This window comes from Cyprinodon tularosa, unplaced genomic scaffold, assembly GCF_016077235.1.
Source record: "Cyprinodon tularosa strain WSP-4 unplaced genomic scaffold, ASM1607723v1 ctg64, whole genome shotgun sequence".
NCBI classification, from domain to species: domain Eukaryota; kingdom Metazoa; phylum Chordata; class Actinopteri; order Cyprinodontiformes; family Cyprinodontidae; genus Cyprinodon; species Cyprinodon tularosa.
The window spans coordinates 1,538,286-1,610,374 of NW_024039385.1; positions in this window are offsets into that span (position 1 = coordinate 1,538,286).

Consider the following 72,089-nt stretch of genomic DNA (forward strand, 5'->3'; position numbering starts at 1 on the left):
TGTTCCTCACTGATCATGATGAGCCTGAGAGGAATCAAGGCCAGAGGAAAGCACCTTTACCAGTGTGTTTAAAAAAAATTATCTGCATTTCAGGCTGTCATTGTCATGGTTTTAGGGTGTTTGGCCCAAATGCAAACACAGTTGGAGAACAAGGAGTAGTTAAAGATGTTTATTTAGGATATACATAGATAAGAATAGCTCACTACGTGATCTGCAGGCGAGGTTCGGAACGTCAAGAGTGCTGATTCGCTTACCGGCAGGTACGGATAACCTATCCGCGGAGAGTGAGTGGAAGATGAGATTCTGCAACTCACTGCTTTCCGATAGGAGGAGATGGCTGAGCGACTCTTTTTAAGCCCCAGCCAAAGCAGCCCCAACAAGTCGCAGGTGCGAGGCCACACCCACCTGTCAACAACAGCTACATGTGGAAGAAGTTTAGCAGAGCACTGTGCACAGAATCCTGACAGTCATCAAAGAGTTGATTTGAGGTTATAAATTCTGATTCATATAAAATAAGTTGAAACCACAAACAGTTTTAGACTCATATTCTTTTCTGGTAAGATTTCCCTTATCCTTCACTTTGATCTTTTTTATGTGTTTAAGTCATGCAGTCTAGATATAATTCATCTATCCATTTTCCGTCACACTTATCCCACAAGGTTCTCTAGGGGTGCCTATCTCCAGCTGTCTATGGGCAGGTACACCCTGGACAAGTCACCAGTGTATTGCAGGGCAACACAGTGACAAACAGGACAAACCACCATTCACGCACACACTCACACTTAACAAGAATTTTGAGAAGTCAGTTAACCTAACTGTCATGTTGTTGGACTGTGGGAGGAAGCTGGAGTACCCACAGAGAACCAAAACATGATCAAGGAGAACATTCAAACTCCATGCAGAAAGACCCCACGCCGGGAATCGAACTTGCTGCAAAGCAGCAGTGCTACCCACCGAGTGGGCATAATCTATCTATGTCACGGCTTTTAAACCTCACTTAATTTAAGGTGGTCTTAATACAAAATAAAAGGATTTTTGTATTTTCTGGTTGTTTTTACATACAGAACAAAAATCCCCTTTAAAAAGTGGAACTATCACTGCGTCATTGAATCGCTAAAAGCTTAGAGGTTCAATTGTACATTAAAACAATAATGTTATTTTACAACAGTGCTGCACATTATATTTTCATTCAGTATTCATCATAAATTCAAGATGTAGAGAGGATTTAACTCTTTGCATTGTTGTGATATAAAAATGACCAACAGAAAACATATTTAAGTATCTTTCGTGTTCTACTCCCTGACAAAAATGGAGAAAAAAACTTGTATTGAGCCAAAAATCAGTTTCCACAGATGTGAAATTGTTCAAACCTTGATGTTAATTGGCCATAAAGCAATTTCATCTCACCTGGTCACTGAATCTTCTATCATGTTTTGGGGTCTATTATTCATCACTTAAGAAGAAATTAATCTAATGCAATCTTAACATTAAGCTTGTAAGTCTCAGCTGGAAATGTTTTGAAGTGTAATTTTGTCAAAAATCATGTAACTGAATTTCTGTCAAAATCTCTAAGCCCCAACAGTCTCATAATTTGTAGGAAAGTATCCCCTCCCTGTTGTTTTATTTAGTTGTAACACTCATATGGCATAATGGAAACCCAGAGTCATGAATAATAAAGGGTGTAACCTCTAACCAACATGTAATCCTTAAAGGCTGCCTTGTATTTTCCTTCATATAAACTTTATCATGTATTTAGCATGTAATTATAAATCTATTTCCCAACCCAACCAATCTTTAGGAAGAATGATGTAAGCAGTAACAGAGAAGCTGAAAAAAATTACAAGGGAGGGAGTTTAACTTATGATCACTTGTCTGGAAGTCTGGCTGGTTTTGTAACCCAATTAACTGTTAGCCACAGTGGCTACATTCCAGCAGCCTTAAGTGACCCAAATTTACTTTTTTTTTTGCCTATATGCGACCTGTATCTGATCTTTTCATGACAATCTGGAAAACACAACTGATTTTTTTAAATGCCACCCAGTTCCACTTGGATAATTGATCCTTTGTCTAAATGGCCAGGTCGCATTCATCCGATCTGAATGTCAGTAATACGCCACAAAGATTATGTTGTTAATGTGCTGGCTCTACTGGGCAGTGCATTAACAGTAGAATTGTTAATTAAGCTGTATGAAATCAGTTCACATGGGAAATCACATATGTGTATTTTTAAATGTGAACAACAATGCAAAACAATCGGATTTCACAAAAAATGCTGAAGTTGAGCTTTAAGGCCTGCTGTGTGACTTTAGCTAGTGTCACATACCAGGATTCACATCGATAACTTCATGCTAAACATCAAAGAAAACTCAGCATCTACCTATATGTCAAACCTGAGGCCTACGGGCCAAATATGGCCCCTAACAGCATTTGATCCGGCCACAAATAGGTATGTCACTCCATAAGAAGAGACATGCCTTCTTTAAAAGTTTATAAACTGCTAAATTAAATAAAGGTTAGGGAACGAGAGTAGTGTGATTTTTGTAAACAAAGTACTAAAATGAAAAGTTGTTATTTCCAGCTACAACTGGCCTATTTGAAAACCTGATCATTTTGGGCCTAAATGTTGAAATTAGTTTGACACTCCTGATCTACATTGAACATAGATGTTAATTGTGTAACTATATTTAAAAAGGGAAAAGTATAAGTTTGTGACTCTTTAAGTACCAATTTATATGTATGTATGTATGTATGTATGTATGTATGTATGTATGTATGTATGTATGTATGTATGTATGTATGTATGTATGTATGTATGTATGTATGTATGTATGTATGTATGTATGTATGTATGTATGTATGTATGTATGTATGTATGTATGTATGTATGTATGTATGTATGTATGTATTTTTCTAACAATACAAGACGAGAGATTGGTAGCGAGTAAACCCAAGATAGCTTTATAAATAAAAAGATACCAGAGATAAAATCTACAGGTTGACAGGGCAGTCCAACTAATACAGTTACAGTTTATAGTAAGTAATAGTGAGTTCCTGCTCGTAGACTAGTGATGAAATGCAATGACCCATGATATAGAAAACTAGCCTATGCAACCAGTGTGAACATGCATGCATATAGCTCATGTCACCATAATCTAAAATGGGCAAAAAAGTTGCAGCAACATGATGTTTCCTGACCTCAAGTGATAAGATAGATCTAATTCTAAAATAAAGCTTTACATTTGCTACAAGCTGTTGAATACGAGGACCAAAACTCATCATTTAGTAAGCTTAGATATTTGAAATGACACAGCCTTGATCTGATGAGTTGAAAAGTAAAAATTGTTTGCAACAATTTTGATCTTGCAAAACTTTATAATTGGAGAACCATATTACTTTAAATTTAGAAGCATTCATTGTTGATGTGTGAACACATTAAGGAAAATTGATACTTAGGTTCTATACTTTTATTATTTAATCATATACTGCTGATTCAATGCTGATTCACAACATATTGATGCAGACTACTTGTTTTTAAATAGCAATGCTTTGCATTCACTTTTTACCATTATCTGCTGCAGAGCAGTCTGTTTTCATCCAGCCACTGAACAGCTGGAATTCTGATGACCTTTGTCTGTACTCTTTCACCAGCTGTCATATGGATGCGATTTGACTTGGAGATTATTACTGTTTCATTTCTATTCTGCATTGTCGTTAGATTTACTGGCATAATCATTAATTGGTTAGATTCCAAATATAATAAACTCTGGTGCCTAAAAAGTAAATATTTAGCAATAAAAAATGTCTACAAAATCAAATCCACCTTGGAAAAACAACTAACTGGCTTGATAAACCTCGTGCTGTGGTAGGGGATGTTTAGAATTGAAGAACTGAAAGATGGAGAACAGTTTGAAATGATAATATAAAAAGATTGTAGGTGAGAAAAAAAACTCGGCACCACAGTCGATCCTTTGTTATGTAAAATGCAAACATTCTCCTGAAATTCACTCTAGGAGAGCGGTTGATTAGTGTATCTGTTGCCAGAGGATGTGTTGAATAAACTTTGCAAATCTTTTCAACCACACCCTGCTTTCCAGCCTACATACAGAAAACCTGCTTTGAAAAGTTAGTAACAACTTTCTCATTGTTGGTTTATGGAAAATGAGCCAACCTAGCCAGAAACACCAACTTCAGACTGATCAGCAATCCAATGCAGCTTTCTGTGGATGAGCAGCCGTCCAAAGAACACGTCACTTGTAGCCTTAAATCAGGAGCCTGCAGTCATCCAGCACTCCGGTTTATTAACAGATGACGGTTTTACAGCCCAGGATCCATTGTCATTGTGCTGGAACAGGGTAAAGATATGAGTGCCCTGTGACTGCACATGCACTCTCAGGAAAAGCCACTCATGTACTACAAACAGTCCTGTCTGAACAGAAGCAAAGGAACAGCCTTTCAGACAGAGAAGGGAAGAAGGACATCCAGCATGCTCCTTTTCGCACAATGATTTTAGTTAAACACAGGGGTATACAGCTAACAATGTACATTGATGACTTTAGGATTTTCCAAGCCTGGCTAATAATTAAAAAACCCTCATAATTTTGAGACGTTTTCTAAATTATACTGGAACACATTTGTTTATCTCTTATGAGCAAAGGGAGCTAATTAGGGTGCTATGAAATATATTTCCCCCTAATTTACTCTGTTTTTGCTTCTTTATCTTTCACAGGTGAATATGTCCAATCAGTCAACAACTTTTATATCAGTGGAAAAAATCTGGAAAAAAAAATACACAAAAACTGTTTCATAACAGTTTTTATGTATTAAAAGGAAAAAAAATCAAAAGAAAAAAAATCCCAACCAACCAGACCAAATATGAACATAAACATTGTGTGGGATGTTTCTCTTGAAATGTATTGAATGTTAATGCCATGAATAACTTCATATGTGAAATTAGCTTACTAATGTATGTATATTGTGATTGCAATATTACTGTTTGTATGAACAGACTCATAGAAAATGTCCACTGTTAATCACAGGAGGGCCTGAAGCTGTGGGTCTCTTATTACTCCAAGCACCCAGGGACCCTTATTCAGGTGCATGGTGTCATGACTTTTTTTTCCATACCAGGAGATCTTAGAACTGAATTTAGTGGATAGAAACGCAATTAACTAAACTTGTGAGGCATGTGTCCATGAGGAACTTGACTTTGGATTGTCACAATATGGTCACAATGGGCTTATTTATAGAATTATAAAAAATAAACTGACAGGCTACAGAGTAGAGAAGATACCATATTCAAAATAAGCAGATTAAAACAACAGAGCAGTAGTGCAGTAAACAGACTTCAAAGGATGATGAGTTATAATTATTGAATAATAATCATCTAAATGGTAACTAGTAAAAAGGTCCTGAATAAAGGTAGAATACTGATGGAACGCATGTTTAAACCAACACAGAAAATAGAAGAATTGAGAAGAATTGCACTGCTTAATTTGACTGCACTTGGAGTAGCTCTGCTAGCTTGATTCTGATTTTTCTTTTTTAAGAGAACTTTAGGTTCCTCCATTTTTGGATCAGAGTTTTTCACGTTTATCATGTCTGCTGTAGAATGCTATGAAACTGGAAGGATTTTCACAGTTATCTTTCCATTTTGGATACTTGTTTGATGCGTCACCACAGATACCATCACAACTTGATTTTTTACACCCGGATCACCTCATTAACATCTCTAAAGCTGATATACTGTACTTCTTCTGAGTTGAAAAGGAGGCGTTCTGGATGCAGAGCAGAAGCTAGAAGAAGAGAGAGTGAGAAGAAATTTAAACCATCTCTTCCATCAATCATCATGGATAATGTGAGATATTTAGAAAATGAGTTAGAAGAACTCCAAGCCCTAGCAAGGACTCCAGCATCTCTCTGCCACCCTTTCTGGCCATATGAGCAGAGATTTAAAGAAGACTAGAAAACTCAAAGGAGGTGGGCTGCCAGTGCTTGTGAACATCAGATGCTGTCATCCATGACAGGTTACTGTGCCAGATATTGAACTGTTGGTGGTTGGTTCTCCGCCACATTATTTGCCCAGGGAGTTCACCAATGTTCTGCTAGTAACCATTTCTTTTCCACCTTCTGCTGTTGCCAACACTGCATGTTATGTAATGGGTTCCACTGTTGCTAAGCTGCAGCCACAACAATCTGATGCTTTAGTGGCAATAACTGGTGATTTTAATCACATCTCACTCTCTGCAACGCTGCCAAGTTTCCAACAGAAATAGAAAACAAAACTTCAGACTTGTTTTACTCAAATGTCAATGACTCTTATATCTCTGAAGTAAGACTTCGTCTTGGGGAATCAGGTCATAGTCGTGTTTTTCTCTGCTCAAAATATACTATAAGCCACTTTATAAGAAGATGTGTAGACAACGCCATCCCTACCAAAACAGTGAAATGCTTCTCAAATAATAAACCATGAATAACAACTGATCTAAAGGAACTGTACAATGAGAAAAAAAAACAAGCCTTTAAGAAGGGAGACAGGGAATTAATGAGTATACAAAAGAGAAAGGAAGAAGGGATAAAGTAAGAGGCTGGAAAACAGGCTCCAACAGAAACATCTCAGAGATGTATGGTCATGGATGAAAAAGATCACAGCCTTTAAGCATAAGGATGATCAGACAGATGAAAGTCTGGAGAAAGCAAAAGAACTGAATTCTTCAACAGGTTTAGTTCAGAAACAAGCTCAGCATCCTTTTCTCCTGCCCTACTCTGCCACTGTCTCTTGTGCTTCAATAGTTTTGTAGTCAGCAAAAATCAGAAGATGGTGCTGCTACTTCTGGTTTTCACCAATCTGTCTCTAGAAGTCAAGTAAAGATGCAGCTGGACAGCTGGATAGACTGAATAGTAATACGTCACCAGGTCCTGATAGTGTCAGCCCCAGAGTCCTGAAGGCCTGTGCAGAGCAGCTCTGTGGGATTCTACAGCACCTCCTCAACCCCAGTCTCACCCAGGAGACAGTTCCAGTGATGTGGAAGACCTCCTGCCTTGTACCAGTACCTAAGAACACTCAGCCAACAGACACACTGACTATACACCTGTTGCCCCAACATTTAACATCATGAAGGTCCTAGAGAGATGTGTGTTGGTTCACCTAAGCAAGCAAACAAGAAGTTAAATGCAGTTTGCTTATTGCCGTGGAGATGGAGTTGAAGATACCATCATACACCTGCTTCAACACACCCACTGTCATTTAGATAAGGCAGACAGCACTGTGAAGATTATGTTCTTTGAGTTCTCCAGTGCATTTAACAAACCTAGCCTGACTTATTTTGTGAGAAATTTCAGAAGGCAGAGCTTGGGGCATCAACAATGCCTGGATCAAAAACTACCTGACAAACAGACCATAGTTTATTAGACTGAAGGGTCAGCTGTCTAATCAAGAAGTCAGCAGAAAAGGAGCTCCACAGGGGACTGTACTCTAACCATTCTCTTTTACTTTGAACACCTCTGACTTCTAATATCACGCAGAGTCCTGTTATCTTCAGAAATACTCAGATGGACAAGAAGCCGAGTACAGAGAGCTAGTGAACCGCTTTGTAGCATGGTGTGGAAACAATCATCTAAGCCTGAATGTAAACAAAATAATGGAGATGATTGTAGATTTCTGAAGAAATAATAAATAGTATTACCATGATGGGAGAAAAAGTGAAGGTGGATGAGTAGTATAAATACATTGGTGTTCACCTGGACTACAAATTGGACTGGAGACACAACTGTGAAGCTGGCTTCAAGAAGGGGCAGGGCATATTGCACTTCTGAAGGAAGCTTAGGTCCTTCAGCATTTCCAGCAAGATGCTACATATTATAAGTCTGATGTGGAGAGTGTGATCCCTTCTGCCATCATCTGCTGGGGTAAAAGTGTGAGAGCCAAAAAGCTAATAAAGAAGGCCAGTTTTGCTCTATGTACTCCTCTAGAAACTCTGGAGATTATATCACACAGACTAATTTTTCATTAAGGGAAGAACGATATGGACAACTGTTTTTGTCCTCTTTATAAACAATCAAAAAATGTCTTCAATAAGAGACTTCTCCAGATCCGGTGTAAGACGGACCGTTTCAGAAGATCCTTCCTGCAGAAGCTATTAACACCTACAACAACTGGTAAAAAAAAACAAAACAAAAAAAGACAAAGAACTATTCTGTACTAAAACATTTTTGCTCTAACATTTATGCTCTAACATAATCAAATGTGATGTAACCAGAACTTTATTTCAGATATGTAAGGAAATTCTTCTCATAAAGAACATACAGTGGAAGAAATAACTGTTTGACCCCTTGCTGATTTTGCAGGTTTGCCCACTTACAAAGAATGCAACAATCTACAATTTTAATCATATGTACATTCTAACAGTGAGAGACAGAATCCCAAAGAAAATTCTAGAAATTCACATCATATGAATTTATAAAAATTGATAAACATCTGATGAGGAAAAACAAGTATATGACCCCCTACCAAACAGCAAGTATTCTGGCTCCTACAAGCCAGTTAGCCTTTCTTTAAGACACAACCCAATCCCAACCAATTATCTACATCAACTACATCTGCCTCACTTCGTTACCTGTATAAAAGACACATGTCAACACCCAAACAACCAGCATCCAACATCGTTAATAGAACTTTTTGGCCTCAACTCAACCCGTCGTGTTTGGAGGGCAACCCAAAGAACACCATCCCCACCGTCAAGCATGGTGGTGGCAACATCATGCTTTGGGGGTGCTTTTCAGCGAAGGGGACGGGACAACTCTATTGTATTGAGGGGAGCATGGACGGGGCCATGTATTGTGGAATTCTGGACCAACATCTCCTTCCCTCAGTGAGAGAGCTGAAGATGGGTCGAGGATGGGTGTTTCAGCAAGACAACAACCCTAAGCACACAACAAACGCAACAAAAGAGTGGCTAAAGAAGAAGCAAATCAAGGTTCTGGAGTGGCCTAGCCAGTCTTCAGACCTGAATCCAATAGAAAATCTTTGGAGGGAGCTTAAAATTCGAGTTGCCAGGCGTCAACCTTGGAACCTGAATGATTTGGAGGCTGTCTGCACGGAGGAGTTGGCCAACATCCCTGCCGAAATTTGCACAAACCTTGTCACCATCTATAAAAACCGTTTGACATCTGTGCTGGCCAATAAAGGCTTTTCTACAAAATATTAACATACTGTTTGTCCAGGGGGTCAAATACTTGTTTTTCCTCATCAGATGGTTATCAATTTTAATAAATTCATATGATGTGATTTTCTGGAATTTTCTTTGGGATTCTGTCTTTCACTGTTAGAATCTGCATATGATTAAAATTATAGATCAACAAGGGGTAAAACACTTATTCCCCCCACTGTATAATAATACATAACATACAATAGGAATATGAGGAACCATCTGACTTGTAAATACTAAACCATAGAAAAGAAAAAAATATTCACACTGGAATATCACAATAAATGTAAAAATATCAGAAGCATTTAGTGGTTTTGACTTTAATGTTTCTGACCAACATGCAGTAGATCTCTTAGGAGGAAGCAGAACCAGATAAATTGTTATTTATTAAGAATAATGAGTAATTTGCAACAGAGACTCCTGCCCTGTGGGAAACATTGAGGAGGGGAAACTTGGAGCTCAGAAAAAGAGACTGCTGAGTTTTTGGAATCCAGAGAATGGAGAAGGGAAAAATAATGTAATGCTCACTGGTCCGCCAGTGGACTTTTCTGCTATAACAATAAATGTCAATAAGTGTCAATTTTTTATGTAAATCAATAAAAACACCAATAGCATGATGTTGTTTTTTTGTCTATTGCTGTTGCAATATATTCTATAAATTCCATTACCGACTAGGATGTAGATTGATTGCCTCTAAAGCCATAATGATAATCATCTGATAAGCTCTGCTACCATTACCAGAGATATGAAAAAAAAAAAAATAAATAAAAACAGTTTAACATCCTAAATATGTACCTATATAAACAGCATATTAAGCCATATAATATTGTAGTCCCTTGGTCTAACTTTATTAGAATAGGAAATAACTGTGCCACATAATATTTTACCAACCTTGACAGAGAGATTACATAACGGATTAATTATTTATTGACTGTGTTAAATATTTGCGTATTTGTATGTGAATAACTATTGATATGCAAATGCTCCTATTAAATCCTGACTTCACTGACACACAAACACAAGGCTTTTTTCTGTGAGAAATGGAAAAGGGAATCATGAAAATCGATATCTGACTGTGGTAATGCCACTTTGCTCAGAATTGTCAGTGGCAGCTTTGTGAGTGTTCCCCCTAATGAGTGCCTTTTGGGCTTTTGCCATTTCATGTAAACTTCAGACAGTAGTTAACACCACAACAAAATTCTCTGAATACATTTAGTTGGTTGGTAAACACAGAGAATTATGACGGTATTTATTCCCCACAAACTTTCCTTGCAAAGTTTAAATTCTAAAGGCTAGAGAACAATGCATAGTGGATAACTCTGTAAAAGATAGAGATACATGGTTGAAAATGTTACAGATTTTAATTTTCTCTATTCTTTGCAAAAAATTAGATGTGATGCTAGCGTGGAACTGCACAGTGGAGCAATAGGTAGCACAATAGGTAGTCTTACTCCATGTTTCTTCTGTGCATCTATAGGTCCTCTCTGGGTCCTCTCTCTGCTGTCAACTGTCCAAAATCACAGGATCAATTTGCCTCTCTAATTTGCCCTTAGGTATAAGTGTGTGCGTAAAAAGCTGGTTGCCTGTTGGTCTCCATGTTGCCCAGTGATGGACTGGCAACCTATCAAGGGCATACTCCTCATCTCACCGGAGATAATATAGACAACAGCCTCTGCACCAATCATAAGGGATCATATGATGGAATAAAACTGTCCTGCATTTGAATCCAACTCTCCTCAGTCAATAATTTGTAAAAACAATCTTTATTGTGTTACAGCTATGGTAAATGGATCACCAAAGAGTGAAAATAGCAAAGCTAAGTCAATACAAACTGAGAATGTTTCACAAATTAATTTTAAAACTTGCCAGAGATTTCCAATTTTTTTTGTTCTGAACTCTGAGTTGGTCATTTAAACACATCTTATCTCCATACTCTTAGCTTTACTCCTATCTCAAGTCTTTTGAAGGCAGAACCCTGTCCCTAAAAACCCAGCATAATGCTATCATCTTGTTTACATTTCAGATTGTTTTAGGGTGATTGACTTTCTGTTTTATCTGACCAGAGCATAAGTCTTCCACACTTTCTTGTGTCTGATCCATCCTACTGCAAAAATCAAAAACACGACATCTTATGATAGACTTTCAACAAAGGCCACAATATTATTTTCTCCTCCTCTATACAAGCTTTTTATGTGGCAGGTTCACCAACTAGGCTGTGTATGTCTGCAGCTCCTCCAGAGTGATTATTGTACTCTTCGCTGCTTCTCTAAAGTATTCTCACCTTGTTGTGTCAGGAGGTGCAGCTGCCCTTCAAATTTCAGATGCATCTCTGGTTTATTGTACCTCTATCAGATGGTTGATTTCCATCTTGTGCTAACGTTTGAATAGCCTATACCTGATTTCTTCTCCATAACTTTATACCTGATCTTGTTTTTTTTGTTCCTCATGGTTTTGCGCAAAATTTAATATTTTAGTTTCAAATTGCTCAACCTGGTAAAGTTATAATGTCTTAGTTTACTCTTTATGTTCCACGGCTTTAGAACATATAAATGAATAAAACAGAAGCCAGCTGCAAAAGTTTATACACAGTTAGAAGCTCACTGATTCTCCCATTTAGCAAGAATCACAGTCTGCTTTTTGCAGCAGCTCAGGGTCTTTTAGTTCTTGCTTTTAGGGTTCATCCATGCCTCCTGAAAATAGAGAGTTTTTGAGAGTTTTCAGAGATTTTAGATGATGTTTGGGGTCTTAGAGAGACTGCAGGGAACACAGCTAAGCTGTGAGCTAAAGTCTCTGGAGGTGGCCTATTGTGGATTTTCAGTTGACTTTAGGATCATTATCCAGCTGTAGAACCAATCCTCTTTTCATCCAAGGCATATTTATGGACAGTGTGTAGTTTACTTGGAGAATTTGCAGGTATTAATTTAAATCCATTCCCCACTACGAGAAAAAACTTTCCCATGTCATCAGCTACAACATAAGTTTGTAGTAAGATTTATACACCATGCTTAGCAGGTGGAAAGGGGCTTTTTCGTGAAATTCGTTACCCTTCTTTGTCAAACTGTTCTTTTATTCAGTGCATTCTTAAAGTTTTCCTATTCCGTTTTGCGGCAAGGGTGCAGGAAGGGGTTCCTTCTGATGACTTTGCCATGACTGTCATATTTGTACAGGTGTCACTGCATATTAGAATACCAATGTCTCTCTGGAGTCTGCAAATCCTTCTAGAGGCCTTTTACAGCCATTGAGGGACTTTGCTTTGAGCATTCCTGCTCTGCTCTTATAGGTTACCTCCTTACTTTACTGCCATAAGCCTCCTTATTACATTAGCAACTGAAAAAACCTAAACCAAAAAAAAACCCAGCAAAAAAACAGGTTTTCTGTCTTCATAAACCTTTTACTTGCCTTATGGTGTTCAGCAATATTAATTTTTCAGTTAGCTTAGTATCCATTAGGATGCTGTTTCAAGTATTTTCTTCTTAATGTTGTCAAACCACAAAAAGTAATCAAAGGAGCAGACATTTTTTCTGTAAAAGAGCCAACTTCTTTTTTTATATAAAAAACAATTTTCAGTTTTGTGAACCATGATTAAAAAAGTGTTAAATGTGGAGACAATAGTTTAAGTCAGTTTAGAAAACCAAGGTAGTTGTAAACTTTAACTTTATGAAGTGAGCTACCATTACCTATACTTTTTAGATGTTTGTTACCTAAAAAGACGAAAGTTCAGCTAAGTTTGTTGAGGAATGCAATGGAATTGACTTTTTATTTGAAGGCCCATGTTATTTGAATGTAAACTTTTAACAACACAAATGAATGCTAAAGAAATATTGCAAATTAAAATAACGATTAATGTTCTGTACAAAGTTTTTAATAAAATTCAATTTAATCGCGCACCTCAAACAAATCCTGACTACGTGTCGGACAGTCGCAAACCCAAGCAGACCTCAAGCGGAAGTGTGCAGACAAAAAGCAGCTGTGATTGCTCCTTGGTATGCTTTTCCGGCTGTCTGTGTGGTCGTCCTTCTCGATTCGTTGCTGGGGCGCGCCATTTAAAAAAACCGAGGAGGTTGTGCATAACCACGACGAAAGGTTGACCGAGGAGGTTCTAAAGTACAACCACTTGTACAATGCCTCAGACATTGTTTTGGAAAATAAACACTCCCGCCGGCGCCGCCGAAGAGGTTCTCGTGACCATCAACCGAAGTTCTCGCAAGTTCTCGAATAGACTCCCCCTTGCTCTTTGGCGGAAACTGCTGTGCGTCTCTAGAAATTCCACACCAACGTTGCCGAAGCATACCAGCAAAACTGGTTCGCGACCAGATGCAGGCGACATTTGATGTGTGCAGTTGCAGAAGTATAATCTGCCCTTTAGATATGGTTTCATCTTGTCTGTTTTTTAACCCCCCACCCAACCACGCCCCGTCTCTGTTGCCCCAGTCAGGCTCTAAACTGTGTTCCTGGGAAACAATATAACCCTGTAATGTGATCACAGGCAGCTCATTTCTAATTACAACAGGGGTTCTGCTTTGAGCCATGACATCATCTTTCTTCAAAGTGAGGACCGAAGCTGGGTCTCCCTAAAATAGCAAAACAATAATCCTCAGAAAGGATTAGATGACGCAGAGGAGCAATCTGGGCCTGATCAAGTGAATGTCATCAACAGCTCACCACCTCATGCCCTGCCTTGTAATTCTTTAAAAATTACTCTCAATCCATACCCCAACAGGATACCTGGCCTTGTGGAAAGTTGTCTGACAGGAAACAGTTGATCACAGACCTTTCTTTGATCCTTCTTCTTCTCTTTTCTTCTTCCCTTCAAATAAACAACAACGGTAGGGTAATGAGGCCCCTGGGTGTTCTGAGGACATGAGATGAGAAGGGGACCTGGCCACACAGAAGGCATAAAATAAGAAGACAGAAGGAGAAATGAGGGCCCAGTCCCCTCATTAGGGAACTATGAACGATCGTGGTAACTATTCATTTCCTCAGCTAACGACTCCTGCCCTACACAAACACACACAAAATACTCACAGACTCATAAAAACAGTCACACTTATGGCATGAGCGAGTGATCCCTTACAAACATGTCAAACCACAGAGGACACATTGAAGCACAGTAGGATGCTGGTAAAGATCATGATTCTTTTTTAATGGTTGGCAGCTATAGAGACACACATGCACACACAAAGAAAGGGAAGTGAAGGAAGCAAGCAGAGCTTGGGGGCGACAAAGTCCCTGGGTATGCTTTATAACTTCAATTAAAAAGAAATGAATGAAAGAATGTCAAACAATTCTACAATCTGTAAACCCCACCCCCAGAAAAAGTTTAGAGATAAGAAACAGTACAAACATGGTTTGAAATGATAACTCTGGACTTGCCATAGTTTTGAAGGGAAACAATGCTGAGAGCTTGTATTTAACTTAAGACGCATCAGGAACATCAGGGAGACTCAACAATCTAACAGTTTATCAATGTAATAAACAGACAATGGGACACTTATAATTCAACCAGATGCAGCAATTGACATTTGAACATTTTATTAAAGTATGACCCCTGCCACAGGTCGGGTGTCAGCAACCGGAGCCTCTTCTAGGAGTTTGAGGGGAAAACTTTCAGAGTTTGTGAAGAAGCCGGTGTGATGACAGTGATGAATCTTGGAGGATCTTGATTCTGTCCAGGTAACTTTGGAGGAATTATTCTTTATCAGTTACTCATTGGTGCAGGGCAACTACATGGTCAGGTCAGTGAGAGCACTGACAGACAGAAGGATCAAGGGGACAAACCAGAGTTTGGGGTCAGAGGTAAAATCCGGGTGATCTGAGATCCAGACAATCCAGGGGAGAATCGAGAGCAAGGTCTGGGCACAGGAAACAGGTCAAAGATCCAAAAACACACTATGACAGGTCCGACTAGGTTCACGAGAGAATCAGGAGCAAGAATCAGGTAGACAGGCAGGTAACAGGAATGCAGGATAAAACTCACCGGTGGCTCATAATAATCTGGCACTGACTGCCAGCCAAAGAACTAAATATAAACACTGGAGGACAGGTGAGTGCCATGATGCTGATTAAGTAGCCGTGAACACGTGGAGCACATTAGCTTGATTGCTGACACAGGGGTAAAACAGCAGGTAGACGGGACAGAATCATAACAGTTATCCAATAAAAATAGTCTTCCCTTATGATCATTATGACCCGTCAGGACTTCATAAATCCGTGGTGTAGGGTGTATGAGTGAAAGGCAAATTGACCTATCATGGTTTGATTTTGGGTTGGCGGGAAGCAAAAAAAGAACTGAGCTGTCCTGAAGCCTGAACATTGTCATTGTCATTGCTGATAGAGGAGTAAGAGCAGAGATTAAGGGGTGAAAGCCAGATTGTGGCTAGGTTGCTAAAAACGCCTTTTTCTCGTTGCCTGTTAGCTGAAAAGCAATAAATAATAAAAATCAGATAACCAACTCCAGAATTAGATTTGAAAGAAAAAATACAAAAAGTCTAGAGGTATTTTGGCACCTTGAAGCACATCAAGACACATGCCAGGAACAATACTGGACAGAATCGCCTGGGTGTTTTGATATCCATATAGAAGGGGCTTCTTATAGAACTCAAGTCAACGGATCAACTGTATGATGCTTCCATAGGCCATTTCACAAAGAAAGACCAGCGGATGGATATCATTTTCTTCTAATAAGGTAGGCCTACATTTTAATCCATTTAATATTGATATTATGGCCCAGGAAAACTTTTGGGTTACTGGTCTTTGTTGAAGATATTGAACGTATGAAGTCCAACACAAACTGTCTGTTGTTAAATGTGTGAGCCAATCCCTTCAAGGTTTGGATTTTTTCCAACGGTGTGTATTTTCGCTCTTACCATGTAAAGAAATTTGGAGGTGTTGTGGAAATGTTTAAATGTAAATTGAAATTTCAAATTGTTGTTGTATGTTACGTGTCATGGTTTCAGGGCGCTGTCCATGGTCATGACTGCCACGTCAGCTATTCCTGGAGGACAATAATTTTAGATGTTTTTTCTGGGTGGCCTCATTATGTTGAAGATTTTGGATTTGGAGTGTTTTGGTGGTAATATTAAAAAGGTGTGTTTTTTTGGTTTATTTTACAATGTTTAATATTTTGTTGTTGCTGATTAAGGCCCAGTCACGGACATAAAATTTCATTTTAGTTGGGCAAGAATTTATAACATCTAAAAGCTAGCTTTGTGATGTTTAGTTTGACAGTCAGTAGGATAGGGCCAGTGGTGAAGGTGTCAGGCCAGGATGTGAACCTGTTATGCCTATGGACATGGTGAATAACCACTGGCTATAGCTATCCCTACCCCATGTAGCTGACATGACTTCAACGCAATTCTTCTTTAAATCAGTCTCTCACAAACTTTCCTTCACTTCCTAATTCAGCTGTCAGATATTTAAAACAGAAGAAAAATATAATTCTCTGTTCCTCAGAGGGAAAATCTGTGTGTTTGAGATGTTTCTTGCATTGCAGTTTTGACTAAGTGTGGGACCCTTCATTTTCTAACTAATTTACTGGTAGTGTGCAGTACAAAATGCTGCCCCCCATATAAATACCTTTATGGTTAGAATTCGAAAATAATTTCTTTAAGGTCAGTGATTTTAAACATTTATAAAAACATTTCTGATAAAGAGCCAACTACCAGCCAGAATTATGACCCAGACCTACTGGTGGCCATGGAAATTGCACTGACTATCTGCAACTTAAGGAGAAATTTATCCAACCATTATTGGGGATCTGTGTATTGTTTTAATCCTGCAAAGATATCAGAATACCAAATTCCCAATTTTACGGGTGTAACAAAATTTTTGGTTTAAATCAAAAGGACACTCAGAGAGGAAGAAGCCATGGACCCAAAAGCAAATAAAGAAGCAAGATCATAGTTTGTATTTTTTCGGAGAGACAAAGACCTGATGTCCTGTAATGAAGAGGTCTTCATTACTGGGACTATTTTTTTTGTAAGTAACTTAGAGCACTTTAAGGCACCTTTGCACTCTTTTAAAGGGGTTTTAGAATGCAAAACCGAGTTTACCTTGTCAGAGATGAATAATGATAATTCAGTGGGTGAAATGCACGTACTGAGAAGTTCAAACCCCATTGGCAAATACTTTTTCTGCAGATCTCATATTTCTAAACTTCCACCATAAAACGGCGAATTCAAATAAAGCCCCGAGATGACGTAAACTTGGGGATGTTACGTTATTTGTTTCTGGCCAGTACTTTTATCACTCCCCGAAATTTATATACAGACCAGCCCACTGGTTCACTGGCCCAATAATATGAATAGAGGTTGTGAAGATGTAAGACACTAGTTTAACTGTTTAGCCTGCAGTTGGGTTTACTTCTACAAGAATTACAAAGCAGGCAGTTTCTCTATTGAAAATTAGCCAGGGCCACGGGCATAAATGCAGCATTTCAGGCTGCACCAAGAAAGAGGACATTTTTTACAGTCTTCCCAAGGAGCCGAAGACTCGACAGGCATGGATTATTTTTGTGCATCAGAAGATCCCTGCAAAGTTTGATGCTTGGATGTTCATTTGCTCTAGGCATTTTACCTCAGGTAGCTTTCAAAATATTAAACACTTCAAAGTAGGATTTGCTAAACTTCTTTTACTGAAAGGAGGGTCTGTTCACAACCGCAAACTGTAGGTGTTATTCTGTCGCTGAGTTATTGATAGCACTGCTGGCATATCTAGGGTGACCGGACATCAGCAGAGATGTCCGGTCATCCAGTCCTCAGCCGGAGGAGGGTGGCTTTGGGTCCGTCAACAGATCTGGTTTGGTCCCCCCGGTAGCCTCCTGCACGCGTCCGCCGTGGATCCCGTACCAGCCCCGAAACTGACGGCTCGGTTTGAGTGTCCGTTGTCTTTCGACTACGGGCTGCACTGTAGTGGACCAAAATCCCGGACGATTTTGAAATTCCCCCGGACATTCTTTTTGGGAAAAAAATGACTTCTGGTCAACCTACCATATCAACAATTTCGATGTTTCAGTGAGTGAGTGCTTGTTGCTATGATGCGTCTTTGCTCAGCAGCTTTGCTCATTGTAAACCAACCAATCAGAGCACAGCTCATCTAAATATTCATGAGCATACCATAAAAGGAAGAAAACTTGTTGTTTCATTCTAGTCATTTAACCAGGCTTGCATAAGGGCTCATAGAACAGCAAATATGCCATTTTTCAGCCCAACCAGTGTTACACACCCTATACAGAGACCTTGAGGTCCAGCACCAAATACCCTATATAATCATTCTATGACCCCTTTCAAAAAAGCAGCTTGATTAGCACTTGGACACTGTAGCACTGCACTTTAAGCTTAGATTTGCACACAAGAATTTTAAACTATTTATTGCATATTTATTGAATATTTTAAAAGTTGGTGTGTAGCCATTTGTTCCAAGTTCTGCACATCAGCTCATCATTAAGAATTGGGGTGGTTGTTTGTGAAAGAGAGAATTGTTGTTTAGAGCAAGCAAGGGTTACTGTTTGGGAACAAATGTTAGTGTAAAATCTGTTGAAAGTGAGTGCAGAAGAGCGTTGTGTTGCTGACTTACCTGTTGTTTCTGTTCTTTTCTCTCCAGGGTGTCTGGACAAATTCTACCCTGGGGTCCAGACACTATTCATATGTTCTGGGAGAGACTATGGAGAATATAGGGGCATTTGTGCAGATAGTTTTTGGGAATTCTATGGTGTTGGATGTAAGTTTTAAAAAAACTAGAGTGTAAGTGTGTATATACTTGATAAAAATTTGTGTTTTTAAATGCAAGTGAGAAATTGTTACTTTTTCATGTAAATGGTTCAGTCCTTCATCAGCTGAGTCTATTTAAGGCAGAGATTATGTGTTCAATAGGAGGCTTGATGCTGTGAAGCTGAATAAACCTGCTGATATTTCCACTTCACTTTGCCTTATAGTTTCATTTTCTCACTGGTAATCCTGCAGAATGGTCGATTGGTTACATGTTCTGTGGTCTGATAAAACTGATGACAATTGTTAATTTTGATAAAAAATTTATTTAGTTTATTTCTACAAAATATTAGTGAAATGTATGAAAACTATAGAATTTAAAGAAGCTAAAATCATCTCTAACTGTTTTGATATTGATCAAAAGCAACATTTTATTTTAATAGTGAGAAAAAGTTAGTTACCTTTTTTTACAGTGTATCTAAATTGCTAGTTCGAACTTTGAGAAAAAGTGTTTATTGCTTGTAAAAACAGCTTGAAATATAGGCACAATTTGAAGGCACCTCCATGATCTCTGCACAAACAGTCACCTTGCAGAGTCCAGAATCGTTTATCAAACTGAAATAAGAGCACTTGCATGAATTCAAACCACCCAGGGATGGATTATGTGGTCGGAAATAGACGCTACAAGGCCGGTTTTTAGTCTTGTTTGCCTACAGTCACGCATGGACACCTAAAACACTTTTGCAAACATGCAGACACGCATCACATACCACAGAGTGTTTGAACAGAGACTATTAGCCCTGGCAAACAGGACTGTGCATTCATCAAGAAGCAGTCCTGTTTCATTTCCCTGTCAGGTGGTGATGCTCTCCGGAGGTCAGTGTGAGCGACACGGTTTCACCTGCGCTTCTGCATGTTTAATCCCCTCCAGCTCCTCTTAGACTTCTCATCTTTGTTCTACTTCTAGTGTTGTTTGTATGCCCCCCTTCCTCTCCAAACGTCATCCATGCCCACCCCTTTCATACCTGAATTGATCTTCTCTTCCTCAATCCACCCTTCAGTCCCACACTTATTCACATTGATCCAGCTGCTCTGCAGTCTTCTTTACCATGGCTACCTCAGAAAGGCAAACAATCCACAGGTTCCACCCCCCCCTTCTCCCCACAGACAGTGGGTTTGCTCGAGGATTAGGTTGGTTTTTGTGCCGCCGAGGAAGGAAGGAACTAATCAGACTCTTATTTGTCGTTGCATTCGCTGTCTTATTGTGAGAAAGGAACCTGACCCGCCAGCGGCACACACACACTCAAATGCACACATGGTGAGAGGACCGAACAGAATGAAAGCTGAGAAATGACTGGAGAACACCCCCTACCATGTCCAAATACACACGCACACATATGTGCACACTCCAAAGCCAGACGCAACTCGACTCCCATGTGTGGGTGTGCGTCTGCAGCTTGGCCCTTTGCAGTTCTTGCGTGCGCACACGGGTGTTCGAGGCCACCCCGCTGCTCTGTTTCTGCTTTTATTCCCAGGGCAGTTCTGTTTTCTGATTGGCTGTCTGATATTTGAGATATGAATCTGTGTTTTTCCTCATCAGCAGCAACTCTGATTTGACAAATTCTGCTTTCCCTGCTGTCGGCAGGCTTGCAAGGTCATGCCGGCGATGGAAGGCAGCTGCACAGGCAAACCGCTCATATGACGGAGCGTGCATGTAAGCGTCCGTTCACTTGGCAGCAGGGATCTTTTCAGACATTTGCATAGTTCCAGTCGGTTTATCTTGTGTTGTGCTCCAAATATTTTCTACTTTATCTGAACGACAGCTTGATTTGTTAAAACTCACATTCCTTTTTAGTTTCCCGGATAACTGTGGGAGCTTTGTTTTGGACAAATTACCTGCAGCTCCAAACTTTTATTTGATATTTTCTGACCCCAAATATGACCCAGAGCATTGCAAAAGTATCCACAACACCAGAAATGAGATTAATTTGATTATGTTACAGACACAAATCTTACTGTTTATTTGGCTTTAGAACAGACTCAGCAAATTGCTTAAAATGCACTAAATCATTGGTGAAATACTGCAGTGGCAGAACCATAATATGGGGTTGCTCTTCTTTAACAGAAACAAGGAAACTGGTCAGATTTGATGGCAGGATGGGTGGCAAACTGGAGTAAAACCTGTTCTTAACAACTGGTGGGGATAAACCCAAAAGGATTTGCAGCTCTATCTAATTGTATTTAGAGGTTGTTCTAAAACATATAACATGGAATTAACATGCTTACCAAATTTTTTAGGTATTTGCATTTTGAATATGCTAAAGATCACACATCTTTTTCCTTCCACTTTACAATTACATTCTACCTTATGTCAGTCTAGTAATTAAAGTCTTAATGAAACGCTGCACATCTGTGACTGTTTCAATAACAACTTGTGAATACATTTGCAAGGCACTGATGTTAACAAAATTAAATATATGGAATCCTTAGAGTAAAAGTCAGTACTTGTACTTGTAAGCACTATGATCCACATTAGAAAAAGCATTTTTTTTGTGAATCACCCCTACCTTTAAATCATAAAAAGTGCGTTCACTGCATCTCCCGTCATTTGTTATTGTTGATGGGTGTTTTTTTCCACTTGTTTATAAATGTTTTTTGTTCAAACTGAGATGTGTAACATTTGGTTTAACTGCATCATTCTATTTAATTTAACTAGAAGAGAAAAAAAAAATATTTTTGCTTCAAGATCCAATCCCCGCATTATTGTTATTTATATATATAGACTAATGTCAATATAATTGGCATAAAAAAATAAAAAGGGTCAATCTCTAATCCATTTTCCACATGGAACATATGTTGTGAAATAGAAGGAGCTTAGTATTATCTAAGGTAGAAAAGCATAAAAAATGCAAAACATATTAACCAGATTTCCCTGGTGTGTTTGAATTTGCTGCTCAAACCCCCCGGTGGTGTAAATAAGTGCTATAGAGACTTAAAGGGATTAGCTGTTAGCTTTAAACCTGAAGAGACATTAAAAAAATTAGACAGTTAGAGATTTACCTAAGGCTAGATTTGTTCTGCTAAATGACAACCTTGGTTTTATGTGTAATCTGTCAGCTTTAATCAAAACCCTTACATCAAAAAATCGAAGATCTACAGTAGAGCTTTTCTATCTGGTTGTGCCTATTGCAAAGTGGCACAAATTTTAAAGGATAGTCATTTTGAAATACAGTGATAACATTAGTCTTACTTTTTGATTTGATTCACACATTTTCTCATAATAAAATCAGTCCACATACCTGGCCTAAAATTTACGATCACCCAAAAAATCTCCTAAATCCTTGACAAACTATTAAAACGCCATTGTGCAATGGATGGATGAAGAACAGCAGTTATTTCACCAGACTCGATGAAAGCCAAAAAGTTTGCAAATGATTCCAGCGTTGGCTCGCTTTCCTTGGGAATATATATTTTTTTCAAAACCAACTTTGTTAAGTTATTTGTCTTTCCACTCACTGTCTGCATATTTTTGTTGGACTAAGCCAAACATCTGACCAAGGTGGACTAAAGCTGCATCCATAAAATATCAGTTTTCTCTTGATCGGAGTGTAATGACCTCATAGGCAGAAAGCAGATATGTGGATTACACAGCAGGAGTCTGATCACACATTTACAGTAATGGGAAATTAAATTGACCATTCTTCCTGAGAGCATGCTAAAGCTATGTAGGCATATGGCGTAATGGGTAATAATCAGTAGCAATAAAGCTGCTGTGTTTTTTTGTACTTCCAGTCAAATAGTCAAATAAATAAAGTCAAATAAAACAAAAATAAAAAGTGCAATGGGTGCTTTTTCTGTTTTTTTTTGTTTTTTTTTTTGTTTTTTTGTTGCTGTTGTTTTACCAACAAAACAATAGACAAAAATGCCTGAAGTTGTTTTTAAGAAGAGAAAAAAATCTTAATTGTTAAGAATACATTAGGAGCTTGAAGAGGCCATTTTTTTTTAACCAGCTTGAGATAAAAGAAGGAATGCTTTTCAATGCTATCAATCAAATTGTCTGTGATTCTTCTCTTGTGGACATCTGGAGTCCAGGTGAGGAACAACTGGAGCCAACTTGAAAATGTTAAGATCAAGAATCACAGTTTGGCAGAACACATAAATATTAAGGAGGAACACAAAGGAAACAATTTGGGTTAATTATTAGTTTTAACATCTTTATACTTTTGAAGTAAGATGGTAGACAACAATAGAACTATTATTACACCAAGCATTCTGTATAAGAAGGTTACAGAAAATACATTTTTATCTGCTATTGATATGTTAATGCCTATAATACCTTTCCAAAGTATTAATACCAATCAAACCTTTTTATATTTTGTCATATTAAAGCTGAAAACTTTATTGTATTTTCTTGAAAACAAATTAAAAGGTGATACTGTTTAGATCAGGCAGCCGCTCTGACTCACTCATTGTTGATTTAAGAACCTTTAATAGCATATTTTAAATCCACTGTCAATAATTTGGGTTTTTAGGAAGACAGTGATTTGAAATCAAACTGGTTCCTGTTTTTATCACTTAAGGCAATTGGCAGAAGTTAAATCTTTCCTGTCAAGGCAACTCTTTGAAATGATAATCCTAGATTTTATTATATCCTGCTTAGATTCTTGCAATGGACTCTATGTTGGAGTGAATTAGTCACTGTTCTCTTGTCTTCAGACAGTTCAAAATGCTTCTGCACGTCTTCTAACCAGTATAACAAAATTTGGACACATCATACTGGTTCTGCGCTCACTCCACTGGTTGCTTGTGCACCAGCAGTTACTGGAGTTTCTGCAGGTAAGAAGAAGCTAAGAGGCCTTCTCCCCTGCTGTTTCTTAGTTGTGGAAAAACCTCCTCATCCTGCACATTACAGAGGCTCCTTTATTCACTACTTTTGGCTTTCAACCTTTGAAACATATTGTGACCTTATTTGTTATTAAGAGTTTAATCTTAACTGCTTAATATTTTATCCTTCTTATGCCTGAATTATATATTTTTGTCCCTCAAAGTGTTTGTAATTTATGCAGCATTTTGCAGCAGCCCTTTGTTTCAACTGTGGTTGTTTCAAAATGCTTTATGAATATCTGTTAATGGATAGAGTTCATATGAAATATGGAGTATTTTTTCATTTAAGTGTAACACAGTTTGTATTTCACCCCCTATACACTGATCTGCCTAAATAAAATCAAGTGAGTCCAGCAACCTGCGGTGTTAACTGATAGTTAATCAGGGAATCAGTATAGAGGCCTGCAGTAAATGTGCAGCAGCTGCTTAAATTCCTGGTTCAAGCAGGAAAATATGTTGATAGGATTACAATTAGTCATGCACACCACAAATCATGACCTTTATGGAAGAGTGACAATGAGAAAACAACTGTTGAATCATATTAATTAGTTTCAGGTTCTTTTTGCTACAAGCCTTTTAGCAAACATGTAGAAAAAATGTTCTCTGCTTAGATGAGATAAAAATGAATAGAAAAAGAATTTTGGCCAGCATGCAAAAACATTATATAATGCACAAGTAGCCAAAACACCATTATCAATGGGACTTCTTAAAGAGCAACCTTGAGAAAAAGGCAAAACTTGTGGAGCTTCACCTCTCAGCAACACATTAAAACTTCAGTGAGAACAAACAACTAACAGAGGGAGGGAAATGCTCTTCATATTTCTCAGATTTTTATTTGTACAAAATGTTCCAGTAAAAAGAAGTAACATTGTTAAGATTAACCCAGCAAATTTGTAAGAGTTTTATGAGTAGGTTTAACTTTGCAACACGCTGTAGCTGTTATTGTTGCATTAACACACAGTAAGTAAAAGGAGTCGCTCTGTGAATCATGTCAGCTGCCCTCAAAATCCTGCTAGGATTAAAAGCTGCTAAAAGGCTTTTGGGGTTCTGCTGCTGGGACTTCGAATTCAAAACATTTTTCACGAAAAGGGAACATGTCTGCACAAATCTTTACTTTATAGATTTTTTATTTTTTTTGCCTTTTAAGGACCCTTTCAGGTGTTCAAACTGTTCATACTAACCTCTGTTATAAGCATGACTGTATTTCACTTTCATACTCCACTGATCATGCTGTACCATAACATTTAATTTGGGGGACATTGGTCAAATACAAGCCTCCCATCCCGTGTTTCTTCCTAACAAACATCCTCAGACTGTCGAAAGTGTGTATGTCACTAGCTGGCTCATTGTCCTGCACGCTCTCACCCTCTGTCATACTGGGAATATCTTTTTTTTTGTCATGCATGGAGTGATTCTGGGCTGGCCCATGGTGCTCATAATGAGAGCAAAACTCCCTGGGCAGCTGCCACCCAACTGGACACAGAGAGGCATCAGGCAGCCCAACATGGACCAACACGCAGGCACGCACAGCACTGAACATACATCTGTTTGTTTATCCTGGCAGTCAAAGCACTCATAATGCTGTGATTTTCCTCAGAAATGATTAATTAGCTTCAGATCTATTCATGTGGAGCAATGTGACCAGACTGCATCAGTTAATTATCACTGTGAGCACATGCTGGATGGAGTTAGAGTCACTACGGCTGAATGAAGTAACTCCATAGAACAGCTTTATTAAATCTAATACACGCTGTCTGGTTAATTTGTTACTGGGTGTCTGCTCAACTTTTGCACCAGGAAAATAAGCCAGATTTATTTATTTAATGGAAAGTCAGTCCAACACTTACATGTAGTAGTGGCCAAAGGTTTTGGCAATGACACATGTTTGCACTTAATATATACAACTGTATAGCATAATTTGTATTATGTTTAAGTCTGGCATCAATTAAAGGTGTGAAAGAATCCTGCACACATTAATGCTAACAATCTAATCAGCACAATGCTTTATACAAGAAACAGTTGATTAGATTTGATCTCGGTAGCCCACTGAGAGTAACATAGGCCTCCAAGAGCCTCTTGGCTAAATCTCTGAATAATTTACTAATGATGTGAGTTGTGAACACAATTGGTTTCACTGGGTTTTATTTAGGATTTAAGACCAATAGAGGCTGAATACAAATTATTTTCACTCTTCAGCTTTTCATGTGTCAAAGAGTTTGAAAACCATGTATCATCATAATCAAGTTCCTTCTTTAGAATGCTGGCCCATCATAAGGCTCTTTGTTTTAAATCATTGTCATTTTATATCAACAGTAGTCTCCTCCAAGGAAAAGTGTACTGTTGCATTGCATTGCACCAAAATCACATCATATGCATGAAACTGGTACTGGTGGGTTGAAGAGGCCCATGTCTGCTGACTGGACCGGAACGGTCCCCCCGCCTGCCTTACCGAGCAGCACGGGCGGCCGTTGTCCAGGCTACCATCACCGGGTCGGGATCGGTCGCTCGGACGATTTTGAAATTCTCCCTTGAAATTTTTTTAGGTATGAAAAGTAGGACATGTCGTGGAAAAAGAGGACGTCTGGTCACCCTACCATATCAATAATTTAATGTTTCAGTGAGTATGTCCTTGTTGCTATGATGCGTCTTTTCTCAGCAGCTTTGCTTGTTGCAAACCAACCAATCAGCAATTTATTGCCAGTAATGAAGGCTTAAGGATATCCATGAATCCAGAAAGTGCATAGAATTGTGCCACATAAATGTGTGCATAGATTACTCAATATTATCAGCAAGAGAGTGTAAGAAGATCTATATGATTTGTGATATAGATCTACCTCAGGTTCTTGGGGGCCAGTATCCTGTAACTTTTAGGTTAGCTCTTAGTCCAACACACCTGAAATAAATGGCTGGATTACCCCTCAAGTATGCAGTCCATTTCTCCTAAATCCTTCATTTAATTACGTGATTCAAGTGTGCTGAACCAAGAACACCTTTAAAAAGTTGTGGGAAACCAGCCTTCAGGAATCAGTAAATAATTGACCTCTGATCTACACTGATAAAAAAAAAATAAAGGGAACTCTTAAATAACAAATTATTGATCTATTCGAATGAAATATTCTAATTGAATACTTTGTTCTACACAAAGCCAAATATGCTCGCAACAAAATCACATAAAACTAATCCATGAAAATTGAATGTATTAACCAATAGAGGCCTGGATGATCATTACAGGATGATCTAAATTTAATGTAATTACCTTAAAACAGGTCAAATGAGGCTCTGCAATGTGAGTGGAATCAAAATGCCTTTATGACCCTCCTAAAACACCTGCGCATGCTCCTGATGAGGTGATTAATGGTCTGCTGAGGGATTTCCTCGTACTTTCTAAAAATTACCCAATTTGGGTAGTTTTTTAGCGGGTGGTCAGTCAGACGTTTAAAATCATTGTGTTGTAAACTTTTACACAATGGTACAACAGCAGACAACAGTCATGCTGCTGTGTCCTGTTTGGTCACGCAGCCCAGCTGGTGTGTAGTTGTCAGTGGTGTCAAAAGTACACACATTTGTTACTTAAGTAGAAGTATAAATACTGCGGTTTAAAAACACTCTGGTAAAAGTTGAAGTATCAATTTGTCTTCTTTACTCAAGTAAATGTGAAAAAGTATGTGCTCCAAAAACTACTTAAAGTAGCCTTTAGAAAAAACAGCCAGATGCCACTATATGAATTGAAAGCTTAATTTTTGGACTATTTTGAAAAAATTCTGGTATTTTGAAGGTGACGGATGGAGAAGACGTACGTGGACAGTGATGTGCGGAAGAGTAGCGGTGGATGTGGAACAGCTCTCATTATTTAACATGACAGACAAGCATACCACACGACGTACGTGATCGGGGCGGAGCGCTGACGGAGTATGTGGAATCAGGGGGTCGGACAACATGGTAATTTCTAAATGTTTTAAATCAGGTTGGGTCCGGATTAGCCAGCAGGTGGGTCTGGGTCTGGATCCGGACCGCGGTCCGCTAATCCGTGACCTCTGCATTAAACTGAAGCCAAGAGTTACTAGTAATGTTTCTTTTAAAAATGTAAGGAATAGAAAGTACAGGTACTTGTGTGAAAATGTAACAAGTAGAAGTCAGAAGTAGGAGGAAAAATAAGTAATGGAGCAAAGCATAGATACCTAAAAAGTGTACTTAAGTACAGTAACAAAGTATTTGTACTTCGTTACTTCACGCCTCTGGTAGTTATGCACATTCTGAATGACCAGAGATGGACTCTGGCAGCAGTGGCAGGGGGAAATGGTCCAATACTGTGCACTCAAATCTGACAAACTGCTCTTTTTTTCTGCTATTTTTTTCGAGGCTTAGCTCAGAGTCTGTACATCACGCTCCACACATTGATGGTTCACTCTCAGCAGTATGGCTATTCCATCACTACTTAATAAACTATATGGCTGATCATCCACTGCCAAGCATAAAAACTCCCTTTGTCTAACTATCCGCTCACAAGAGGTGATGCTAAACCTTTAATTTCTGCAAACTTATATCCAAAGAAAAACTTTCATTTTTTACTGTTTATTTTCGGATAAAGAGCCAGGTGAAAATGTGCATAGATCATTGAATATTTCTTTCTCATTATTCTTGTTTCTATCTATTTAAATATTATGTAAATGTTTCCTTGTAGTATCATTAAATCATTTTCTATGTTTCCTTTGACTATGTCAACATTTATTTAGCATATTCATTCAATATAGGTCTGGGTTGCCATGAAATTTCAAGGTAAGTAAGTAGGTTCTCTCTGTATTCTTTTATTTATTTCAAAACCCTGTGAATTTAAATCTACTTTGACCCCTGAGCAGCGGTAACACAGGGGGAAATTCTTTGAAATGAAGCCAAAATTGCCAAATTAGAAAGAATGTTTTAGGTCTTTGCTTTTTTGGAGCATTTTATTCATCTGTGTGTAATGCATATTTCATTGTAGATCAGGAAGTATTTACTTTGGGATGGAAACCTTGCATGTCTAAAACCATTTCTTTATTGTACATTTTGTTAGCTTGTCTGTCTGCTATAATGACAATTATGATATGATTGAACTACATCTGCTATTTTTACAACTTTTGTGACACACTTTTGTATAAAGTAGGTCATTCATTCATAAAAAAGTTTATTTGAAATCTACAGATCTACAGTTTCTACAATCTACAAGTGTTTTCAGCCCAGCAGCAATGATGAACTGCATTGCAGCATTCTATATCCAGTATTTGTACTATCTAGGCAAGAGCTGTCAGTCTGGTAAAGAATCTGGTTGTTATTTGAAATTGTAAAGGTTACGTTTTTTTGCAACATAAAACTGACTAAGACTAGACTAAAACCTTTTTAAGTGTTAGTCGACTAAAACCGACTAGAAGTATCACATATCGTAATGACTAAATTGCGAATAAAACTAATAATAATTTTTGTCCTGACGAGTAAAACTAAGGCTAAATCTAAGATGCCTGCCAAAAACAACACTGCCTAGGGTCCTTCTCCATTGGACCTTTGCAACCCCCCTTGCAAAAAAATCGTGTCGGGTGTGATTATCCCCATTGACTTTCATTGAGCGCTAAACGGCACAACCTCATCAAACACGATTTTCTGTCGGATTGGACGCAAAATCATAACCCACTACTTCTGCAGGATTAGGTTGGGGGTGAACTGGCATGGATAAAAGGAAATCCAGCTATAGGAACTAAAACTTTGGGATCCTAATAGTTTGTCTTGTTTTGAGGAAATGCTTAGAAGAAATCAATGCCTGGATGTGCCATAATTTTCTTCAACTGAATAAAAACAAAACTGAAGTAATAATCTTTGGACCAATAGAGGAGAGATCTAAAGTTAGCACACAGCTTCAGTCGCTTCAGCTAGTAACCACTGATCAGGCCCGAAGTCTAGGTGTAGTGCTGGATTCGGACTTGAACCTCCAAAAGCATTTAAAGACAATTACAAGGTCGGCTTTCTATCGCCTGAAGAACATTTCCAGGATTAAAGGACTAATGTCTCAGCATGATCTGGAAAAACTAATCCATGCGTTTATTTTTAGTCGAATTGATTACTGCAACGGTGTTTTCACAGGTCTGCCTAAAAAGTGGATCAGACAGCTGCAGCTGATCCAGAACGCTGCTGCCCGTGTCCTCACTAAGACTAAGAAAGTAGCGCACATCATCATAAAGTCCTTACACTGGCTCCCTGTATCTCAGAGAATAGACTTTAAAATACTTCTGTTAGTCTATAAATCTCTGAATGGCTTAGCACCTAAATACATCACAGACTTGCTATCAGTGTATCAACCCTCCAGACCACTCAGGTCTTCTGGCTCCAGCCTGCTCTGCATACCTAGAACCAGAACTAAACATGGAGAAGCAGCATTTAGTTCCTATGCTCCACTTATCTGGAACAGACTTCCAGAAAACTGTAAAAGTGCGGAAAGCCTGAGTTCCTTTAAATCAAGACTAAAAACACATTTGTTTAGGATTGCCTTCGACTGTTCTAGTTAAACAATTCAACAAAAACATGTTTTCTTTAATCCAACTGTTTTTAATATTCTTTTTTTGTTTCTGCATTTTTTATTTTATTTTATTTGTTTTTTATTTTTTCCTACTTGCTTTGATTCTGTTTTATCTTCCTGTATTTTAATCATGTAAAGCACTTTGCATTGTCTTTGTACTGAATTGTGCTATACAAATAAATTTGCCTTGCCTTGCCTTGCCTTATGCCATATCTTTCTGTAAAGATCAGGAAGGAAGATTTTTTTTCTATAAATAAGCTTAAAACCTTTATCAGGAAATGTGGACAATCCATTGTAAAACATAGCTGCTTTTAAAGTAAAATAGCAAACTTAAGTACATTACAATATAATGTGCTATTCACATGTGTTAGTTATTTCACAATTAACTACTTAGTAATAAATGTCCGCTGTATATTTACCTCATGGTAATAGCACCTAAAGGGCGTCAAATTGTATGAGGTGTGCAAATAAGAACTTTTGAAAATATCTAATATTGTCTCAACTAAATGCTCTTATCTCTGTTTGATCTTTGAATACTGATTACTTTTTGAAACCAGGAAATGTTAAAAAAGTGGCCAATTTTAGCAGAATTTCTTTGCTTGCAGTATTTTTTTCTCTTAGTTAACGTATTTCACTTTTTAAATGCCCATTTGTTTAGGTAAATACACAGATCTGTCATGATTTAATTAAAGGTCTGACCCAAAATGCAGAAGTCCAAACAGAGATACACAGATGAAAAGTTTAACAGGTTTTATTGAAGAGATTAAGCACGGTGCAGTGTTGCTCTGAACTCTGCTCTGCCGGAACTGGAAGGCGAGGGGAAGACAGACTATTAGTTCATGCTCAGTGGGAAATTTCAATCGTTGATTTGAAGAAGAGGATCTGGTTGTTGACTCACGTTTCCAGAGAAGTGAATCTGTGTGTTGTTTTCCGGAGTTTGTCTGATTCAGTGAAGGGCGGAACAGGGTTTACCCAGAACTCGGACGGTGTAGGTGAACGGAGACGCTGATTGCCACTCAGATTTCCTGCTGTACTTGAATGGGTTGAAGTGAAGATGGTTCCCTTGCTCAGAGAGTAATTAAAGGAGACTGGATTCAAACCTCCTGTTGGAATCCCCGGCTCAGTTTAAGGCTCAGTTGATCCCTCCTGGGAGAGAAGGTCCGAAAAGGTATAGTTTGCGGGATGACTTCCTGCCAAGAGGCAAAGACAAAAAAACTAAGTTAAAACTCAGGTAGACAGGAACTCAGTCTTACTCAACAAAAACTCAGCTTGGCTAGAGTACCAAAAACTGGCAAACACTCTGGCGTCGAGGTAGTGGCAATCAGCAGCTTAAGAGCACTCCGTTAACGAGGTAACCGTCAGCAGGTGTGTGAGGAGGTGGACCGGAACCAGACGCCTCCTGTGGTGGAAGGGACACAAATACAAAGACAAACACACAGACTGGAGCCCTGACAAGATCATTGTTTGAACAATCATAAACACCACATAAGCAATCAATAGAGCCACAATATTCTATACCATACCAGTCTTAGGAGATGGTCAGGTTATAAAGGACTGATTGTAGGGAGTCTTCATTCTTATGTATCTGTAGTGTTTCTGTTCTGCTGAGTCCTGACCCATGAACAGACTGCAGTGCCCTACTGTAAATACTTAAAAACAGCCTGACATATTCTAAAATGTTCCTAGTACTCATCTCCACTGATGCTGTTTAGCCAGAGATTTGCTTTTTTCCACTGATCTTGGTATTTTTGGGAGGATTTCCTTATATGGGAACTGGTCGAGAATCGGGTGTAACAAGAGTGAAAAAAAGAGTGTTGTAGGTGAGGTGAATTAGTCTTTATTTGCAACTGTGACAGCAGCTTTATTTAGTTATGTTTTCTTAAATTTACCGTTAATGTGTGTAAGAGTGATGTGTGTATCAGACATTTAGGAAAATGAATTAAGTTTGTTATTTGTTTTATGTGAGTAACCCCATTTAACTGACAAAATGATGAATCTGTCTCTTAACGGAAGGGTGGCAACCCTAGATGTGACAAACTAAAGTAATGAGATAGATAAGCATCTTATGTGAAAAGGTGAAATTTTACAGTACATCCATCTGCCCTTATTGAGCACCTGTTTCCCATCAATGCAAGTTAAACCTCTGTTTTGTTGCCAAACTGATCTTGCCAGCCTTTTATAGTATGAAGTTTGGCTTTCAGCTGTCAGCTAAGCCTTTTCCAAATATCCCACACCCATATTTGTCACACATTAGAGCGTTAGCATACATTGGTGTGCCTTTGAGAACACATTGGTTATAAAGAAAACCAAAATACAATAAGCTCCAAAAAAATATGAGCCTGTAAAGGCACGTTTTAACCATGAGTTCCTATTCCTGACAGCTATTTCTTCTTGATTTATGACCTGGAGGTGAAACAGAGTTTCCCAGTCCACCTCGGAGTGAACAAACTAATGAAGCAGATGCATTATTTATTATTGAAAAAGAAAAGCCTGGAACAAAAGCAGAGGCTTTGCTCAAAAACACTGAAATGTCCAAAATGCAGAAAAAAGGAATAATGTTTCATCCTGCATGTCAACCTAAGACGCATGCCAAATGTAATATTAGGTATATGCTTGTGGTTATTTGAATAGATGATGATATAAGATTACATTTTTAAGATTTTTTAAGATTTCTTTTTCTGATAAGGGGTGTGCAGTTATATATATAAGGAGGCCTAGTATGGATATATATAGTGAAGGTTAGGCTATGGATTTTTAATGTTGGGTTCAAGCAAAAGGTTAGGAACTAATGATGAGTCTGAAAATAGCCATGACCAGAAAAGACTTTATCTGCTAACAGCTGGTGAAGTTGATGATGAGGATTAGTATTCTGATATATAATAACATAACAATATTATTATTTATATATATATATATATATATATATATATATATATATATATATATATATATATATATATATATATATATATATATATATATATATATATATATATATATATATATATATATATATATATAATTTAGTGGTTATATCTAAAATGGATATGAGGCTAAGTCTTTCTTCTTATCCTTTAATTTATTCCTTAACAGCACTGATTTCTACATAGCCTATGAGTCCTTACTACTTGAAGAGTCCATTGAGTGAGTAAATGACTTCATTTATGCACATGTAAACATACATATACAGCTTCACACATGCCTACAAACTTAATTCACACAAGTATTAACCATAGTTCATAAAAGTGATGAGCTGTGGTGTTTTAAACCAAACATAACGTTTTGCATTGTTTTGCAAAAAGTAAGATTTTGGTTTCATCTGATCAGAGCACCTTCTTCCACGTGTTTGCTGTGTCTCCCAGGTGGCTTATGGGAAACTTTAAGCAAGACTTCCCATGGATATCTTTGAGAAGCTTACTTCCATAAAGGCCAGATTTGTGCAGTACACGACTGACTGTTGTCCTATGGACAGAATCTCCCTCCTCAGCTGTAGATCTCTGCAGGTTATCCAGAGTGATCATGGGACATAACAGGCACAGTGTGTTGTTGATGTCTGTATGTTGCATTCAATGGTAGCATGTAGATTAGAGGCTCTGGTGTTCCCACTACATGCTGATCAGACCCGAAGCTTTTTTAACGCTGGTCGCTTGCTGAGTGGTTTAACCTGGGTAGATACGTGTCAGTGAGCTGTTCCCACTGCCATTAAAAGCCGATTGTTCTCAGGTTTGAACGGGTATTTCAGCTAATGGGAAAGGGGTATAATGCATTTGCAGTTTATGCTGGACTTTCTTTTATGCTTCGCATAGATTTTCTTGTGCACTGAGAGTGAGCGTGCTGCGTGCAATTGCGTTAATTGGCAGTTTAGAGGAAACACTAGGGATAACATGAACTTCCTTTTTCTTTTTTTTTTGTCAAGCCATTTTTTTGTACTTATTTATTTTTGATGTGATGTCATCCAAATATTGCTATAAGCACTCACCTTCATTCACAGGTGCAGTGAAAAAAACAGCTGAACATTATTAGAACTTTACTTATGTAATTTATTTTATACTGTCATCAATACAACTCACACATTTCTATACTGCCTTTTTAATTTATTGAAACATGCATCTCACAGAATTTGATTATACACAATCTCTGGATCTTCGAGAAAGATATGGGGATGTTAAATACTTGTGTTTTGGTGGGTCTCTCCTTTTAGCTCATTACAAATTAAAAATTGTTTCATAAGGCTTCTAAACTAAGGGATTTCTATGCATTTAAATTGAAGAATCAAACAATTCAAATTAGGTGATTCTAAATATTCTGATATTTTCAGGTGCGCAGTTTCAGTCTGGATCCCTTTAAACTGTAAAATAACCTTTCTAATTTAGCCAAGACTTGAATCTATGAAGTAAATGTGTAAACTAACACATTCACATTGACATTAGATGAAAGAGTAATAAAAACTGTTTTTCTAAACAAGCACTTTTATTTTGTTGCAGTTATACCTTTGGTTTTCTCCTATTAGACCAGCCTATTATGTAATCATCTTCATCTGGGACTAAATTATATTGAGGCCAACAAAATGATTTACTGTTTTAACTTTTAAAACAAAATAAGACTTCTAAAGTTTAGATACTAATCTCTATTTTTATCATATAATATTGTCTTTTAGGTAAAAAGAAAAAAACACTCCTAAGTTGTAAATCTATTTAGCCAAGTACTTTGTCATGAGCTGCAGTGTTGCAGGATTTTTTTTTCTTTATGTGGTCAACATAACCTTTTATGGCTGTAGGCCAGTAAACCACTGGTCGTTGGCTTTGCTCACCAAAAGCTTCAAGTAGTTATTATAAAATTAATGTTTTTTGTAGAAATCATTTACTGTAAGTAAGATATTTGTTAAATGTGACAGAAGGGAAAGTCCTTTAGGGAATAAAAACAAACCTAAATTGAACCTAATATTTCATTTTTATTAAGATTCATGTTTTAACAAACACAGGAAATAAGTTATGGGTCGCCGCAGTCAGTGGGGCTCAACCTTTGCTTTTACTGTTTATCTCTGTTTTTCTTTCATGTGATAAGTCCTCACTCTGGCCCAAAATTTTGTTGGTTTTACCCCAAAAGTCATCAATCACAGCAGCATTTAGAAATCCCTTAAGATTAATAATGGCTTTAGAATAATCTTTATTGCCTTGACAGGAGCAGTAAAATGGTGTGTGTTGAAGTTGTCTGGGTATGAGTGGGAGACAGTAAAAAGAAGGCTTACATTGTATGGTGCTTTATTAGTAGCCTTCAAAATAGCAAAGTGAAAAGTTATAAAAGGAATGCAATGACTTAGGGCAGACTTTAGTAGTATTTAATGTAAAATAATACATACTGATTTTATCTTCAATTTTAATAAAAAAAATAAAAACAATTCAATACAGAATTAACAAAAGTCTGAAAATTAAGGTTAGATTTAATCTAAGAATACCATGACAACCTGTAGAACCTTTTGAAATGGGCCAAGTGACTCTCTGCTTAAAGGAATAGTACACCCAAAACATGATTAGCCTTCATTTTCTACTCACCCCCATGCTGAACAACACCCTGGAGTACTTTTTTGATATCTCAAATGCATCTGGAGATCTGGGAGGCTTCTTGCTGTCTGCTGACATTCAAATAATGGAGGTCTATGGTGCCCGAGACAGAAAGGTCCATAAAAGTCCACAAAAAACGTGTCAATATTCCTCCATACTGCTCGTCCAATGTATTCCAAGTGTCCTGAGTGGGTAGCATCCAGAATTTACTCGAAACGAAGTCATTTAGAATGTTTTTAGAGCATAAACAGTAGTGTATAGGATTTCCTGAAAGCGCGCACATGCGCGTTCACGACACTACGGAAGCCGGCAGACCAAACCAGATGAAAGTGCGCATTCAGCTTCTGCTCTGCCAATAATGCAAGCGTAGAAGAAGAAATGTGCTGTTTACCTGTGCAAAGAAAGAAACAACGAAAGAAAAATGTCTGAGGACTTCAGTGTTGAGGAAGAGCATGAGTTCTTTGCCGAGCTGAATGCGCTGGTTTGGTCTGCCGGCTTCCGTAGCGTCGTGATCGCGCTTTCAGGAAATCCTATACACTACTGTTTATGCTCTAAAAACATTCTAAATGACTTTGTTTTGAGTAAATTCTGGATGCTACCCACTCAGGACACTTGGAATACATTGGACGAGCAGTATGGAGGAATATTGACATGTTTTTTGTGGACTTTTATGGACCTTTCTGCCTCGGGCGCCATAGACCTCCATTATTCGAATGTCAGCAGACAGCAAGAAGCCTCCCAGATCTCCAGATGCATTTGAGATATCAAAAAAGTACTCCAGAGTGTTGTTCAGCATGGGGGTGAGTAGAAAATGAAGGCTAATCATGTTTTGGGTGTACTATTCCTTTAATGGCACATTGTAAGAACTGTTAAAAAATGTTTCTCGATTTATTGTCTAGTTCCTAAGCTTCTGATTTTTAATTGACCAAGTAAATGTCTTGGTGTATTTAAGAATGTCAGACTGAGTTTGACATTTTATTGTATATATTTCAACATATTTAGGCTGTTTGGAACTCAGACATATCATTTTGCACCAAACTGATATGGTTTACATAGTATGTGGTCTTTTTTAAACATTTATAATATTTTTGCAATCACAAAAGGCTTTTCCAAGTGTATTAGAACTTTTTGTATGTACTGTGCATTTGTTTGGACCGACAGTGAAATTGGACAAGAAGGCCACAATATCTTCTCTGTTTCATTGCAAACTTGCTGATGAGGTCAGAAACCTGAGAAGGAAGAGGGTTCTCCCACCCCATATTGGCTCATCAATTTGTACACATGGAGCTTATATGGGTGTGCAGTAATGTTTCAACAGGATAGGGTCATTTCCTGATGGAATTCTCCTAAACATTGTGGTGTGTAGAAGCATTAAAGATGTATTTTACTGCAACTAACATGCAAACCCCAATCCTTGAAATAATAACCAGAATTATAATCCCTTCAGCACCCAGACTCCCACAATGGAGTCTTGCCTTTTGACTTTCTTGCTGTCGCTCCTAATAGCTTTGATATTGTCATAACATTCAAATTTGAATGTAAACACGTAATAACACACACACACAAAATGTATTCCTTGCTTATCTAATTTCTTCATGGGTGGTTTTTCTTTTATACATTACTTATTTTGTTTCTTTGCCATTATTGTGCATCTTCATATCAGTCATGGGTCAATTATTAGCACCGAGGGGATTTTTCTGGCCCATTTTGTCAAACAAAGACAGCAAGTCCCTTTCTATAGTCGCTTGATAACGACTATAGAAAGATTTTAAAATCAAATAAATATTCAGCATGGTAATAAACTATATTGAGGAGCAGAGGTTTAACCAAAAAAAAATATAGGGGTGGCCAAGCAGGAACCGTTATCAGAACCTCAATCTACACGGTTTTGACAGCAAAATCAACGAGAACCACATCTGTAGTGTCCGAATAAAGGAAAACTATCTCAAAGCCCTTGCTCATAAATAGACACATATATTTACAAATCCATGATGTCTAAATTAAAGATTAAAGGTATAGTGGACAATCTTATTTAAGCTTTGAGTTCGGGGGGAACATCTCTGATTACATTAAAGACCCCCAGATGAATTGAGGAGGCTATTCGCGCCAAAAAACAATAAATGTAGTAAATGGGGTATGAGAGAGGGGGAGACATGCAGGAAAGGACCACAGGCTGGATTCAAACCGAGGTTGCCTGTGTCGAGGACTAAGGCCTCCGTACATGGGTCGTGCACACTAGCCACTGCACCACCTGCACGCCCCTGAATCTAGTTCTGAAAAGAGCATGAATTCTGTATTTATTATCCTTTATGTAGTATATTGATGTGAGCGCTTGACCACAATGTTTTTGTTGTCATTTCATTGTTAATATATTAAAAATAAAATTTTAAATGTGTTAACAACATTCCAATTTTGAGTATTACTGCTACCATGGTCTGAGGGAAACTGCTTGGGAATTACGTCACCTGGTAGAGATGGCCAATGATAGCCAAGGGTGGCCATGGCTACCCCGCCTTCCCATCTAGTTCCGCTCCTGTTGAGGTGGAGATGATTTTCAGCTTAATTGCGCTTGGAATCCTGAGGTTCTGAGTTCAAGCCCCATTCCCATGGACTGCCACTCTGGGTCCGGGAGCAAAATACCCTTAAAGGAATAGTACACCCAAAACATGATTAGCCTTCATTTTTTACTCACCCCCATGCTGAACAACACTCTGGAGTACTTTTTTGATATCTCAAATGCATCTGGAGATCTGGGAGGCTTCTTGCTGTCTGCTGACATTCAAATAATGGAGGTCTATGGTGCCCGAGACAGAAAGGTCCATAAGGATTTCCTGAAAGCGCGCACATGCGCGATCACGACGCTACGGAAGCCGGCACACCAAACCAGCGCATTCAGCTCGGCAAAGAACTCATGCTCTTCCTCAACACTGAAGTCCTCAGACATTTTTCTTTCGTTGTTTCTTTCTTTGCACAGGTAAACAGCACATTTCTTCTTCTACGCTTGCATTATTGGCAGAGCAGAAGCTGAATGCGCACTTTCATCTGGTTTGGTGTGCCGGCTTCCGTAGCGTCGTGAACGCGCATGTGCGCGCTTTCAGGAAATCCTATACACTACTGTTTATGCTCTAAAAACATTCTAAATGACTTCGTTTCGAGTAAATTCTGGATGCTACCCACTCAGGACACTTGGAATACATTGGACGAGCAGTATGGAGGAATATTGACACGTTTTTTGTGGACTTTTATGGACCTTTCTGTCTCGGGCACCATAGACCTCCATTATTTGAATGTCAGCAGACAGCAAGAAGCCTCCCAGATCTCCAGATGCATTTGAGATATCAAAAAAGTACTCCAGAGTGTTGTTCAGCATGGGGGGTGAGTAGAAAATGAAGGCTAATCATTTTTTGGGTGTACTATTCCTTTAACGCCACACTGCTCCACTGGCGCTGCACAATGGCTGCCCACTACTCCCCAAGGGGATGGGTTAAATGCTTGAGAGTAAATTTCGTTTCTCTGTACTTGTGACAGCACTGTACTTAATGACAATAAAATATTGGGGGAAAAAATCAGCAGACACTGACAGGGATCTAAACCAAAAACATGGCCTAAGTTTATCAAATCATACCTTCAGTAAATATTATACAATTCAATAAAGAAGTGGGATTTGGGCCTTTTATAACTATGTATTTTTTTCATCAAATCTTTAAGCTACCTAACTACAAACAAAATTGTACTGTTACATAATGATTTGACTCTTGAGTCCCAGTGTTTTGTTTAAATGTATGAACTGGTGGTAGGAAGCTGATAAAACAGTTTATAAGAGTGTATGAAATAAGTATACTAAGTTGCAAAGCGACAAATTGCCCAGAGATTCTATCAACTGATTAGGTAAAAATATTTATTCATAAACTCTATTTTTTTGACTATTCTATAAAAAAAAATATTTGATTATTTTGGCTTCCTTAAATGGAATTCAGACCTTACATAACCAAGGACTGCTCTATCCATTTTCACGTTTGCAAAGGTCATCGCTCACATTTATGTAACCTGAGCAGTTCCCCCATCTATGTGCAAGGTTTGACTTTAAATTATGACAAATGGAAACAACCATGCCGCAGCTATATATCTTTATTAGTATATTTCATAAACATAGCCAGATGGCATCATTTTTCACACAAAAAACTTGAAATAACTCCCACAAACTGAGAACACTTCCTTTTTAGAATGATGACAGCGAGGATGCAGACTCCAGCCTCCTGCGTTTATGTGAAGAAGTCCTGCCGTCCAAAGGGCCGTCAAAATGCTTTCAGCATGAAGGCCCCTTTCAGATGACAAGAAGTATGTTCAGTATTTTTTTTTTGATGTCCGTGTGTTTTTATGATGAACACTAATTCAAAATTGAGCTACAAGATAAGACTGATATTTCCCTGACTGCTAGTCTGGCTAATCTACATCGACAGCTGTGTGATGACACCAGGAATTAGTCGTTGCTCATGCAAATAGAGTGCATATGCTAATACTGGAGCTAATTGTTCAACAGGGGAAGAATAAACGCTAGAGTTTGTCAGTTGCTATCCATTTACGAAGTGTATCAAATATGATAATGAAGAAAAATCTCTGAGGACCTACAACTTTTTGCAGGAAACTTAAAGGTATTGTGGAGCATTTTTTAAATGACCTGCCCCCTCCACTTAAATAAAAATGCGTGTGCAAGAGCTTGCACAAGCCCATTTCTCCTTGTGCACGCCCTGTTTAAAATGTGCTGCTCTCATATCTCATACAAGCTTACTGTGTCCAAATATGGTGGGCACTATAATGTGGACTTTATAGCAAACTCAGTTAACTTACCGTTGGGACAGATGATCACTCCTTTTGGCTCTGTTGGTCATGTTACTCCTCCTCCGGGCAGTGCCTGTGCCATCTATATTAGTCGTTATTAGTTGCCACTGTCGGGTAGCGACAGCCTATTAAAAGCCTATTAAAAGCGTGCAAGAGCATGCACGAGCCCAGTACTAGCAGTGATGTGAAATTGATTTCTCAAAATATCATGCCAAACTTTACCTGTTGAGTAGAAACTTCACAACCGTGGCATCAGTGTGAAGCCAGACCCGAGCTTTCAATGTACTCCATCGGGTGAAAGTCTCTCCCTTATGATCCTCTACCAGTTACCAAGAACCGCGGTGAGAAAGGCATGCTTCAGTGACTGTCTGAAACCGTAGCTCACCACACATCCATGCCTGAAACTACCTATGGGAATGAGCATGTAAGACGGCATTAGGTAAACATATCAGCAGTATGATTGACAATTAGGATGACCACTTTGTTAGATGATCCACCTGCAAAAAGAAAATCCTCTACAATACATTTAAGCAGAAACTTCCATTTCACATCAGAAAGTTTATTCCAGTCCACCCAAACTCAAAAGGTTATTTTAGACATTTTACAACAGAAAAAAAAAACTTTTTAATAAGTTTGAAGTTATCATGCCAATTAAAATGAATCCTAGGTTACCAGCACCAGTACAAAAGCAATTGTAACTTAACTATTTAACAATTGAGGTAGAGGGCTTTGGAACTAATCGCAGATAAAACTGATAAAAACTCATTTACAAGAGTTAAATAATAGCGCTTTAAAAAAAGCTTTGTGGAACACTGTATTGAGTTTTATAATGCTCATCAAAATAGATGACTATATGATTTCTTTAAAATACTTAAGATCCAGTCTTTCAGGTTACATTTACCAAGACCTTTTTTACCGTTTGATTGTTGCAGCAAGTTCATCACCATTTGCTGCAAGTTTAACGCCTCCTCAAATGTTTTGATTCTTCAAACCTTTCCTTAACAATCAAAATCCTTGGCTTTCTGCAGCTGCCCTGCACCCTCACATGTTTAATAATTGATGTTCACAAAGGCTGTTAGAGGATAGCTGAGCATGTTAAGTTTGCAGTGTAATTAAGAAATGGCTAAAGCCCTTGAGGTCGACAAGAGGTCTCCAATGCCTTTCAGAGAAAACTTTGAAAGCAAACTGTTCATGGGCTTGTCATGAATGTGAATTCAAATCTTAGGTTTGCTGATATTCTTGAATGTCTAATGGGAATTTGCTTGTTTCAGAAGACTTCATCAATAATACTCCAACATCAATTTCCTTTGAAAATAACACCATGGTATACATAATTTAATAGCCAAAAAAGGTCTTGAAAGATATTTTTGAAAACATTTTGTGCATAGGTGCCTATTTTAGCGGTGTTGCCTTGCTGCAGGAATATCCATAGTTTACCGTAATTCTCTGCTGAGGGCGTTTTGGCATGGAGTTTCCATGTTCCCCTATTGGGCACTGTTTAGGTCATGGGTTAAAATTCTCCATTGCAATTTGAAAATAAAGCAATAAATAAAAAAGCTCTGCTTTGTTATTCAAGGTATTAAACAGCCAGTCTGAGGTCTGTTGGTGTTCAATTATTAAGATTTTTGTAAGAACATAAGAATCTGTTTACAAAATGCATGAATGAAAGTAGTGGTGGTCAAACGTTTTCTTTGAATATATATACCGTATTTTCACGACCATAAGGCGCACCGTACTAAAAGGCGCAGTCTCAGTTATGTGTCCCATTTCTGTATTTAACACACACATAAGGCGCACCGGACTATAGGGCGCGTTTTTTATATACAGGTACAAGTCCTCTACTACCTTTAAATAGCTCTACTGCATATTTAAAAATACAGCGGGGGCAAAACTGAGTATGACTGTGCTTTATTCATGTATTTATTACAAAATATTAATCAAACCTGGGAGCTGGCCGTGAGACAGACACATCGCAGATGACAGAGAGCGCTGTGATCACTCCTAAATTAACTTAAAATCCTGAAACCTGCCGACGGAATATGTTCGCTTTTATGGGTGCCTGCAGTTTAAATTATTTAGATGAAAAACACCTGCCATCCACCGCGTGAACCCGGAGGCTGCCCAGCCTAGAGGCTGCTGATGAAAGGATTTCTCCTGTCGGCGCACCGCTGGTATGTGGGGGTCTGAGCGCCTCAGACAGAAATAGATAATCTGGATGAACTGACTGCAATTATTAAGTTTTCAGGTGGACTTTCTCCCTTTAAAACATAATAAAACTACTTAATTCCCACTGATCACAGCAAATATAGCTGCAAGATTTAGATTATTTAGATGAAAAAACACCTGCCAGCCACCGCGGTGAAGAGGAGGAGACCCGCCCAGAGGCTGCTGTTGAATTAAGTTTTCAGGTAAAAAAATAGAGCGGGAGCAAAACTGAGGATGATTGTGCTTTATTCATGTATTTATTACAAAGTATTAATCAAACCCATCAAAGTCATCATCCTCTGTTTCTGAATAAAACAGCTGCGCTAAATCAGACATGCCAGTTTCCCCTTCTTCGCTGTCAGAGTCACTTTCCGTGCAGCGCGGCTCCTCAGAAATAATGCAGGCTTTTGCGAAAGCTTGAACAACAGAGCCAGCAGACACAGTCCATCTACAATCCATCCGCAAACTGTGGCGTAACTTGCCCGGCGCTGCCTTCCACTTATCCTGAAACTGTGGTCTCTTTCGGCCATCCATCACTCCCACGCCGCTCGCAGCCTTACTTTGAACGGCCGCTTCAAACCGATGTCGAGCGGTTGAAGCTCCTTTGTCAGACCCCCCGGGATAACGGCGAGCACAGCGTTCATTTGATTCACCTTTTTTTCACATCGGCTGTGAGATGGGCACGCAGCGATGGTGATGCGTGGAAAAAACACCTGTTCTCCTCACATACACCTCCCTCAGCTACGCTTTCATCATCTCCTCATCCATCCAGCCTTTTTCATTTGCGTTAATATCATATGTCATCAGAGCGATGTGTTGTCTCACAGCCAGCTCCCAGATCAGCTTCTCTGATTGGTTGATGCGGCGCGTCCAGCAGCAAAACTTCAATTTTTCCATCTCGAGCAGCAGCAGCGCGTTGGCAGATGCTTAAACGCTCCTGCTGCTCAAAACGCGCTGCAGGACCTTTTGCTGCACCTATATGCGCGTCAACCATTGACTTTGCATGTAAACTCGCTGCTTCTGCTGCACCTGCTGGGTCCGGTTCACAACGATGTCGAGCGGTTGAACAGCGAGCACAGCGTTAATTTGTTTCCCCATGTTTTTCACATTAGCTGTGAGATGGGCACACATGGAGTTACATATTAACAGCGATGGTGATGAGTGGAAAAAAAACACCTGGTCTCCTTACATTCAGCCACTCTTTCATCATCTCCTCAATGAGGTGGTCTCAAAAGTCGCAGTTACAACACACATAGGGCGCACCGCACCATAGGGCACACTGCACATTTTGAGGGGAAAAAAAGACGTTTAAGTGCGCCTTATAGCAGACATGTTCACAAGTCATTTTTTGCAAGTCCAAGTCAAGTCTCAAGTCTTGAGAGCTCAAGTCCAAGTAAAGTCTCAAGTCTTGAGAAGGCCTGTCGCAATAATCAATTAATCGCACAAAAAATTCTAATCACTTGATTCGTTTAAAAAAGTGCAATAATTTTCGTGCTTGCTTGTTTCTCCTTGTGTTTTCATCTCCGTCACTGAGACGGTATAGCTTAAAGGTCGCTATTATATCTATGGAATTATCATTATCTTGAACTGCTAAATGAAAAATACAATAAAAAAAAGCACACGCAAAATTTTTTCCCAGATAAATTTTGCATTTTCTTACAGTATTTACCTGACATTTGTGGTTACAACTTTTTTTAGTTTTAGCAATACATGTCTGCTCTTTTATTGAAAATGAGGACTGTGGGGAAAAAAAACAATCACAATCCTGCCGTCCACGTAATGTTGCGTCAGTGACATCAGTGTGTTGCACAGGGAAAAATATGATTTATGGTTTTCTTTCATTTAAATGTTAGTTGTATGCTTTGCATGTTTGGAGAGGAAGATATGATTTGTTTTTCTTTGTATTTTCTTCTTGAGCTTTGCATGTTTTGATGTTTCTTTTTTATATGATTGTTTTCCTTTATTTTAGATTTTTGAATTTTTCCTGCATGTTGGGTTGTTTTGGTTTGTTTTTCCCTTGTGACAATCCATGCGCACTGGACTGAAGTAGTTGTCTGAGGAGGCGGAGTGCATTAATTGCGCTGCGTAATGCTGCGCTCAGGTGTGAGCAAGGGCTGATTAAAGCCGACATAAAAGGCGTCTGAAGGAAAGGAGAAGGAGAACGGAATCTGCAGGTGACAGAGACGGACGCGCTGCCAGGGGAGATGCAGTTGGTATCCGTGCGCCAGGAGGGCGCACTGATGGCCCAGTAAGAAGTATTAGGGCAGAGGAGGAACCTCGCCTGTAAGTAGCGCTCCCCCTCGCTTAAAGCATAAACAGGCATATATCTTCCGACGGGGTTTTGGCGCGTGGATGCTGGCGTTCTCCCTGCTTCTCTTTTTAGCTGGCTCGGATTGGAAAGGGGTTTGGCACGCCAGGGAGTGGAACAGTGCTGGAGCGCCGCAGAGTCTGTGGATCAGCCAGTGGGTGCTCCAGGCCGATCACTCGCACCAGAAGCAGCATAACAAGCGGAGCCCAACTTCCAGCCTGTGATTTTTAAGGAAAACTCTTGAATTTTAGGTTTTATCAGGAGAAGAAAAGGACTGTTTTATTATGCCACTTTTGCTGTGGCTTTTTGTATAAATAAAACACTTGAACTTGAGTGCTTCACGGTTTGGGTTTTTTTTTTTTTTTTTTTTTTTTACCTCTTCTGTGTGCGGGTAAGGCGAGCGGCGATCAGTCAAGTTAGTAAAACAAAAAACACTTGAATAAGTGTTTTTACACTGGAATAAAATATTGTTCACAAGTCGGAAATCACGAGTCTCAGTCGAGTCTGAAGTCCTTTAAACGCAAGTCTAAGTCGAGTCTGAAGTCATTAAATATGCGACTTAAGTGCGACTCGAGTACGAGTCACAAACTCGAGTCCCCATCTCTGCCTTATAGTCGTGAAAATACGGTATATATATATAATCAGCAAGTCAGAGTTCAGCAGAGCAAATATCTGAGAGCAACAGTTAGTGTGTCTGTTGCTGCTTGTCTCTTTTGTCATCAAAGTTGTATTTCCACTTGTTGCCATGTCATTACTGTGCTTCTTTTCCCCTCATTTCCAGTAACTTAGCTGATAAACACTTGTGACTTACGAATCTCCTGATTCACTATTTTAACAGCAAGGAAAGTAGTGTGCTAGCTAAGGCTATTTTAGCATGCAGGTACTTTAGGAAGAGTCTTTTATTGGAACGTTGATTGTGGTGACGTGATCGGATCGATTGCTGAAGATCAGAGAGATCTTTCAAGACTGTCATGTCAAATGCATCTACTTGCTGCAGGCATCACATTGAAGCCCTTTACAAAAACATCAACAAAATGTTGATGTTTTTTTTTTTTTTTTATGTTCGGCTAAACTATTAATAAGATATTTTGTTTTAAAGCACATGAATCAACAGATGCAGGCAGATTAATTAAGTCACTGGTGTGATACTGTGATGTGATAATTTGGATAAAGTGTTGACTCACCATCTGGCCTTCAAAAAGGTCAACATTCCAGATGCAGTAACTGTGACATGCTGAATACAAATGAATATAAACAGAAAAAATAAATAATTGTATTTATATGATACACTTATAAACTATCAAGATAACAAACAGCTGAAAAATTCAACTTGAAAATTAAAGGGAAAATTACTTTTAAATCACTTCCTTGTTGTCTTCAGTATTTCAGTAGTGTAGTTTCTCTGTGTTCCACTTTTCTTGTAGTATTTTATTTTTAAATTTTACTTATAAGAACCTTATGATCATCCTATGTATAAACATTGTCACAGTTGGGTTGAGGTTTTACAATATCCAAATGCAGCGCTGAGGAGACAGAGGTGAGTTGTGTAGATTTAATGAAGCAACTGAGGCAGAAATCTAAAAATCCAAAATAAAAAATGCAGAAAAAAAAAAAGAAACAGAATCTAGGAGACATCAGGGAGACCATACATGAAGAAACAGGAAAAGACAAGGAACCAGCACTGAGGAACTGCACAGAGACAGAACAAAGACTGGACTAATAAGGTGACAAGGAACAGGTGTGGATGGAAGCATCTAGAAGGAAGCCAAGGGGAAAGGGAACAAACACAAGGGGGCAACAGAGAGTAACTCAAGAACAAAACAGTGCTAGAAAACGACTGCAAATACAAAGAAAATAAAAAATAGACTTAAACAGAGGGCAGAACCCTGACAACCATGGTACTGAATAAAAAAATAACAAGATAAATAAAACCAAATCATCTGAACCTGCATTCACTTTAAAAGATATAAAAGAATCAGAAATAAATCATTGTTGGCCTCGTATCTTCATAGGATTAAATTCTATGGAATGACAGGGAGCCAGTGAACTTAATGTACAGGTGTGAAGTAGAAGATGTAATGATGCAAGATGCTGTCTTTTGAACTATTTGCGTTTTTTACAGGGAACAAAAATTTTTAAGTAAACTGATTCGGAAATATGAAAGTAAGTTAACCAGGTTGTTATGGATGTGGGAAGTGAAGGAGAAGATGGAGAGGGATATCAAATATGCTACCAAGGATGGGAGATACACTATATTGCCAAAAGTATTTGCTCACCTGCCTTGACTCACATATGAGCTTAAGTGACATCCCGTTCCTAATCCATAGGGTTCAATATGACGTCGGTCCACCCTTTGCAGCTAGAACAGCTTCAACTCTTCTGGGAAGGCTGTCCACAAGGTTTAGGAGTGTGTTTATGGGAATTTTTGACCATTCTTCCAGAAGCGCATTTGTGAGGTCGCACACTGATGTTGGACGAGAAGGCCTGGCTCTCAGTCTCCGCTCTAATTCATCCCAAAGGTGTTCTATCGGGTTGAGGTCAGGACTCTGTGCAGGCCAGTCAAGTTCATCCACACCAGACTCTGTCATCCATGTCTTTATGGACCTTGCTTTGTGCACTGGTGCACAGTCATGTTGGAAGAGGAAGGGGCCAGCTCCAAACTGTTCCCACAAAGTTGGGAGCATGGAATTGTCCAAAATGTCTTGGTATGCTGAAGCATTCAGAGTTCCTTTCACTGGAACTAAGGGGCCAAGCCCAGCTCCTGAAAAACAACCTCACACCATAATCCCCCCTCCACCAAACTTTACACTTGGCACAATGCAGTCAGACAAGTACCGTTCTCCTGGCAACCGCCAAACCCAGACCCGTCCATCAGATTGCCAGATGGAGAAGCGCGATTCGTCACTCCAGAGAACGCGTCTCCACTGCTCTAGAGTCCAGTGGCGGCGTGCTTTACACCACCGCATCCGACGCTTTGCATTGCACTTGGTGATGTATGGCTTGGATGCAGCTGCTCGACCATGGAAACCCATTCCATGAAGCTCTCTGCGCACTGTTCTTGAGCTAATCTGAAGGCCACATGAAGTTTGGAGGTCTGTAGTGATTGACTCTGCAGAAAGTTGGCGACCTCTTCGCACTATGCGCGTCAGCATCCGCTGACCCCGCTCCGTCAGTTTACGTGGCCTACCTCTTCGTGGCTGAGTTGCTGTCGTTCCCAAACACTTCCATTTTCTTATAATACAGCTGACAGTTGACTGTGGAATATTTAGGAGCGAGGAAATTTCACGACTGGATTTGTTGCACAGGTGGCATCCTATCACAGTTCCACGCTGGAATTCACTGAGCTCCTGAGAGCGACCCATTCTTTCACAAATGTTTGTAAAAACAGTCTGCATGCCTAGGTGCTTGAATTTATACACCTGTGGCCATGGAAGTGATTGGAACACCTGATTCCAATAATTTGGATGGGTGAGCAAATACTTTTGGCAATATAGTGTATATTGTTGTATTGTTGTAAAACTTCCAGATTTGCTAAAAGTAGACTCAACAATAGGCAAGCGTGGTACGTCATGTGGCATGGCATTCACAGTCCTGGGAATACATGGGTTGGCTAGGAAATGTTTTCATAAAAATTGTTTTTTTTTTTTGGGATTAACTCGTGCTTTAGGTACACTGGCTTCTTGTCATAGAACAGAAGCTTAACTGTTATATTTATCCGCGTCTTTAAGTTGCCCTCTAGGAGTGACTATGTGTCTGTATGGTTATGTGTCTCTATGTTGCTCAGTAATGGACTTGAGATCTGTCTGGGATGTACCCCACCTTCTGCTCATAAACTGCTGTAAATAGCCTTCCGTGGTCTTAAATGAATAAATGGCTGAAGGTGGATGAATATTGTATTGAACAACTTGATTACATAAAAGGTACAACTGTAACACACACCATTAAGCAGGTGACATGATGCCACTCACTCTGCCTATGAAATGGAAGGCACTAAAAAACCTTCAAACGCAGGGTAGTTTATAGGCTGCACCGTGAAGCACATTACCTGAGGTATTTAATGAGGTATTTTGCCTTAACAACAAACATTAAGATAAAAACAAAGGACACTTTTCCCCCCACATTAATTGTTAAAGTTATCTGAAGGCAGCAACAGACAAAACAACGCTAAAGTGCGGGCTTTACCTTCCCTCTAAGTTAGCGTGAGTTTGAGGGAAGATGTATCTGATGCCTTAACGATTACAAATGTGGATGAGTATACAATATAAATGGAGGAGGAGGTTAATATCACGTGTATGATCAGGTTGTGTATCAATATTTAAAAACTGTGCCAGCACGTTGCCTTCAATAATTAACCACATGCATTTGTAATTTAATAACCAAAGCAACCTTTTTCCAAGTTAAGGATAAGTAAACGATATAGTTATGACAAAAAATAGGAGAATATTTTTTTACCATTATACAGATGAACAAACAGTTGCTGTCGTTGTGTTTGGCTTCTCATGCCTTCCGGATGGGCTTTTGCTCAACTTTAACATTTTCCAAGACTCCTTTTTGTTTATGGTAATAGAATTAAATGTGTTCCATCCTTTAAATATTTCAGGTAATGTGCCATTAAATTGCATGTCCCTCTCGGACATTTAACCTTTTATTACATGTTTTGTACACAAAATTCCCATGTCTCCTTTGCCATAGGGTGTTGTTTCAAGGAAGGGTATTTTCACCTTGGAAAAAATCAAGATTGCTGATGGCGAGTTGCTGACGAGGCTCGAGGACGACATGTGGTGTCATGTCAAGTGTAAGTATCCCTGCTATAGATTTAACAGCTTCTCAAATATCAATGGCGGCATCTAAACTACATTTGACCGTCATCAACAGAATGCCATTTGACCATTGAAAGGATAGTCCAATTTTTTGGACATAAAGTTGTGGCAAATGTTAACCTCTCTAGCTAAAATGCAACGGTGAAGGTAACTGGTGTCTGTGCTGGAGTTAGGACATTTAGTCATTTAATTTTTCTAGAGCTAAATTAAAAGAACTGTTTAAAAAAACACTCACAAGCCTCTTAAGAGCATTCCCCACTTCACTCTTTGTCCACTATATTTTCTCTTTCTTCCATTTTGAGTAAACATACACTTGAATAATTAAAGAGGATATTATTCAAACATTCCATTTTACCTCTGAATGTCTCATAAATAGCTAACCTCTGAATGGCCTAGTTAAAGTCAAACATACTGAGCCTATATCATGAAAAATTTTATTTTATGAGCCTTTAATTATTTAACAATGGTATTCATGATAAAAAAAAAAAAAAAAAAAAAATTCAAATGCAACTGATATACTGTAGCAAGACCTTTAATTAGCTCTCATGTTGCTTAAATTAAAAAGCAAAAAGAGCTGCTTGCTAAAAATCGCTCACAGTTTTTGCCAGGAAGGGTTTCAGTAGGTATTGGTGACTATTACCTTTTCATATACTGTAGGGTTAGCTTTGTTTGGATAGTTTTTTTGTTTTGTTTGTTTTTTCATTGCTTACTTTATAGCTGTCAATATTTACTAATCAATGTGAAAAGGGAACAAAAATAATTCACAGCAGTATACTTTTTATTTTATAATAACATTCATCATCCAATCCCTCCCCAGCAAAAATAGAATAAACTATAAAACTTCAGCCAAAGCAATCATTCTCTAATTTGAAATGTTCTTTTTCTGTTTAGAATGCTTGTTAGAATCACACACATATTGCTTTTTCATTTCAGTTATTTACAACTCTCTAAGACTCCCTTATTGCAAATTACTCTTTGCATAATACTTGCTAAAATAATTTATCTCGTGTTCTTTGAACAAATGATCTTAAGTTTGATGATGTCTAGAATGTGTTGCTACTTGCTACTTGTTGACTCCAGATTCCTTAATTTCCTGCTAATCTAAAAACCCATTTCCTTTATAATCTACTTACTGTGCTAATTTCTCAAATCAAACCCTGACCGTAAAGGTAACTTAGGCCCATTTAACCTGCTCTACTGCACTGCAGACCACCGCTGCTCTGCTGGCGATCCGATCAAAGCACAAGCCTTCTTGGCACTGTCTGGCTTCCTGGATTCATGTTTCCAGTTAACTACATGTAATTTGGAGATGTGCCAGGGGGTTAATAGAACAGAGGCAAGGGATGGGAAGGAAAAAAGTCTATAGTTTTAACTGAAGCTAAATGTGCATATAAGAACACTACAGCATGCATTCTACTTTTGATTCCTGTCAGTGACTCAGTTGAGCACGCCCACACACGAATCAATGACCCTCTCAGTTACCGGTGTCTCAGCCCAGACTACACAGTGGGAGATCCTGTGGAGGCCCTTAAGCTCCGTGGCTCTGCTGGCCACAGAGCACAATCACAGGTCAGAGTTTAAGCTGGAATAGTATTCCTGGCAGCTGAAGCGGTGCTGAGCGGTAAGGAAGAAATGGCAATAGTCCAGGCAACAATCTGAACCCCTGAGGGACTGTCCAGTTCAAGGATTATAGCTGGTCTGGCTCCAGCAAACATCAATGAAGTCAGCCTATTGTGCACATATGCAAAGCAAAAAACAAAAACATAAAAAAAACAAGACTTCAATATCAATGTCATGAGAGAATAAAGATGGCAGACACAACTTATCTTCTTTATTACAACAGAACAATATCATATTCCAGTGGTTGGAATTTAGGAAGCTTTAACCTGATATCCCAATGAACTGTCCTTGTTTTAAAGTTAAAGAGTTAAATATGTGAACTCAGTTTTTCCACTCACCATATAATCATACTGTATGACATATTTTTCTATTACCATTAATATTTTGATTTCTTTTTAAAATAAGGCTACTCTATCAATTCTGTAGTAATATTTCTAAAACACTCCACCAATTTGAGGGTAGCACCTCAGAACTAAAGGGTACATAAGATGGATTCTTCGGGTATGCAAAAAAAACAGATGAGCCATTGATACAGTTAGCGTTACTCTGTTTGACAGGAGGTTTTGCGTAATGGAAATACTGTTTGATAGACCTTGGATATAACCTGCTAGGAGAATTACTTCAGCACATGTCTCGACACATATGTCTCTGTTTATCAGGCTATGCATTTTGGCACAACTCTGTATAAACATAAAACACTTAGAGTGTTTACACTTGATTTTGATGGTGTTAATTTGGGTGGATTTCTTCACTCCAGTTACAGGGCATCAGCAATGCATAAGAGTGGCTCACGTTGTCTAACAAGGTACCCAAATACAGAAGAACAGAAATCAAGTGATTATCCAACTTTAGTCATAATAAAGTTGATGAACCCATAAAAACAGTGTTAGTACATTTTAGCTTGATTCTTCTTTGAAGGGCTTGTGTGTGAGCTGTAACAATAATGTGATAAAGGTATCTGTATTTTCTAAAATATTTTAAATTTTTATTTGTTCTATACTTTTGTCTTATAGGTAAAACTCACTGTTAGAAGAACAGCATGATATGTTTACATGAAAAGGTTAGAATACATTAACTTCTTTGACATAACACCATCTTCTAGATGTATGTTTTTACCTTTAGACTAAATTTAAGCAATAAAACAGGTAAATGAGAGACAGAAAATTTTGTTTCACTTTGCTCAATTAAAAACAGTACTAACACAGTTTGATGCTTGGAGCCAAACCATTTAAAAGTAAATTCTGGTTGCATGAAGTCAAGTAAATAATAGAGCTTTTGTCAGGTTGGGTGGAGGCTTTTATCGCACCCAAATGCAGAGACGGAAGCTGAGGTGGTTTCTTGCTGATTTAATAAGGAGTAGTCGCAACATATTCAGCATAAATCTAAAAAAAACTGATCAAGGAAAACAAGAACCAGAACAAAGGGGAACACGTGGTAAAGGAGGGAATGAAGGAATGAAGAGAATCCAGCAGTGAGTAACTGCAGAGGAGAAGTATAAATGCCTAACAGGATAAAGAATGGAGTAATCAACTGATTGGGAGCAGGTTGACAGAAGGAGCTAGAAGGGAGCTGAGGGAAAGGAGACGGACACAAGGGGGCAACAGAGGGCAAACAAGAAATACATAAGAAGTCAAATACAACCAGAAAACAACCAGAATGACGCAAAATGGAAATGAAACCAATGACCTAGAAAACACAGAAAGACATAAATCAAAGTGTAATTAAAAACTCAAGAAGAAAACGTAAACAGAACCAAAAGGGCAGAATCATGATAGCTTGAGATGACCAAGCAATTAATAGTGGATATAAATTGATGATGGACATGGCTGTAGTGACTACTGGTGCATTTAAAAAGATAGAAATTCTGTAAGTCCAAATCATATCCATTAACACCATGTATTAATGTTCATTAAGGCCAGTGTAATCCACATTTTATTTCTCTATAGACAAACTGATTGGAAGAAGTTTTCCCTCAAAAAGGGCAGTTTTTAGTTTATTCTCACTATTTCATTTGGAAGGTGTAACATTTGATTGCCATATTTTATTAAGTTCCATCCTCTGTCACCTGTTTAATCTTCTGTCCTTTTTCTACTTTAGCTCGTGAGTGCTCAATGCAGGGGCTTAAATTGCCCTTCAAATAAATAAATAAAAAAATCTGCTGTGATGCAGTGAGTGCAGGGAACCTACAACTGCTCTTCCTCCTCAGGAAATGTGAAATGTTGAGGCGTTGTGACACAAAATATACTGAGACTCAAGCTTTATTACAAGTATAACTTTCTGTCACATCAGAATGGAGCTAATGAGGGTTTTTTATTTGAAGTGCCTCATAGACGATTGTAGTTCATTCTTAGATACAAAGGCTGCAGTAGGAATCGGTCAACACTTTTTAGGTTAAACTAGTCAGTAAAGTTACTGTCTGCATTGTTATATTGGATGTGCATTCCTTAAAGTCAATTATAAATGAAACATCCATTTCTAATAGTGAGTGTTTCAGCGACCACCTACTTAAGTTTACATTAACAATATTGTTTATTTTTTATTTCTACACGTAAGAGGTTAGATTAGGGAATGAGGTAATTCAGTTAAATTGCTACTCAGAAAACTCTGCAGCATTTGCTTTCTACTCTAAACAAGCTGAAGCTCTCTGATTATTGGCGCAGTCATTGCAATCATACTGTACTTTCTTTAGGCTGATGCTAGACGAAAAGAAAATGTGACGTTACTGGAAGGGCAATCTTCTCATCACTTGTAAGTTTACTTTTGACAAATAAACATTCATCTCAAAATTATTCTTCCTTCTTTTTCCCTGTGCTTGATTTTCACAACCGCAATAATACATTATAGTATCACCATTAAATTTTCAGAGTACTTTAAACTGAGAAATTATGAGTAATTAGTTTGGGAAAATTGACCTACTTATGGCAAACACATGAAATTATGACTTTAAGTTTGTCCTGGCTGAGCTTGAGAAACCTGTTCAACAGTGAGCCGTGGGTCACAAAGAGACAGATTGATGAAAATCTGTGTCTTCAGTATAAGCTATAAGCGTTGATGCTGTGCCATGGCAATGGTCCGCAATGGCAAGGTTTTCAGATCTGTAACGTCTGGCACCAGGCTGCACGTGATACAAATTAGCCAATCAGCTATGTCAGTCAGGGCTGCTGCTGCGAGCTACTTCTAAACACATCAGGCAAACCTGTGGCAAGCCGGGCGATGGAAAAGAAGGAGAGCAGAGAAAGTGTGGACTGATGAAAGAACTGCGGTGAACTGGTGAAATAAAAGTGAAATGGTGTGCTCAAAGATGACCCTGCACATTCTTAATATGTTTGGCTCAACCTGCTGCTGTGAAGCTGGATTCTCCACCATGAACAGAATCTAAAATAAATATGGATCCAGGCTCAAAATGAGCACCTTGATATGTGCTTTAGAATGGCTTTGTCTCCATTCAAACCCAGGATTAAAGCCTTACAGGGCAGCATAAAGCCCACTGAGAACATTAAGACTGAAAAGAAAGAAAGAAAAAAAAAGAAAAACGGTCAGTTCAGTTGTATTATAAAAAAAGTGAGTCAGGAAATTGTCTATATACCAAACTGAAAAATTGCTGTTCTGTACTTCAAAAGCAATTTAGATTTTAAAATGGATGAACATTCTATTTTTTATATTTTTTATTTAAAAATTCAATATTATAATTAAAAATGTATCCGGACCTTTACTAGTTGTTGATTTTCTTAATGTCCCCACTGATTGTTGGTGGGTTACCCCTGACCTAGACTATTGCCCTTCAGATTGAGCTGAAAATTGGCTGTCCTTAAAGCCAAACGCAAAATTACCCATTTGATTCTAAGAATTATAAGATTATCCTTATACGAATCATTGGGCATTAATTTATCATTGTACCAAGTATCAAAGAAAAAGAATATGGTTCCTCTGCAATGCAAATTAATGTTTCACAGAAAGAACCCCCCTACAGTGGTCAATGTGCAATTGTTTAGAAAAAGAAACAGATATCTGCAGGGCAGTAATATCCTTGAGCTCCCACTAGACTGAAACAAATATCATTACCAATGAAAGAAGAACAATGGTGCCAGCTGATCTGCACAAAACCTTAAATCAAAATCCTCTTTCCAATAATAATGTTTGCAATATCCTAACAGATTAGGACTATTTTAATGCAGTTTGTACGATACAATGTTCCAAGTGTCCTGCATCCACCTTCCTCATAAGTTGATTCCTTTTTAAGTTGTCACGATACTGATGGTGACGGAGCATGACCATTATAGTATTGTGGAAACAAAAGAAACATGTCAGGATGATTTAATCAGAATCAGCATTTTCATACAAATTTGCAGGCGTCAGATCTGCATCACATCTGATGTGGTTCATCCCTAAATCACATCACTGCTTAGGAAATGTAAAGTAACTACTAAACTTTATCAAGAAATTACAGAAGAAAACCCTATTGCTACTGGTTGTTTTTTAACCTCTTACACCCTCAGGGAGTATAAATAAATTTCTGCCTGACAAAAACACACAAAAGTAAATAACTTATAGCCTCACAGCTATTAGATTTAAGAAGAAACTTTTGGTACCTCTGTAAAGGTAAGATGTCATAGAATGGTTTTCTGGCGTCAGCACCATTGTAGCTTTGACCCTGCCTGAAATATTAGGGACAAAATACAAAATATTTAGCATTTTTTGAACCTCGCCAAAAGGTTTTTTGAAATAAACATTGCAAAACACTACCAAAATATTATTTATAGCACAAAAAAGTAGTACAGACTTTTAAATCTAAATGTTGTGTAAAAATATACCAAATTTGGACTCAATCAGATGAATCATATTTATTTTAGAATGGTATTAGTGAGAAATTTCTTTGGCGGAGAGGCCATTTTGGCACATTTATCCAAAAATGTCACCAAACTGTGCCAAATGTGTTTTTTACATCAATACTGGGGGTTTGTTAAAATCACAAGGTCACGTAGCAGCTGGACCCACCGGTGGGTCCTTAGGGTTCTAGGGGTTAAGATGAGCATCTAAGCATTGTTTGGCACTGGTCATGTTGCCCCTTCAGTACTCTTTTCTTTGCTTTGCAGCATTGTTAATTTTCTAACTCACATTTTTTGCAACTACTAATATATTAAATATCCTTCTATAATCTTTGTCTATCTTCTATAAGATAAATTGTTTATAAGATTATGGGACTCCAGTGATAAAAACGCCATCTTAAAAGCTAGGAGATTTTCCAGTTTGGTCAGGATGCATATGTATTCAGATCCAAATAAAAATAAATGTTAATAATAAATTAATCTTCAACAAATTATGATAAATGCATACATACAACAGCAGTGTTCATATCATTTTATATCTCAATCATGAAAAAAAATACCTCACTATCCACAAAATAAACAGACAGAATATTAAACAAAGAACATTAAACTCTTGTTTGCATGCATACACATTTCTGAGTTCAATGGTTTTGTACTTTTGCTTAGTATTCAATATATGAAGTAATGAGTCCACTCCATATTCAGTTGAGTTTATTAGTCTCAGTCACGCTTAGCCTTTCCGTTCTTTAGATAAATAAATAATCTCATTCATCAATATTCATGCATGACGATGTTTTCCTCATTGCAACATTGTCTCCGGTTTTGTTAATATGTGCTACACCCCCCACCTGCTTCTGTATGATATGAGCTCTGTCAGCCCTCCAGCCGCTCTAGGTGGCAAAAACTCTCAACAGAAAAGTTAGCAAATTTGTCTTCATGCCGTTCCTCTGATCTCTGTGGCATTCTCAGGGGAACCAAAATAGTTTCTGGCAAAACAGCACTTGTTTTTTTTTTTTTATGCTCCTCACTTCTAGCCTGAAAGAGAGAGCTAGAGGGAGCGTTCCATCTGCGCTGGTTGTCAGGTAACTGTGCCGACACATCTGTGTCTGGTTTGGGAGCGCTGCAGCTGTGACCTCTGGTTTGATGTGCAAAAAGAAAACATCTAATATGGCATACACCATCTGCAGCTGAGTGGAGAGGAGGGGGAGGAAAATGGGAGAGGAAGAGAGCGGATGGAAAGAGATGGAGCATTTAGAAAACCCTGCTATTTGTTCTCCCTGTCACTCGCTGCAATGGGAATGAAAACACTGCATTTGTTTTGCACTCATGCGTTGGCTGCCTCTGCTTTCTCCTCATTGAATTTGAAGGTTAGACAAGATACACAAAATCCAGAGGCTGCTTCACTGACGTTGAGTGACAGATCTCAGATTTGTTTTATTTTATTGCCGATATGGAAGACTGTCTAATCTGCAGCTGTTGCGTCGGAAATTTATTTAACGGTCTACTATATGGGAATCGACTTGCTGGAGTCGGATTCTGTTTCATTACAACTGAGGAACTTGAGATTGTTTCACGCTTGCTAGATAAAACAATAGATGACATTTCTGCTTGTCTGCATTGTGGGGATGTTTTTATTGCCTACATAATGTGGAAGATGCCTCACAAACTAAAAATGACACACATCAGTGGGGTGTAAAGTTGTTGTTTCAGATGTTCTCTCCAGCTGAATATTTGAGACTCACACATGTGGTACGGTGTCTCACAAAAGCTTTGGAAGTGCTTGAAGCTTTCCACATTTTACAGCTTCTCAGTCTTAAACTTCCATAGATTTCATTTTGATTTTCTGTAGTAGATTGACTTAAAGTATTAAGTTAACTGTGAAGTTCACAAATTGTTTTATACAAGGTGCTTGTTTGTTAAAGAAACAATAAGTAAGTAAATTTAACCATAATATTTCTTGTCTGTCACCCAGGATGGCAGTAAAAGTATAAACAATCTTTTTTCACAATCCAAAATGTCTTAGTCTCCTTACAAACCAAAAGGTACAGTCAAGCACTACTTCAGGGTCATATGTAGTCTCTGTTCCCTTCCTGGTTCCTAAAACCAATCAAGAGTTACATTGGTTGCCTAAATGAATTAGAATAAAATGAAGAAATTCACAATTCACAGCATTCACATAAATGTGGACCTTAAAAGTGTATTAAAAAACAAAATAAGTAGCAGAGTTATAAAAAATAAAATAAAAATAAAATACTGTACTGTACAGTGTTCAACTTATTGAGGTTGTTGAGAGCAGTGATGGTTCCTCCCAGCTTCTGGGAGGAAGGATCTGTGCTGACCCTCCCTGGTGCATTTAGGATGCAGCAGTCTGTCACTGAAGGAGCTCTCCAGTTCTGCAACAGCTTCATGCATGGGGTGGGAAACATTATCCGAGAGAGATCCTAATTTAGTTAGGATCCTTTTGTTTCCCACCTCCTGCACTGAGTCCAGAGGGTATCCAATCACAGAGCTCTCACCTACAGATAAGCCACTACTCCAACAGACAGCTCCATAGAAGATGGCCGATGCCGCAACAGAGTTATAGAAGGTCTTTATCAGTGCCCCCTGCACTCTAAAAGACCTCAGTCGCCTCAGCAGGAAAAATCTGCTCTGTAGGGAGCCTTAGTGTTGTGAGTTCGGTGTTCCCCGGTGTCAGTGGGGTGGATCTGCTTCTGCTCTGCATCATTTAGTATTTCATGTTGTCAAAAAAAACCAAAAAACAGCCACCTTAACGTTTAATGTTTCATTTATGTTGTGAAATCCCAAAAAAGCGCAAAAAACAACAACAAAAAAGCACTTTTTAAATCCAGTTTCCTTAAGAATTCATATAGGAAGGCAACAGAGAGCAGTGGTGGCATGTAGTGTCTTGCTGGAAACCTCAGGGTCACTGAGAGGTGCATGATTAGAGTATAACATGAATACAGATGAGATTTATGGTCCTCAAGTGCATGTTACCGCACAAAGTGCGCAGCTGTGCAAGCCATTTTATAGGAACCTGTTCAGACCTTTCAGACCCTCTTATATTTGAGACTATCCCGACACTACCCCCCGCAGAACAGCATGAACGGCTAGGTGGATAAGCATATTTACCAACTGTTTACATGTAATCACAGAGAAGTTCCTTATTTCCGAATGATGAACTTGTGATATCAGCTAAAAGATTACACTTATGGGTCCATATTTGTAATAAGGGTTAGTATAGGGATGCATTTCCTCCCTATGTTCTTCTTCTTAACTTCAAGTTGTTGAATAGATTTAGATATTATCTGCAAACATATCAATAAACAAATGTATGGGAAAAACATGGGGTTTAAATGAGAACACATTATTTCTATATATATTTATGTGGTAAATACAAAAGCACCTTTAAGAGCAACAAACTACTTTTCTGTTACAGTACTTTGTTACTCTAATGCATTTAGAGAAAATGCAGTCAAGAATAAAAGTTGCATAAAAGAAATGGAGAGGAAACAGAGGACCCATAAGGGAATCTGATCACAGACAAAAAGGGTGATGTTTTTGCCACAATGAACCAAATACTGTAGAAAAGCACGACTTTGAAGGTTTCAATCCATTATGTTAATATTGCAAGGAGAAGATTAATGAGAGAAAAAGCCAAGATGTTTCTGGTTACTCTGGAGGAGCTGTAACAATCCACACCTAGATTAGATTGTTATTAGGTTTTAAGCCATTTTTGGATGATTGGCATACATTCACCTTTAGCATGGAATCTATTAAATGCTTTATAAACAAGACCTCCAGAGAGAAAATGAAAAGTGTTGGAGGGGTAAAAAGTGACTAATTTAGAAAATTGACATTTGCAGATGCTGTCTGTCTCTCAATTGACTACAGATTGTACTTTTCTAAGATGAATCACTAAACATATCTCAATATTTGTCAACATATGGTATCTGCAAAAGGTGAATCTATAAAGTAACCTCTCCACACTGATTAGAAATGCTATCCATGTGTTTTAGATTTTTAATAAAAAGATTTTAAAACATTATTTCACACTACTTTGTTTGTCTAGATAATAAAATTCCAAAATGATACATTAACCTATTTGGCTATAACCTGATTCACTGATAAAGAGCACTGCATTCTTTTGCAAGGCAAGGTATATGCTTTTGTTTTGGATTCAGCTGACATCCAAAAGCAGTGACAGGCATGAGAGTTTGCGATGATTCCACTGGGCTGCATGTGTTTTCGTGTACCCACCAGAGAGTTGATCCAAAGGGGTTTGACGGGTAGGCTGATAAAAACTTTCTGTGGTAATACTGCCTTATGCATAACAATAGAAGTGAGGCTGGTGCCCATGTTTTTTAAAGGGACAGAGGGTACAGAGGTTGGAGAATAAAGACCAGAAACCCTGCGGTGCTGGCGTCAGACAAGCCAGCAAATATATCCTTATTTGGGTATTTTACTGACAGCTTTCACCAAACACCAACTAGATCATCATGATCCCAGCCATGAACTAAACTCCATTCACACCTTTCCCCCTAACCCTGACCGCCACCCTAGAAATAGTATCTGCCTCCTTGGGCTTTCACACGGGTCCATGTTATGAATCTTGGTCACAAAAACACTGGTTTTCAAAGTTTTTTTTTCCTGAATGGAGAAAAATATGGCAACATAATCTAGGATACACAGACACCCACCCACCCACTCAAAGTGACATTTCATACCAGCCCAACACCTAATCCCACCTCAGCATTGGTCAGCAGAAAACCACCTTGGATTTATTCTCTACACATTTCCCTGTAAATTCACATAGGCTCACAGATCCAGATATTGAGGGACTCCAGTGAAAGCTCAATTCTCCAAACCACAAGTTTGTAACCTGGGCAAGCTAACAACTTGCCAAACTGCTTTTGCAGATGTGCAAAAATAATATTCTATCAACAGCGTATGTTGGAAACCTCTTCTGAATTAAACTTCCATCCTCTTTATGGGTCAAATGTATAATGGCTGTGCCTGTGCTGCACATTAAAAGCAAAGGATCCTTGTGGTTTCTGAGGTTAACTGTTTACTTATTTTGTCAAAATTTGAATTAGCTTAAACTTCTTAGATGGCAGGTTACGGTAACTTTACTTGTCCTGTTTTGAGCTTTCTTGTTTGTTTCCTTTATGCTTCTTCTCATTACAGTTCAAAATAAATTGTGGGCACCTTATTTCCATTTAGTTTTTGTGCATATTAAGCTAACAAAACCAGTTCAGTGAACCCAAAGCTTGACTTTCAGACTTTTTAGAGGAGCTTTTATTCCAAAGTTTCTGCTTTAAGGTCCCATTATTGTGGTTTTGTGGACCTTGCAGAGGTTAAATCTCAATTTTTTTTAAAGGTACACTAAGTTATATATATCAGTAAATCTAACCAAATTGTTTTGTGATCATAAGCGGGGCTTACATTTTGGCTTAAATATATAAATAGGCATAAAATGTGTAAGATAAATACAGTATAATTATACATTGAACCTATAGATGACTAAATGTGGCTGAAATGTGGTTGGGTAGACTAAACAAATCTGACATATGACAACTTTGTTTAGTCTAAATTTAAATATCACTTTTTGCTAAGTAGTAGATTTTTTTTCCATGTATTATGGAATAACAAAGAAAAGGACTTCCTAATCATATAGCTGGAGATGGCTACCAAATGTAGTACTTGTATAGGTATTGGCTGTTGGTACCTACAGTATATACCGTCTGCACTATCGAGTACCTTTTCAGGTGAAATCAAACATTACCATGTTTTGGTACCTAAACCCATCACTGTGACACAGAAGGAGTTGAACAGTGGGAGATTTTTAATGCTGGAAATGAAGATAGCATTGCACGCACAAAGCCTATTATTTGACCTTTTACAGCAAAACAATTCATGCCTAGATACAAAATGAGCTCTGTGATTGCGTTTTTTTCTCCATATTATAAAGGACGGCATCTCATTTTAAAGCTTCCCTAAAGACCCAGACAGGTGAACGAGATTGGTGACTGCCATTGTGATGGAATAACTGGGACAAGATTAACTGGTTTAGGCAACTGAAAACCACTGATGTTTCTTATAAACAGGTGGTTTCGTTGATGCCTGTCTGAACATACTTCTAATGTAATTAACTAATTTACAAAACGTCGCAACTTCAAGTTCACTAATCGTACTTTTTTCCACTGAGAAAGAACTTGAATTACAAATCATCATTAACAACTGTTGGATCTTACATTGGGAACATTACTGCTGACCATCAACTTGTGACAGAGAAATCCCATTAACATTGTATAAAATAAATGTTACTGCAAAGTTACACAAATCGTTTCATTATAAACATAGTAATAGTATTTGCTTTTGACAAGTAGTTTCAGGAACAAGAAATTAACAGCAATAAGCTAATGATAAAGGAAAGATATCCCTCTATCTTCCCTCCTCTGTAAATCAATCTACCATCAGTCTGCAAAGATCCTGGTCTGTCAACAGATCCCCAAAGTAAATCTATGTCATTCACAGTTTTATCATAGTGTTAGCTGCATACATGTAGTCTTAGTCATGAGACCATAATGAGCTGTTTCCGAAGTGTTTTTACCTGCATGTGTACATAGGGGTGAAATGTATTTATTTAGGAGAGCATTTCAGCTAGTAAAATCAGAATGACGCACCTGCTGATCTGTAAACATTACTTGTTATGTTATGTTATTTGAGTTAACAGCTACTACTATGGTGCGGGTATCACTTGCTATGGTTGTTTCATATGTAGGCAGAAAGGAAAGAAGCATGTCTAACCGTGGTATAAAAACAACAGCATAAAGGTTGAAAATTATAGCTTCGCCAAAAGGGAACTCTCTGTTTATGCACCCTGAGGAACATAAGGCAGATAAGAAATCGAAAAGCAGTCAGATAGATTGAATTGCAACAAAGGGGTTCCACAATACAGCTGTTTGGAGAGATTAGGCGGCTGCGTGGCTGCCTGCTCTGAATACTGCAAATGTAAACAAACAAGGCAGAATAAATGTTCTTATTTCTGGCCTCAGATCTATGAAAGACGTGTTGTATGTGGAAAATAAAAGATAAAATACTGGGAGCAACTAACTCAGATAGCAGACCTAGATCAGCTGGTGACAGTTACATTTTCAGAGTCTACTGATCGTGCAAATTATCTTTTACATTCCTGAGTATGAGATATTTTTTTCCTTTCTTTACTCTTACGATGGAGTGGGGTAACCTTGTTAAAGGATAATTAGAAAGTGGATTTTGGGTCCTTTTGTGTGTATTTCCAGTTGACATAATAGTGCACATGAAAATAAGAACTGTAAGATCATTAGGTGAAAATGTCTGAAAAATATAAGCTTCAAAAATGTTTTGTGGACATTAAAATGCCTTTGTGTGATTTTTTTTGGTTCAAATTTTGAGTTTGGAGATGTTGGCTCTAAAACTGTCATACTGAGAGGTCTGAAATGTTTTGCAGGTGTGGTTGACATGATGCAGAATAAATGTACTATACTGTAACATAATGACACTTGCCTGGTACAAAGCATTTCTTTGTTACTGCTGTTCAAAAAGACCTATGATTTTCGAGAAGAAAAAACCTCAACTATGAGTCTTGTTTGAACTGATGAAGTTTAAGCTGTGTTTCAGTCACACTATTTCATTTATATTTTCAGAAAATAGAAGAACGTAATAGCTTTCAAATGATATATCACAAATGCAATTTGGCCTTGCAATTCCTTAGTTATTTGGTTTTCCATTTGGGTATGCAGAAAAGCGAGAATTACTTAAAACAAGGCTAAAATAGTTAGTTTTTGTGCTTAAATTATTCATGTTGAGATTTTTTTTATTTAGACAGATACGGAAATTGCCTCTCAAACTAGTCAAAAACCAATGGAGAGTTTTATTTTTTAACAGATATGCAGTGTTTCTCCAAGGGTAGTGTAAGCCTGGGTCTTCAATAAAAGGGCACCTCATTAATTAACAGCTCTTTGGCTGGTGGTTGGAGCATTTTCTAGGATTCATTTCAGTCTAAGGCTTCAGATAAATCCTGAAAGCTAGCCTGCCCTGGAGCAGGTTTGCCATTCAGAATATGTTACCGTGGTGACTAAGAATGTATCCAGCTTCATGGTAACGTAAAGTCAGGGTTAAACCTGAAGTTGTCTCACTAACCTAGTAATCCTGCTTCATGATACAGGCCTCAGATATTATACATCGACATCAACGTAAAAAGGAAAATAATGTTAATAATAGCACAGGCTAAGATTTAGACAGTCATGAAAAAGAGACACATAACCCTCATGAACAGGTGTTAAAAACAGTTTTTGATTTTCTGAAACCCTTTATTAAAAAAAAAAAAAAAAACACAGTAAAAACCTAATGAACTGGATGTATTGTTACATGTCTAACAGAAAGCCTGAAGCGAAGCATTTTAGCTTTAGGGAATGTTGCAGCATGGTTCATAATTAAAAAGAACATGCTTTTTCTTATTTTCGTAAAAAGTGTGCAAATAAAAACCTGGAAATAATAAAAACATGGAGTCATGGGGAAGCAAACCTCTATGAAGGCTAAACATTTAAAATCCACTGCAGAGAAACTGTTTCTCTTTCTCTTGTGTTTGGCTCTTGGTATTGTTCCCAGTTGAGCAATTGTGTGACAGTTTGTGTGGGTGTTGACATTAGGAAATGAAACTCTGTGATTCTGCATTAAATATTCAGCACAAACAGAAGGACAGAATTGAGGCAAACTGAATGTAGGAAAGTCTGATGAATGCGTGAGTCATGGTGACTCCCATTGTAGGGGCAGAGTGAAGGAGTTATATGACAGTTTGATTTATCTGATCTGTTCTGATGCATTCTTTTCTGTTTTTCTCCTCTGACCTCTAATCAAGGATTCATTTTCATAGAATTGATGCTCAGTGAATGTAAATGAGCAACATTGTCTGACCAGTAATCAGAAAATCCTAAGAGGTTCTTTGATTGCAGATTTTCCTACAAACAGTAACTAGTTCATCAGTTGTTTAATTGCAAAAAAAAAAAAAAAAAAAAAAGCGAAGCTGGCATGTTCTACGTACAGAGACATTACATGTGATGATGATGGGGGAAGCTTTTATAAACAGAAAAAAAAGTGTAGTTCATGAAACCGGATCAATCCTTGGTGGGTTCTGAGGTCACAGTTGGCTTTCCTCCACTGGTGACGGACAGTAGCATGCCTCTGACTTCTTTGCAGTCTTGGACCGGAATTAAAGAAACCCCACTGAGAAAGTTTGACTCAGGCCCGGGTCTCTGCCAAAACCTCCCAGCTTCCACAAAGGGCAGAACATCGATGTCTCCGCTCTGGGGACAATGCATTTAATTAACCAAACTGACTCAACTCCAGTTTTTTTTTCCTTTTTTTTTCACTGTTCTCTACTTCACCTCCAGGTTTAATCGAGAGTGACGGCTGAACATGTATGTGAATTTGTGAGGTCACACTGTGAAAGAGGTGAGGTGAAATGAGCATCCTCTCACCAATTGGCAGCAAACAGCATGAAACTTTGTACACAGCGGTAGCTTCTTTTGTCTTGTTAACACTCTTGTTCCCAATAGCTGTGACCTTACAGACTGACCCAATTATTCATTCATTTTATCTACCCTATTAATTATTTTCAGGGTCAGAAGTGGCCTCATTTACAACCTAAAAAATGCAGAATGAAAGAAAGGAGCCATGGCAACAGATCCACAGAGAAACACGGTCCTTCTGATCTAATTTACACTGTCTGTTCTGACCGGCTGTCAGGAGACTTGGGTAAAAAGTTTCAAAACTGAGTTCATGTGGGATTTGGTAAAACGCCTGTTTTATACACGTTACACTTGCCAAGGGCATAGTCCAAGATTAAAACAACCAGAGCTAAACTGTCAAACATAATTCTCTCTTAAATGGTTTCAAAACTGCTTGCATTACTTCTACAAATGAAGTAAAGCAGTAAATAGTTTGGACCATCGGCGTCGCCAGACCCCATTTACTGGGGCACGTGCCCCAGTATAAATGAGCTGTGCCCCAGTATAAATCTCATGAATATTTGCAACAGTATTACATTTTTTAACGCATCAATTTAGATAATTCCAACGCGCAGCAAGTGTGTTGTTAACTCCAAATTGAGGATGAATTAGCGCCCCCACGTCAGCGCATGTCACTGCATGAACTGCAGGTAAACTAACACACTGCTCTCAACTGTTTTGGATGGGACTCTGTGCGGCGCATTTTTAGTTCTGGTAATGTTTCTTACCTGTCAATTTTAATATTTTCCCAGTGAAACCACATGATTTATAGGCTATTAACTGAAAATGACTGCATTGGTTTGTAGATGGATATGAGGAAATTCCTCACACGAAGCAGAGACAGGGAAGCAGTAAAACAAGATGAGAGAGAGGGAGGTAAGGTCCCGTGATGAATTAGTGATTTAAGCTAAGCAGTTACATTAGGGACGTTATAAGCAATATGATAGATATTTACATAATTATAGATTTACGTTTTTTTAATGTTTGCTATAGAGGATGAGAATGAAGGTGCTGGAGTAGGAAAGGGAGGATGAGGCGAGACTGACAGGCAAGGGACAGGTGAGAGACAGGAGATACAGGACCATGAAGGTGATGAGGATGCAACAACCAGCCTCCAAAAATAAGAAGGGGACATTAGTGACTTAGGGGGAAAGCATGATGGTCCTAAACAAGTGAAGTTATCCCACTATCCCCAGCACAAATTTGGAGTAAAAAAAAACGTTTGTTTAATTCAAAATGGTTTGAAAGCTTTTTATGATTGAAAAAGAAAGCCTTGTCATCAAGGATATGCAGTGTGTTTTCAACTTGCTTGATAACATCATATTCCCAAGACTAACACAGGTCATCCAGATCTCCCTCACAATCCCAGTCAAAAGCTGTAGTTATGAAAGGTCATTCAGTGTGTTGAGAAGGTTCCACACTTGGCTGAGGTGCACAATGGGACAAGATAGGCTCCATCATCTTGCTATTTTATCAGTTGAAAAGGAAGAACTTTCTAAGCTGAGTCACAGTCAAGTGATTGACCGCTTTGCAAAAATGAAAAATAGGAGGTACACTTTAATGCTCAAAAAATTAGTTAACATTTCCCCCGAACTAAAACTCTGAAACCTAGAAATTAATGATTACTTCAGAATGTGTATAAGGAAACGTTTTATTTTTAAAGTTGGTAATGTCTTATTTTTTATAGCTGCAATGTTGAAAATGTTCATGTTTGTTAAAACAAATATGCTCTTACACTTATTAATATCTCAACTGGTAATTTTGGTTGGAATGTATCAGGGTTGGGCAGTGTGCTTGTCTGTATTTGTGTATGGAAGGAGGGGCATATGCGGTAGGGGGTCAGTGCCCCAGTAAAGCTTTGTGCCTAGCAACGCCCCTGGTTTGGACCATTGGTGTTAAACCTCATCAGACGTGCAGCATGGATGATCACTATGAATGAATTCAGAGGTGGGTAGTAACTACTTCAAGTGACTACTGTGTGTTACTTGAGCTACTCCACATCAGGTTTAATATGCAGTGAATGATAGATACTCTCAGAGGAAGCTCTCTACCTTGTCCTATCATACATACAATTCTGACTATAAAGATTGCTTTTATAAGCTTTATGTCAAAAAATTTTTTTTTATCATGATCCAACAGTTACTTTCTACTTGAAGGTATAGAGAACAATCTTTTATTTCCAGGTGGATTATCTAAATAAGTGGTCCTCCTAATTTTCTGTTATTCTGGTGATATGTTTACATAAGGCCATCGTACGTGCTGGTCCCATTAGCTATCTTTTTCTGCGCATGCACACTTTCAGATGTATATGTGGAGAGACAATCATTGAAGCTCACCTTTCTCACCGCGGTTCTTTAAAAATGGCAGAGGGTCATAAAAGAAAAAATGTCTACCAAGTGTATGAGAAGAAAAGAAAGACCTCAGAAGAAGCAGATATATCCCAGAATGCTTTGTGTGGAAAACAAAGATGGCGCAGGCATCGAGCGGTGGAGGAGGAGTTACGTGACCAACTGGGAGCTAAAAGCAGTGATCATCTGTCTGAACAGTAAGTTAACTGAGTTCACTGTAAAGTTCACTATATAGTCCCTGCTCTACATAGTGACTGAGGGATTTAGGAATTAGGGCAGATGTTTGGGCATAGTAAGCTTGTATGAGCTATGACAACCGCAACTTGCATTTTTTCTAAAGTGGAAAGGGTCTTTTAAAAAAAATTTGTGAAAATCCTCAACAATACGTTTAAGTGGCCTTTTTTCCAATTTCTTTTTCCAAACATTTCAGTTTTTCACTTTTTCTATGTTTCTATGAGTGACATGCTATGAGTGACATGCTATCAACGCAGTGTCAATACCATTTGGCAATGTGTCGAAAAGCTTCATGACGCCTCACCAACCCATCTAGGGCTGCAACTAAAGCTTATTTTTGAAATTGATTAATTTTTCTGACTTTTTCTAAATAATGGATTAATGATCGAATAGCTAAATTTTTCTTAAAGAAGACTTTTTATGAAATTAAACCAGGTGAAACTCAAGCTTTTTCACTTCATGAGGTCTGGATAGAGCATATTGACAGATGAAAACATTGTTTTTATCTTAAATGTTAAATGTTTATATATATTTTTTAATCTTGGTATAATTACTGCTCTAAGTGGGTCAATCTCCCATCTTTTACACTCTCTATACTCCAGTTAACAATTAAGCGATTATTAGATTAGTTGACGATTATTTCAATAATCGATAAGTTATGATTAATCCGATTAGTTGTTTCAGCCCTAAACCCAAAAATACATTACAGTGGTTTAGATTAAAATAATGTCCCATTCAAAGTGTATAACTATTCCAATGCCTATTTTGATTAGCACCTTTCATCTTGTCTCAGTTAGGGTCTGTTTTACATGGTGTGGTTCAATCACCATTACAACTCAGGACTATCTCAGTGTGGTTCAAAAAGTAAATTTACACCCTTGCTCATTCTGTCCCTTATCAGATTCAGATTGAGAAAAGAGAGTGAGGGTAGGCCATGGTTGGTGAGATAAAGTGTCCAGAGAGGGAAACGGTGGAGGGGTATCATTGAAGGATGCCAGTTAGAGTTTGTGTGAGGAAAAGCTTCCTGTAGGGGTCAGTGTACTTGTTAAGTACAACAATTTAATGGCTTAAGATGCTAATTAATACAAAGTGTATGCTGTGACCACTGAGAAACACCCAGCCCCATTAGTGTCCAACAGTTCTCTGATGTTGAATTTTTTTGGTTGAAACACCATACAGGTAAGAGTAAGAGTTCCACATATCCATTAAGAATTGAAAAGCCTAAAAAGCGGTAAGAGCCCTGCTGAACAACGCTGAGTAGAGACGAGGGTAAAGATCTAAAAAATGAAAGTTCATAGACGCATCCCTACTTTTATGACTGGGCCTGAACTACTTGTAAAATTTTCTATTTTAACATGAGCTAAATTTAATAGATACATCACTAAAGCTGGTTGTATAACTCTGACTTGATGAAAAGCCTTTCAGACCATATATCCAAAACTAGAGAAAGCCTGTATCTTTTTTTGTTCCATAAGCATGCTCTTTCTTCTGTCTGGCTTTCACAAAAAAACATCATAAGACTGAATTTGATGAAATGTAAAAGGGTTTTATGACTACAGCATTCTAAACATCAAAATGTGGAAAACATTTCCTCCTTTCTCTACTGTGCTTTTGCCCTGTTCCCAAAGCTCCACCTAGAGGTGACTGTCCGGCAGGTTCTGTTTAGTGATGGGCAATAAAAGTTTGTAATAGTCTAGAAATTTGTGTCTGTTCTATTAAAATCACATCAGTGATACAAATTAAGATATTTTCTAAGGGAACCCAGCAGATCGGATCGGTTCATTGGCTCTGCCCGAGCGTCCGCTTTAACCCCTAAATCCCTCAATCATAGAGCAGGGACTATATAGTGGACTTCATAGTGATCTCAATTAATGGACCATTTGGACAGATGATTACTACTTTTTGCTCCCAGTGGTCATGTGACTCTGCCTCAACTCACGGTGACGGCTCCATCTTCGTCATTTGTAGCCACCATAACAAATACAACAATACTTTATGAGGAGAGATTTTGCAAAGCAGTCCGGGATATATCTGCTCACCTAATTACCTTGGATGATCACTACTTTCCAGGGTGCTTTGTGGGAAATTTCGAGTCCACTGCTTTTTCATCCACTAGACATTCAAACACTCATCTGAAATGGCGTAGCCCCTATATAGTGTCCTATATAGTGATAAGGACGGACGTTAGGACACCGCCACTGGCTTGCAAAAGCCCTTCTTCTTGGATGACCATAGTAATAGTAGACTTGCACTTTTCAGATGACTTTACAGCTCTTCCTGATACTGAGCAAGCCTGTAGCAATGGTGGATAGGAAAACTGGCTTTGAGCAGGAAGAAACCCTGCTTACTGCCAAACAGTAATCAAGGGGTTGAATAAAAAGAGCATACACAAAAAAGAAACACATAAGCACAGACTCCAGTGTACTTTCTATGTGAGAGAAAAGTAAATGGTTGATTGTAGAGATCTAGGTAATCTAAATGTTCTAAAATAGAGACTCTGCTGGTTATCTTCTACATCTGTGGGGCTTGTTATAAAGAGCTGCTCACTGACCTGCAGTTAAACTTTTTTTTATTCTCATAGTACAAGAGGACCAGCAGGACCCTCCAGCAAAGTCAAAATGTACCATTGTGGTAATCAAGCCTTCTAGTCTCAAGTTTCTTATTCTCTGTTTCCTTGTAATCTGGGAACAGTCCTGTCTTCATCTTCTAACCTAATCACAGTACTTTCACTGGCAGTCTGCCCTCGCACTCAAGCACCATTAGTAATCACTCTGAAAAAAGAAAACCAACACTCTTTGTCATTTACCAGTTTTGCTCTTTAGTTTAGCTCTGGAGTAAAAACACCTCCTTGCTGAAAACTCAATGGAAAAATCAGTATGTATGCAAAGCAACGCTCTTCGAGCTCGCTACCTTCATTTCCTGACCCTTCAAAGTGTTCCTTGGCCATCACTGAGACCCTCAGGAATTTAGGTTAGTATTTGTATTATTCACACTTTATTGGAACATATACACCTTTTAAAAGGCACCAAGTTACACCAAAATACATCTATATGCAGTATTATCTTCCTTCCTCAGGTGTTGAAAAAAAAAAAAATATATATATATATATAAATATATATATATCTATAGACACAAAAGCCTGAACCACACTTCTGTGGATTGTGTAATGAAGCTCAGTGTGCCCTAATAGTAGGAGTCCTGTCTGGTGAGCTAGATAAACCTTTTTGATGGATTAGGAACCATGTTGTCCACGGCTGCTCTAAGGGAGGAAAGCTTACAGACAAGGTTTTAACTCAGTGGATTAGTCTGAAATGAAGGTAGAGATTAGTGGTAAAAACAATATAAATGATGCAGGAGATACATGGGAGTTTAGGTTTCAGTAAATTCACGCCCAAAAACCAAATATTTGATTACAAGTTAAAACGCTAGACTGTCATAATGTGGAGAA